Source organism: Juglans regia, chromosome 15, assembly GCF_001411555.2.
Source record: "Juglans regia cultivar Chandler chromosome 15, Walnut 2.0, whole genome shotgun sequence".
Lineage (NCBI taxonomy): Eukaryota > Viridiplantae > Streptophyta > Magnoliopsida > Fagales > Juglandaceae > Juglans > Juglans regia.
This window is the reverse complement of record NC_049915.1, coordinates 6,492,073-6,564,161: the sequence shown is the minus strand read 5'-3', so window position 1 is coordinate 6,564,161 and position 72,089 is coordinate 6,492,073. Positions and strand designations below refer to the sequence as shown.

The following is a 72,089-nucleotide window of genomic DNA, read 5'->3' as shown; positions in this document are numbered from 1 at the left end:
CCACAGATATGGATAATATTGTACTTTCCAAATCCTTTTCCTCAGTATATTTGTTGATTTCCAAATGTCGTTGCTGGGTTTGGATACACAAACCTCTTTATTTCATCTCATCTCATCATTACAATTTTCTCAAATTTTCATACAAAAATATAATAAACAATTCAACTTTTTCAAATTTTAAAATAAAAATAATACTAAAAAATTATATTTTATTTAACTACTATTCAAAACATATCATCTTATTTTATCTCATCTGAACTGTCTATCCAAACCCAATCAATAGACTTTTCTGCAATTAGTTTCACCCATCGAAGGACTGAATTTTCAAGTTGTTGATCTCATTGCTAAGGGGTGGACGGACTTTATTTTGAAGGTTATGGCAGAGAAAATTGAGATCGGCTTTTGGGTCGCTTGGGGAATTGTTGATGTTAATGATTGTTCTGGTTGTGCTAGATTTTTGGTAATTAACGATTACAATATTAATTTTTTTACTTCAAATCTTTAAACAAGTCTTTGATATTAATGCATGCGTACTCATATAGAGAGAGACTACAAGAACTTACATGCTTTTATATTTATGTGAATTGATCCCTCCCGGTTACAGCCCGCTCCTGTTTTGAACTAACATATTATATCATCAACGAGTCTCAATACCCTATGATCTCATACTAATTTTAGAATCCATGGAAGGATAGATATATACTGTCGATATACAGTACTGCTAACACCTAATGGTGACCGATACTATATTTAAAAAGTCCATACATAAATCTATGATCTTTTTATAAAGGTTTTCAGTTGGGAGGAGTGGCGGTGGATGGCCTTCCCCACGCTTAGATTAGCACGGGGGGTTTGTGGAGGTGTGGAATGACACGCCGACGATGCCGTCATCCTACTTGGCTTAATTTCCAGTTGTAGCCTTCGCACTTCTAGAAGTTGACATATACAAAGATCATGTCTTAGCTAGGTTGGCTGTTTCTTTTTTTATTAAATTCGAACAAGACACCTAAGACACCCTATCAAAATATCATATATATATATATATATATATATATATAAAATAAATTATTCTATTCTCAAGCCGGTCGGCATGTAGAGCACATTATCCATACATCACTTAAATGGTAATATTCGATTGATAAGATTCAAATTTTAAAATTTATCTTACAAATCAAATTATAACATATAAGCAGTGTGTGGTATATATGGTAATTTTAAAATCTATATATACATATATATATATATATATATATAGTTTCTCATCTTATCTCTTATCCCATATCCGCTTGTTTTCTTCCAGAAACATTATTATAACCAATGATTAATTAACTCAAAAGATTGCTACAAGTTCATGTTATTACAATATTCTTTGACATTCTAGATGGTTGAAGTTGCCCGAACACGCAAGGTCTATCCGTTCCAACATTATATAAATTCTTTTTACACCTGTTTGCAAAATATTTTATGTTACCACCTTTCGTTTTGTTCTACTAGATAATTTTTTTAATTTTCTTCAAGGGTTTCCTAGGTTAGATAAGCTATGTTCCTTTTAATTTTGGTCTCTTAATTCATTTATTAATTGATGTTACGATACACACGGTGGAGATCAGAGGCTTCTAGCTGTGACATCGTGTATTTAAGAAAAAAAGTTGTATTGCCCTAAGAAAGCATGTTGCAAGAGCTTAGGTGAGTTGTAAGTGCAGGAGGCGTGCAAGTCTTTAATTAATGTATGAGTTGCCCGCTTTATTTTACCGCACGTTGCTTTTGTGTTTTTTTTTTTTTATATTCATATTTTTTTAATATATTTAAATATAAAAAAATATATCAATATATTTAAAATTACTTCCTTAATTATTAAATAAAATAAAATTTTTGTCAAGCGGTCAAATGAAATGGTATAAATGGGAGGGCAAATTTGTGTTTTCCTTGATGTATTAGTTGAGATTACCAAATTGATATGAATACGTGCATGATCATGGATATTGGGAAACCCAGCTTCTCATAGAGTACAAGGTTATTGGGTAAATCCAGGACAGCCAAAATCTACCCCTTCAAATTTGATAGAATTCTCTCGTGTTCCAACAATTTGAAAACATTGGAAAATTTTATAGTCACTTTGTAACTTTGTTACATTACATCCATTAGTGTTTACCTACTAAATGGAAATCCAATCATGCTCGTAAAAATTAAAGAAAAGGAGAGTGTTCATGTTATGTTCTTCGTTTCTAGGAACAAATAACTCTTAATTTTTATGAGAGGTGTAATCAGTTTGATTCAGTCAAGTTTTGAAGAAATTTTGGAACTGAATTGATGTATACCAATTTTAAAAATTTAAGAACCAATACGATCTGATTCATCACTAAAATTGAAACTTTCGAATTTTGTAATTTCGATTTAATCCGATCCGATTTTTCAATGTAAATGTGTGAAACTATATATGTTTAATATTATAATTTTTTTAATAATAAATTTAATTGTGAGAATTTAATATTTATTATTAACAATTACTAATTTTTTAATTTTCAACTATAATAATATAATATTAGTATCTAACTTATTAGTGAGATTAATAAATTTAAATAATAAGATTAAAATGCTATAAGTAATGTCTAATTATATTAATATATTAATTTTATATTATAAAATTAATAGACTTAATCAATAAGAGTAGAATTTCATATTATATTAATTAAAAATGTAACATATAATATATATAATAATAATATAAAAAATAAAAAATATATATGTTCAGTTTACTGCACCGAACCAATTACAAATCGAACTGAACCCACAAATTCGGTCTGATCCGATCAGGTCAACCGATTTTCCGGTTTTATCTTACGCACCTAATTTTTACAACAGAAATAGAAAAAACCTCTGGAAAAATCTATGTAGATTCATCATTTACGAAAGTGCAAGAGACCCAGGATCCCCTGTTTGTATGGCAAGAAAGTTTTCTTCTTCAAATCTTCCGACATGGCTCTGTTCACAGTGTAATGCAGCTCATGAGGCGAAACTGGTGGCCCTCTTCTCGATGATCTGGAGACTGAACCAGAACTGGCCGTGGAGCGGAAGCTCGAGTTCTTTACATCTTCGTGCCTTTTGTACAAAGCTGAGAACTTCAGGAAAGGATCCTTGTCTCTTGCTCGTCCTTCCGATGCGCTCCGAAACAGCAAAAAGTCCCTCAGTCTCCATTTCTTAGAACTCTTCGAAGAAGATGACGACGACGAAAGCGAAGCCTTCGGATTCAGAGACGATTGTTTTATGTCATTCCGAGTCTTTTCTTCTTCTTCTTGATCTTCTTCCCATGGAAACTCGGAGACCCTGTAAGGAGAGAGTGACCTTGTCGCTCTTCGCCCTGAATCGGAAGATGGTAAGTCAGTATTTCTTTCTCTTCCTCTCTGCTGCTGTGTTATCTTTCGAGTACTGTTATCAGCAACCATCTCCGGCCGGTCGGAATTTTTCTTTCCTCTCGGCGAAAGGGCACCCAGAATCGTCTTCATCCCGTGAGATCTGCCCGAATTGGGAGACAAAGGTGGGCTATTTGGCGCTGTGTACGGGTCCACATTCCAGCCGAATTGTAGCCGAGTTGGGGGCTTCAAAGGCCGGATTTTCCCACCATCGAAGAGCTCATCGGCGGAGAGAGAGCTCCTCTCCAACTCTTCACTGAAATCAAACGCGAAACCATCCCCCTCCTCCTCCTCCCTGATGGCACTCGCTTCGCTGCTTTCACGGCGATCATACTCGTTGCAATCTCGGTAAAGCCCGGGGATGCGTGATGGGCTGCTCGGAGCACTGAAGTAGTAGTCACCAAAACGTTTGGGCGTAGTTGGATTGTTGAAATCCATGGTAGAAGCTGGAATCAACACCTCCATAGCTGTAAACCCGCAAATACAAATTTCTTTTTCTTCTCTGTTTGTTTGGGATTTTGGTAGACAAGGAGAGGGAGTCTCAAAAAAGAGTGTCAAGAGGGGAACATATATTTATAGAGGCAGATAGGAAAGAGGGAAGAAGGAGCATGCATGAAGACAAAGGCAGGCAGAGATCATTGACCCTTTTGATGAGCCAACATTCATGCTATCGATACAAGTATACAACGTTAGGAGCCGCCTTTTACTAGTTCTACAATTGTTTTGATATTGTGACATCATATCACTCCCAATTTTTTATCTTTTATTGGGTTCCAGATAAGTCTCGACTAATTACGGAGATGCAGATATTTTCGATAACTAGCATTACAGGCAGATATTTTCAAGTGTGTAGCACGAGACGGGTCTAAAAAGTTTTTTTTTTCATTTATTTTTAATATTTTTAAACATTTAAATAAAATATTTTTTTAATTATTAAGTAAAAAAAACCTTATCGGAATTCAACTTTCGGTGAGAGTAATATTTTTTATTATAATGAGTTTTTAAGTTATATTCAAATAATTTATTTAAATTGATTTTTAAGAAACATGAATCCTGACCAAACATCCAACCGAAAAAGCAATATGCAATGCTCGTAACAGGAGTGAAAAGTTTAGCGTCACGAGTTACGACTTGGGGTCCCCAACAAGATCCGAATTTTCCACGTGAGAGAGAGACGTAGAGGGGTAATTACGGAGGGATGAATGTGAGAAAGCGATGCAAAATATAATTAAGGAGATGTACCGTTAAAGTAACGAGTGTGATTACCTTTTCTTGCCCACCACACTTTGATTTTATTACAGCTAGCTCCCTTTCCTCCAACCTCATTCAACCCATGACTCATTTCCTTTCACTTTTTTTCTTTTGTTATTATTATTTTTTTTCTTTTTTGTGATTTTTAATGATCTTTTGGATCTCCAAGATTGATAAAATCATGTGTATGTTTCTCCATGATATTGATTGATGTTGGATTGAACTATTGTTTGATGTTAAATATTACAGTTATTTTTATTCTCAAGTCAGTATATAAAGTATAGAAAATACTCTAATTATAAAGAAATTATATAAAAATAATCTCACAAACTGACGTGACTGTGTCAGATTATAGAATTATTTTTATTGTAAAATATATATAACATATCAGATGAAGCTACATCAGTTTGTGAGATTGTTTTGTTTAATTCTTTTGTGAATATAGCAGTATTCATAAAGCATACCATACATATTATTTAAATTGTAAGATTTGGTTTGTAAAATTCAAATTTTAAAATTTATCTTTTAAATTAAATTATATCATGTAAGAAATTTATTGATTGTGCTCTATAAACGAGATTAATATGTTCATTATGACCAAATACAATGAATATAACCATATACTATTATTTTAATCTTTTGATTTTTTACTATAATGTTTCTATAAAAGCATTATTGATTGTGCACGCATGCCTCCTGGTGGCTGGTACAAAATTAAGGTGGATTGTGGGACATCTTCCTTGATATTTGTGTGTAATTTATTTTTTCTTGAAGAACATGATTAATATAATACATTAAATTGAAAATGTGGGGTTCATGAAATTTAGAAGAGTAGCAAGGCGTGAGAAACGTGTTGATATTGGATTACTATTAGCTTGGAAAATAAACCATTATTGAAAATAAAAATATGAAGATTCTTGGTTACGGTGACCCGTAACTCATTGGGGCGGAGAGAATAACGGGGTTACGTTTGTATTACGAAATATTTTTTTTTTTTAAGATTTATTTCTTGTCTAATTTTTATAATTAAATATATGGTTAGAGTAATATTTGCCTCTCTCAAAATCCCTTTTCTACTTTTTTTTTTATTATTATTACAAGTAGACCAATTTGGTTTAAAATTTAAACATTAATAAAATTAGAAGATACGCCGAAAATGAAAAATTGTGTAACGATATATTGTAAATCAAATTATGACATGTAAGTAATAGAAAAACTATGTCGGCCTCAACATTGCTTGCACGTATAATTATAGAAAAATTGATTTAATATCATTTTTATAATTATCTTCTCAGCATCTATTGAGGCAACATCATCAAATGATTGACCGACTAGTTGTGAAATATAATAAATAATTTTTAATTATTTAATACTACATCATGAAATGGTGAGAGGATCGATGCAGAGAATGATAAAAGGCCGGTCAATAATGAGTAACATTACAAGTATATTATTATTGATAAATAAATTATTTAATATTTGGATAATGATTAAAAGATCTAAATAAGTTATTGTAAGGAAGTGTCTGCAATATTTGACTAGTCCACAAATATGCCAAGTGCACAAGAACGATCATACATTAATAGTTACAGCCATGTGCTTAAAATAACGATTGACTGTTTCTTTACTTCTAGATTCTCAATACTTTCGTGTTAAGCATCCGAATTGTCAATATTTAGGCTGTAAATTGGCTATTGGCCTCCCAATGCACTTGGAAGCCGACGGTGTAATTGACAAATTAATTAACAAAACTTGACCACAAGTACGTACAACCTTCGTCTCTTATATTGGGTTTTAGGGAAGCAACCAAATCATGTCCTATATAGTAACTTAGTTGAGCTTCTTAATCAAGAAATTTCTTTAGGGATACTATAAGACACTTATACGTCTTCAAATAAAAAAGTTCTATAGTTACAAAGAAATTCTCATAAAAGTAAATTCACGATTTGACGTGATTTCATGTGATATGTTAGATCTATTTTATAATAAAAATAATTTTAAAATCTGACGTACCAAGACATCAAATCATATAAGTTTGTAAATTTATGGTTAAAATATTTCTTTTCCGAATCATAGTTATAATTTTAAAAACAATAATCGATTGAGAAATAAAATAATTACAACTCACGACTTCATCATTCATTTTATTCCAATAATAAGAATTACAACTCAACTGATTATTAATATTGTAACTATTATTGTTTACTAAATTAGGAATATGCAATAGCTATTATTTGTTTTGAATTAAAAGGGAAAAAGAAAAACAATATTCTAGTGAGGTTGTTCACAATGGGATGCATTAATAAAAGAAAAAACATAGACCGTGATGTGAGGAGGGAGAATAAAACATTTGGTCCGGCAAATAAAAAGGTGATGAATAACAACATAGGACACGTTGGCCATTGTACAACGGCCGGCCAAGCCTTAGACTACTGTTTTGACCTACAAGTATTTGAAGAGACGTTGTGCCTTGACATTGTTAATGATTGATGACATCTTAGATATATTTATATATATATATATATATACATATAAAAGTAATGTTAGATATAAATTTTAAATAAACAACTTTTTACGTAATTTTTTTATAAAAAAAGTGGGTCACATTGGAAAAGAATAAATTTTTTTTATATTTTTTATAGTAGAGTTTACTTTTTTGTAAAGAAATTGTGCAAGATTTATCTATTTAGAACTTGTATAGATCATTACTATATATAAATATATATTACGAATATCATAGGGATAAGAGTAGATGACTAAATTCGTGAATTTATTTTCCAAAAATTATGTAGGCATGTATCTTCTAGAAGTTATATATATATATATATTCTTTTTATCTGAAAATTAACGTAAAAGTTTATATATATATATATATATATATATATTCTTTTTATCTGAAAATTAACGTAAAAGTTTATATATATATATATATATTTCTAAACAAGCTTGCATATATTAATAAATGAGTGATACAGATATTTAAGGAGGATTTTTCCCGCTATCAATATACAAAATAGTACTAGGAATAATTTTTAACAGAATGCTACCAAACAAAGAGTTTGTAACTGTCCATTGCGCAACTAAATGCGCAAATCAATATTGGGATCAATCTATTTTGTTAAAGCTCCATCCACCATGAAATTGCAAAGTGTTTGCAATGTCGACCATGATTGATGCTATTTGCCAGATTTGCTCCTCATTGTAGATAGAAGAAATCACCAACCGAGAGTCTCCAGCTGAAGAGATGGATGGATAGTTGAGATGTTCCGCCATTCTGAGAGCCAATTTTGCCACTAGTGCATCTGCAACCACAAGGGTTGTAGTGACATTTTTTTCAGTCCAAATTTCAATAACTTCTCCTTTGGAGTTTATGCTCACTGCTGAAGCCAGAGAGAAGGAGTTTCTAACTGCTGCATCAAAGGATATACAGAATTGATTTGTGAGAGGTTTTTTCATTCTTTTGCCACTTTAGTGTTGATCTTTTCTTTCCATACCTATAGATTTTCTTGATAAGAGAGATTTAGCTATTGTGATAAGTTGTGGAGAGAGAGATCCTTGTGATTGTGGACTTGGTCATTTCGGAGTCACCAGATGAAGTCTAGAATGAGACCTGCAAAACTTTTGAAAGGGTGTTCTTCCTGGGTGGTAAGGCTGAGCTTTTGCTTGAGGTATAGGATGAACTGAAACCAATCCTTCATTAAGTTTATAGAGAGGGTGGATAGATTTAAAGGCCATCTACTATGACTCCAAAGTATTCTTGTTATGGGGCATTCAATGAAAAGGTGAAAGAGGGTCTCTTCTTTTTCATCACAAAGTGGACAGTTTATGGAAGCAATAGTTGAAATAAATCTTTTAAGGCGCTCTCTTGTTGGTAGAATATCTCAAAGTATCTTCCATAGGAGGAGCTTATGGCAGTCATGGATCTTTAGATTCTAAATTTTCCTCCATGGGATATCCGGGATTGCTTCTCTAGTAGAGTTTGCAATATTTGATGCAAGGTGGTGGGTACTTTTAACAGAGAATTTCCCATTTTGAGTTTTGGTCCAAACGAGGCAATCTGGAATTTGTGAGGAGCTTGGTAATGGAATTTTTAAAATCTCATTTATATTTTTATTTTTAAAAACTATGCGTTGTTGATTTGTTAAAAAATGCCATAATAAACAAGCAAATTACCTATGGGAGAATTTTTTTTTTTTATTAATGCCACGATAATTATGTTAGGTTGCGCGTTGTATTATCGATCGCCTCCAAGCGGATATCGTAATTATAGCTTGAGGATTAATCCAATTCATAGCTTCCAAACGATTTGTCGGATTCGAACATTTAAAAAGTTGTGAGTGATATCGGCCACGACGTACGTACGTGTAACTGAAAAAGACCGTTTACATTCCAGAAACGACGAATCGACAACCCATGTTATAACTAATTAAAGTCCCACAAATTATTTAAAAAGAATAACTTTTTGAATTAATATAATTTTATATGATATTATTTTATAAAAAAAATATAATTTTATAATCTAATATATCATATTAAATAATATTAATTTATAAATTTGTTTTTATAAAATATTTTTATAATTAAAACATTTCTCGTTTAAATTTATATGACATGGAAATGATGAGAAGTGCAATATCCTCCTAATTGGATGTGGTATGGTAAAATCTATGTTTTTACTTTTTGCCATTTTTTCCTAATACTTCTCCTTCTAGCTAAGTAAGTCGGGTAAATGGACAGTTCAGCTTTTGCTCAAAGAATTGATGTTATTAATTCACCTTTCTATGGCAATATCATGATTTTTTTTTTTTTTTTTTGTATTTTTATTATTCTAATAATAAAAATGGACCTCTGTTTTGTAAAGGTGAATCACATTGCCACAGGAATGGATAAGAAAGGAGAAGAAGTTAGCTATCCTAGATTAACAAAAGAGTGGTGCTATATATCGATGCTAACTATTAGAATAATATTACATACAGTCGTAAAAAGTGTGTAAGCGTCGCATAATCGTTTTAAAAAAGAGTGAGAGTCACTATTTTTTTATATAGGTTTCATATTTACTAACTTCTTTAAAAGAAATTATGCGACACTTGTACATGAATTTACGACTGCAAATATAATTTATCTTTAATGTAAGTGATACTGAAGAATTTATGCACCCATATTGCACCATTTCACCCTCACTAGTTTGTACCTTTAACATTCAAAAAATTAATAATGATTACAAAAAATTAATAAAAAAAGCACCAAACTCTACCGAGCATTGAGTTGCATCCTTTTCTCCGAGGATAAAACGGCTCATTATCTTTGGACCACAGGTCAGAAGTCAGAAAATGCACCATAACTAAGGCATTTTGGCATCAATGGCATGCTTTGAATGTTGGGGCTGATAAATTCACATGGACGCAGGAATGTGCATGAAAATTCCATCAACATGCAGCATGCATGGGACCGGAGTAATTAATGGTATGTAACCGTTGATCCAAAACCATAGCTACGCGATGGGCAGGCGAGATTTTCCTAAAAATCCACTCCCGAGTGGTCCTTCTTGTCAATTTATCTCCAAGACGAAAAAAACAAAAACGAGGGGTGCAACACGAGGACTTCCCAGGAGATATGAGATGAAATAAAATGAAATGTTTTGTTAAAAATTAAATAAAATATTATAATTAGAATATTATTTTTTAATATTATTTTTATTTTAAATTTTGAAAAAATTGAATTATTTATTATATTTTATGTGAAAATTTAAAAAAATAATTATAATAATAAGATAAGATGAGATGGATTGTTTTGTGTATTCAAACCGGACTTTAGCGTTGTTTGTATTGTTAATATAGTTACCCATCTTTTAATTAGGTTGAAAGTAATCAGAATCAATACCATCTAAGGTAACACGATCAATGGTCTCACCTGACTAGGCCATAATCTGATCAAACTTGAACCCACTACAACAAGATAACATTTTATCAACCTTTTTCTTAACTTTCTACTGACAGGTTTTATTTTTACTTTTACTTTTTCAGAAAAGACCATTCATTAACACAAATAAAATAGATACATCAGTTCAGAAAATACAGGTTAATAGAAAGAAGAAGAGACAAGAATAGGTCGGTTTTTTCTATTATGAAAATCCAACAAACATTGTAAAACTTTGATCAGATGAATGCTTCCAGTAATATTATTGGAAGCTATCCATTATGTAATGGCATGCGCGTATTAATTTTAAGATCGATATATTTTTTTTACTTCCCAATAAGAAATTGTTCAGCAATAATCTTGTGTTCACCTTTTTTTTATCTTTTTTTTTTTTGTGAAAGGAGGTTCCTTTTTTTTTTTTTTTTTTGGTGTGATTGTGTTAACTATATAGTTTAAATTATCAAATTTACCTCTTTGCCTTGGAGATAGAGATTTCTTAGAGCTCTTGACCCAACTCTAGGGCCTAGAGTGTAAAAAAGATAAATACATGAAGTAGACACATAACATTTATTGAACAATTAAAGTTATCTAATAAATTCGCTCACGCAACTATAAATAATGCAAAACTCACTTTATATGTCTATCTCTCTTTCACTATTTTTTATTTTCTTAGAGTTCAATCAAGAACTCTAAGTAATTTAAATACAATCCTAGATTTGAATTCTAACTCCATATTTCACCTTATTTAACTAAATATTATGGTAAACCCATTTATTAAAGGGACCGTGAGTCTCACACATATGAGAGAGTGTTAAAATCTTTAACTTCAATTGCGTGGAACTTGCACCGTATAGCCGGCCTTCACACAAGCAGGAATTGTCGGAAATCTGGAGTCAAGAAATTACCTTTTTTATTGGAAACCAACTCTTCACAAAGCATAGCTTCATGCAGAACCCCTCAGTGAAGAGAACATTGACCTCACAAATACTTACAAGCAGGGAGACCATATACAACCAGCTATATGTGTACAACAAAATTGCAACCCAAAGGCCCTCAGATCCCAAGTAACAAAAGGAGACATTATTCTGAGTATAAAAGATACCTAAAACTGAAATCATAGGGCATAACTTGGACAAACTGTGAATGAGGTGGTTCCTTTTTGCCCCTCTCAAGGCAATTAATTGCTTCTTTTGCAAGTTCACATGGTAATTGAAGGCAGATCCAATCAAGGAATGAGTCCAAGTCCTTTGCAAAGTCAAGTAAATACCAATCTAACAGCTTTGGGATTGCAAATTTCGTTGTTGAAATTCCAACTGCAGCCTGTAAGTACTCTCTTTTAGCCACTTCCAGTTCGTTCTCCACCTGAGATGCTGTGTACACTCTCACCTTTCATATGGGAGGAAGTTAGAGTGAATAAATCAGCCATGGGATCACTGCAACAGGGTATCCCTAAGACACTAGTAACTGTGTGAACTCAGACATGATCAATCATAAAACTCATTATCACTATATGACGCCGGACAGAATAGTGATTATTTTGCAGGCTAGTTTCAACAGATAATTCACAGGGAATGAGACAAGAGAATTGCCCAAACCACAGAGAAAACGACTACTATTTCCTCAGGGCACATTAATCTATGAAGAAAAGAAGAATGCTATTCACCACCCTTTTAATTCTCATCTTTCAAGTATGGCAGTGCCACTAAATATAAGCATATATATTTGGGAATCTTTTTTAAGTAGCATGTTTCCTTGAACTCAGGACCACTGAAGAGCTTCACTTAAATGGCCTGTTATGGATGTGGGACTAGAGGTTGGTAATTTAAGCAAAGCTAACTACTCTCTGTGAACTTACAGCAGGGGAGGACCAGCTTCCACAGGATAGTGCAAATGTCACCAATGGCTCAGAAAACTCCAATCCAACTATGCTTCTCCATGTCTTCCCAGCGTTTTTTGTACCCTCTAAAGATGTCTGGTGCACCTAAAAAGTAAGAAACTTGATGAAATGATTTTTATCTTCAAGCTAGAGAAATCTAGAGACAGACATGAGGTAGGCACTACTACTTACATATTTCGAGTGGAAAGGCAATCTCAGGATAGAATGCTCTATTGTTACTGCATTTAGTAAGTGTCCCCCAACATTTATTGTTGCCTGAGTAGAAAGTAATGGAAGTGCATAAATAATTGTCTTTACACATGAGCATGAGTTGGTTTGCAGAAGCCTTCAAACATTATTGTTCACCTCAGTGAAAATATATAATATGTCCTTATCCTAGTAAGAGGAGTTCCTGTATAGTATGTACCTTCTGCATTAAAGCAGCAACCCCCTCAGGACTCTCCGGTATGCCATGTTCTAAGAATGCCTGAAGCAATATTAAATAGTGAATGATTCTTCTTTGCTCTTTGATAATGGTATATAAAATGCAAGTACAGAAAACAAATTATCTCTAATTTAAGCCAAAAAGAAAACAAAATCAGGTATCTAAACTCCATTTGGACCTTGATATACATACATTCATCATGCAGGAATTGTACATGTTTATCCAGAACGCTAGCTTCTCCTGATGGGTGAGGCTCTCTAAGTTGACGGAGGCAAGTTTCCCAAGGAGGAGCCTGAGAATACAGAAAACGAATTTGCTTTAACTTCTTGTATATTTTATAGATATCATGAATAAAGCGAGAAACTGTTGTAGACTCTTATCTTCTAAGAACTTACTTTAGTCTAGGAAGCAGAAAACAAAAAACAGAGAACTTACTTTAATCTACGAAGTAGAAACAAAGAACTTGCTGATCGATTTGGATTGATTGAGCTAGCTTCAATGTGACATAATTTATGATATGGACCAATATCTCTCTTTCCATATTCTGAACAGATACCATAAGGGTCCCTATAATTTTTTTCTTCACTGCTTTCTCGAGTTCCTAAGGTCAATAAGTATGGAAAATTTTCTGCACTATTATGATTCTTCTTCGAACCCATTCTCAAGAGAATGCTCAATAAACACTTCAGAATATCTTCAGAAATTCTGTTTGGGCCATCATCTCTTGACGGCTTTTCATCCGGGGTTCTTGATTCTAGACTTGCTTGATCTTTCAATCTGCATTCCACCTGGAAATTTGAACACTAATATTGATTTCACTGAATAGGAACGAGTATACATACCCCACTCCATCTCATCAAAAGGGAAAAGAAAAAAGAAAGTGAAAATTAGTGATATCAGTAGGTACCTGTAAATTTTGAGGATCCAAATGCTTCTCTGCTGATCTCTGGCTTATTAGAGGTCTTTTAACTGGAGTTTTTATTGTTTGGGATTTATGGATTGGGGACCCCTTTTGGTTCTTTGTCGAGTTTTGACACCATTTGTACTCTTTTCCCCTACCATCTTCTGGAAACGAAAGAAGAGGACAAACTTTCAAAGCCTTTTTCCAGACAAGATGCATGTCCTCAAACGTCATAGGGATATGCCTTTAGATCGAATTGAGCTGAAAGCTTACCAGAAAGAGAGGGTCTATGCCTCCTTGTGCACACCGAGGAATCACCCCCATTTAGAGCTGAAAATTTGTGTCGCTCTGGTTTGTAATTATGAATCGGGTATTGGGCATATGAATCAATTGAATTCTCTCCACTCCTTTTAGAGGATGATATGTAGACAGCTTCCTGATACAGATCCTGTCTAAAATGCAGAACTTCTTGTTCAAGCCGAACCACTTCCTCTTCCAAAACAGCCACCTCGGCAAGAAGCTCCAATGTCTACAAAAATCAAAAGCCGACATTAAAAGAATAGAGTTTCCTCTTGGGAAATATGAAAATGCTTAAAAAAAAAAGAACCATTGAACATCATGTAGAATTTGGGTTGCTTTTCTTTGTCCTCTGCCTTCAAATATATCAATTCAATTCATTCATCTTTTGCAATGCTTTCTCGAACTACAACGTGGCCATTACAAGCTTGGATTCTAAGTTTTAGTGACCAAATTTACTTGAATTGAACTAAGGAACCCAAAGAGGTTCTGAATTACTAACATAAGTAGGGAGATAAGGGGGAAGACGAGGTAGAGCTCCCAAAGGCCTGCTGAAAGCCCTTTCCAAAGCTCTGTGAATGTTCTCTTCATGTCTAAGCTTTTTCTTGAGCTTATCAACCTGAAAATCAAAACTTCAAACTGAATTATTCTCAATCCACAATACATGATAAAATTAAAATCCACAGAAAAAAAGGGGTCTGCAAGAATTTTATTCATACATCTTGCTGCAATGCAGTTTTTCTCTCCTTTCTGGAGGCCCCTTGACTCCTCGTTGCTTTTGAAGCATCATTTATCTTGCTCCCCTGCATATCCTGCTTCTCCTTTAAAAAAAAAAGAAGTTGAAAAAATCAGCTGACACAAGAGAATCATGCAATGGACAGAAGAATTGCAATATATAATTAGTTATTTTGAAGGGAAGGGAGGTATACAGAGATCCTAAATAACCAAGTTTCAGGGCTTCAAGATCCCAGTTACAAAATTTTGAAAAAGCGGAACAGGAATCACTTCAAACAACAAACTTCTTGGATTCCCATCAAAGATTTTACTTTTGCGAGATTTCTGGGAGCTTTGAGTTTTTCAGGAGCGTCTTCATTGAAACTGAAGCCACATTTTCAGGTGAAAACTGTTGCCCCATATATGAATGATTACACTTCATGGCTTAAAACTTTCTACAGTAGAAACCGTTTGTCAACATACATCTAATACAGTATAGAATTAAATACCAAAGGTACCAGAATACACAGTTCAGACTACGAATAATTAAGGATGTTTGTCTGATTACATTTTCATGCTTCATGGGAGCTGCTTTCATGGACTGAAGCCTCGTCCTGACTTCAGTACTCATCCTTGACTTCTGTCAAATCTACAAGACCAAAACTCAGTTATAATCACATAAACAATAGCAATGGTGGCAAAGAAAAACAAAGATATGAAAGCACGCCATTCGAAGAAATACCCGTTTTGAATAGCTTTAAATGGACATCAAAACTTTTTCAAAAAGGGTTCATTCCCACACAAAAGAATAGCAAATGGCACCGATCACTCTGATCCCATGGATTCCTCGTTTACAGCGAAGAAAACCAGAGAGTACCCCGGACAACAAATGGCCAAGATTTCGAGCTACACGACCTTGGAAGATGCCAAACACGGAATTGCACGTGTGTACAACTACAGACCACAAAAAGACTAACTAGGTGATCTGTGTCTGCATCTTCCACCGCTTCGTTATTTCAAGGAAACGAGAGAGAGAGTGCTTGTCAGGTGGATCGGTGAAAGGTGAATATGGTTGGTTTGCGAAGAATGCAGTAGCGAGAGTGTCGTACGCAACCCAATGCTCTAACGCACTGTGCTCCACCTTAGCTGTGTCACGATCATGACTCAACGTGCGCCTTCTCTATTTTCAATCTTTAACGCTTCCCATGCCCTTTTTAATCTTTAATTCTTGTTACCCTTTTGGCCAATGTATTCCCCAACAGAAAAAATTTAAAAAAAAAAAAAAAAAAAAAGGAGGAATAACCCCTCATCAATTGATATTCTTGACATATTTTATAAATACATCTTTTAAAAATAAATTTATAAATTGACGTATTTTAAAGTGATAAGTTCATTTCCTTGAGTACTCATCATCATTCTCTACTCATGGTTGAGGAATGTTGCCTCTTTTGTTGAGCGTACATACCAGTTGAATTCCAGTTTGCAATCACATTCATCACAATTTGATGAACTTTACATATAATTATTTAGAAAGGAATGAAAAATAATAATCATGTTTTGGGACAACAATGCGAATAATGATCTTTACGTTGAATTCATCCACCTATAATTCGCTTAGTCCTTTATTTGACAGCAGCAAGCTGTAGGATCTCACTTTTTAATGATATCATTTTCAAACAGTACCAAGAAATGAGAATGGGTCCTTGTGGGGAACTCAGGTATCTATCTTATCCAGAGAGCAATGGAACTCAAAAAAACCAGGTACCGTTTACGACTCGGGTTTATCTGGGTTCCAGTCTCGATTTGATTCGAATTAATCCGATCCGGGTTTTGAGCTGAGTTTGAAACTGAGATTTCAATTCAGAATCTGATCCGAGCTAATTCAATCCGAATTTTGACCCGATTTTAAAATCCGGATTTGATGCGGATATACCTGGGATATGAACAAATAAATAAACTTAATATTGCAGTCGGGACTTTAAGAGATGTATGGATAATGGCTTATAAATACGAAACAAGGACAAAGATTTCGGTCATGATTTGTGTACTGACATGGTAATCAATGTGATCTGTGTTACTCTGCTATTCGTTTTTGTTTGGCCTCATGATTTTGCCCGTAAAAGTTATCGTGTTACCGTTACGATATTTTAATTTTTTTTAATGATTAAAAAAATATTTAAAAAATATTCAAAAGGAAAAGAAAAAAATTACAATTACACTAGCTAGCTGTAGTAACTTAAAAAAAAAAAAAATCATGCATGAGACTGAATAGCAACTTTTTATATCGTTATTTTTATGAGCAAATTAAATAATATTAGTTATAAAGAAATTACATGAAGATCAGAGGCGTGAGGCCTCAAGAAACATATATATATATATAGCAAACAAATTAGTACATATAAAAAATATAGAAAACTGCTATGTCTTGAATGCATGAGTACTATCGTCTTAAAACCAAAATAAAATCTTATTTCTAAATGGATTTATAGAAAACAAAAGAAAATATTATATTATTATCAGCCTTGCGTAAAACCAAAATAATTTTTTTTTTAAATTGCACGTATTTTATAAAAATTAAAAAAAAAATCCTATTAAAAATGATAGTCTTTTTTTATTTTACGATGGAATTTATTTTTGTTTTTCAATTAATGACTTGTACGAAATTTGTATATTTGAAATATATACAAATCATTTTTCAAAATGACTAACATTTTTGCACTTTTATAAAAACAACTGTTTTTTTTCTCAACCCAATAATATTCTACATTTATGCGCGCATGATGTATGTATGATCTTATGTGCGCATATAATGTTACATACAATCGTAGAATGTATAAATATCGCGCAGTCACTTTGAAAAAAAGATGGATCTACTATTAGAAAATTAATTTTCTTCTTACGTAGATCTCGTCTTTATTCACTTTTTAAAGTAATTGTACAGTACTTGTACACTCACGACTGCAACTATCATTTCTCATTTTATATGTATTTATGTTATCTGATAAGAAAAGAAAAGGACAAGGCACGAAATATTAATACAAGGAATTATTGGTACTGTTTGATGAAATGGCAAGCAATCGTGAAAATGAGAGGTTTATAACTTTATCCCATATATATATATATATATACACACACTTACGTATTGAGGGAATGGACACGCCACCCACGACCCAAGCGACGTGCATGATAGATTGACATTGACTCTCAAGAAGATTATGAAAAGCCATCTACCTAGCTAATTATGCTTGATTTCAGAAAATATATATATATATATATATATATATATATATATATATATATATATATGGTTAATTATTGATATCAAGTTGATAATTCAGCATGACATGATTGATCATCTGATCATCCCCACAGAGGCCTTGATCGATAATGCCAAATTATATGGGGATCAGGCCGGGTTATCTTCTTAATTCCGACTTTGATTGATCAGGCTGGACGTCGAGATATTTGTTTGAGATCTAGATTTTTTTATAATTAATTATTTTACTTAAAAATAAATAAAATGAAAAATTGTCAAAATGTTGATTGATTGGAGATCATGATTCGCACCAACAAAAGTATATGTTATAATCAAACTGATCATGTGTCTAATATTTCTCTACCATTCTAGGTAATTCTAGATAGATCGAGCTAGCCATCTTAATTAATTTGTCCATTATTCCATATTATATATACGTACAAGTGATCTGCATATATATTCTAATTTTGTATGTAGACGTTATATATAATGTTTGAGATCAAATTAAAACATTAATAAGAAATTAGAAAAGGTCGGTATAAGCTAGATAAATAATAAATGACTTTAATTAATTCGAACGTTATATATATATATATATATCATCAAAATTACAGCAAATTAAACAGTACTACGACAAGTACATTTAATATATAAGGGATCTAGGATTTATACGGTCGATGATGCATGGGTAGCTTGGGGGACGTCAAAATTAATGCATGCATGCAATTACTACGTACGTACGTACGTACCTCTTATTTCAGAAAATGCATGCCCTAATTAATTGTAGTTTAAGTGACAGAATTAATATTAGAGCTAACTAGCTAGCTAGCAGTAGTACTAGTACTACCTTAGCTAGCTAGCTGTAAGAGATCAGTGAACTATTATTACGTCTCTAATTTATAATATTTATTATTAGGTTAATTTATAAATTTATTTTTATATTATTTATTTATGATTAAAATATTTCTTTTTTTAAATTAAATATAGCTCCAAAGTTCTACATGTGATTCATGAAAAACGAATTACATTTCAACTGAATCAAATGTCTAAGCTCTCACTGTTACGGGTGGTGAAATCGTCCTTAGATAATGCTAAAGTGGTTTGATATATATTAAGTCATAAATTCAAACTCCTTTGTGAAGTTGGGATCTAATTAAGCTATATATGCCTCATTTAGGACACGTTTAAAGGGTGAGATGAGAATTTTATGTTTTATTTTAGTGTTTAAAATATTATATTTTTGTATTATTATTATATTAAAATTTAAAAAAATTGAATTGAGATTTGAAAAAGTTGAATTATTTATTATATTTTATATGAAAATTTAAAAAATACGTAATGATGAGATGAGATGATAATAGAATTTGAAAAATGCTGGATGCAAACGCGGGATGCAAGCGGGACGCAAACGCCGCTGACGTGGAAAAAGGAAACGATGCCTATAGTGAGAACTGCTAGCCTGCTAGGTACAGTCTGTTCTCCAATACCCAGAAATATAGTATACGCAAGAACTCAACTCTTTTTTATTTGGTTTTGCCGCTACCCAGCTCGACTGTTTCTCTCTATGCCGTTCGAAATCCGACGCCGTGGTCAGCTACTCCACCACCGGCGTTGTCCTCAGTTCCTCCACCAGCGACACCCGTAACGTAGACCCAGCCTAGCCCAGCCCACGCGAGGTTCTTTTCCTCCAATCTGTTTGAGTTCGTCTTTTCTCCTCTTTTTAGAAAATGAGTTCTACTCATGCTTGCTATGATGAAATCGGCTGCATTCATCGATTTTTTTTTTTCTGTGAACTTACATGAAAAGTGATACTTGGGGTCTAATTCCTTCCATTTAGCATCTAAATCTTCATACTTGTTTTTTTTTTTTTTTTTTTTTTTGAAAGTATGACCAATTGTTCCCTGGATTATTAACACGCCAAAGTTCATATTTAGAGTAATAACAGATTAAAATAAAATGTTTATAAAGAATTCAAGATCAAGTTTGGTGAGTCTATGAGGGAAAGATTTCGAAACCTTCCAAACTGATGCAAAATGAAGTCACAAACCTCATACCTCCGACGGTGGTGGAAGGGTCTCTCTGTGTTGTCGTGGTCAGGTCGAAGGGGACGGAAATAGAATGGCCAACAGCTCAGAAATCATCGCCCAACTCAGAAATCATCGGTCAAAAGTGGCGTCATGGTCTGCTACGGTTTCTTCGCACCATTTCAATAGCAGTTCTCGATATCGGTTTGATTTCCTTCCTTCTACGCAAAAAGCCAACTCCTGCATTTCTTCTACTTTGTTGTGTTTTTTTTTTAATTGACGTGACAATTAAAAATTATTATTCTAAGCGTCGACTGTGCGCCGTTTGCGAGTATCGACTGCCCCTAGCAGAATTGATAGAATTTTGTGTTTCATTCCACCCCTCAAATCTGTCCTTGAACTCGATTGAAATGAGCATCTCATGCGATTCTCCTATCAAATTTTCTCGATCGACCACGTTCACATATATTGAAAAACTACCTCCAATTATCCCTTTCTAATTACCAAAAAACGAAAAAACAAAAGATAAGCTCTCAATATTAATGGGAGACCTTTTACTAAAATATTTCAGTGCAAAATGCCAAGAAAGTACGTACTCGTGTGGGTTAATTAATTAATTGCTTCGAAATAGCCCCCATGCACTTGAGAAGTTGGTTCAACTTCTAGCTAGCTAGTGGGCTACAACTAGACAAGAACAGATCATAAAGCTTAATTGTACTGAGATTTAAGAAAAAAAAAGAAAGTAAGGCCGGGGTGTCAGTAACTAATCAAATGATGATCATGATCAACTGCCCATTAATATTAGTGCAAGATCGCATTCCATTGAGAGACTTGTATATTTACTTAAAATAAATGTTTTAATCACAAAACAAATTTATAAAAATAAATTTACAGATAATACTTTCTTGATATGATATATTAAATTATAAAATTATTTTAAAAAATTTTATTTTTATGAAATTTTTTCAACGTGTAGTATCGATGATATTTGTTAAGTTAAAAATAGTAACGAAATAATTTGATATGTCTATCCTACGGGCATGCATATGGTTTTATCTTTGCCGACCAAAAGAAATATTAATACCTACAAAGAAATTAAGAAAAAAGATGATGAAAGTGAGAGAGAGAGAGAGAGTCTCCTTTTGGTGGGGTTACATCAGGTCTGAAAAAAAATGTTTCATCTATATAAAAAGATAAGTGAGTCGTCATATTATAAAATTATTTTTATTATAAAATAGATCTATCGAATCACATTAAAATATATCAATTTATAAATTTATTTTTATAAAATTTTTATGTAAATTTACTTTTACTCAAAGTAGATTTTCTAAAATTTAAGAAGCTTGTACTCTACAGAAAAAGCAATCGAATCATAAGTATACATACATATCTAATGGGAATAATAAGGATGATTAATGTTATTGGCATGAAAGGCAGTACTAGAACTTCGAATGGTCTCGAATGGTGGGTCTGATACAGGGTTCCATAAAACGACTTTATACCCCAACGTACAGGTCCTTTCATGCACACAGCTGGCATCCTTCTCATCCATGTCTCCTGTAAAAAGTGTCCAATTTATGCTATTACGTACCCTTTGAAAGCTTTTAAGATCCTAATAAATACTACTTTTCACTGGTCTGGGGGGACTTTGTGATAACGAAATGAACTTTGATTTCATGCCACTAAAATCATTTTCACCTCTATCTTTTCCCAAAGGCTAAAAGGCAAAGCTTATGAACGGTTGTCGTTTCTCTCTTCTCCTTTCTTTTTCTTTCCTTTTCGACCTGCATACATTGGACGTGCCCATTGGACTATTACAGCAATAAAAATGAAATAATCACATAATCAATGTACGTCAAAAGATGGCAAAGGCTTTATTTATATTTATATATATATATATTATTGTTGTGTCCAACTGGTTATGGAAGTTTGTGCGATGGGTATGAATTAGCCATGCATGCATGGGTTTCTGGACCCTCACTTTTATGATCATCATGTGGGGGTCGGGCAAAAATAGAAAAGGGAAAAGTTGCCTCCCTTCGGGTAAGGGACCTTTGAAAAGGGCAAAAAAGTAGATACGTACATGCTGAAAAGACTGTTTTACCTGCTGCAGGGGTGATTGCCAAGGGGGAAAATGAATAGGAAAATCAAAAGCAAGTTTCTTGAGTATCCAAAACTTGTGAAGTTGTCGGTTGTCTACGATTCGTAGATCCAATATATTGGAGTCATTTCATGTTGAAATACAACGAATTATGATCTTTATCACCGAAGAATAATGTTAGAGAGTTTGGATTTTTATATCGTAAGAGATCTTAAATCTTGATTCATATTAAGGCGATTATGTTTATTAATTCTTAATTTTAATTATAAAAAAATTTTATAAAAATAAATTTATCAACGCAACTTGATATGATACGTAAGATTATAAAATATATCTATTATATCTTACGAAGCTCTGCCAATGTAGATTTATTTTTGTGGCTGTAACATTTTTTATTAATTATTTATCAAGAGCAGGGAATTCAATGCTAGCTAGAAAATGTTAGCTGGAATTCAATCCCTAAAGTTTGTTAAGTTTTGAAATTTAGGGATTAAATTAAGAATATTTCCTGGTGCAAGATTCAGTGATGGAAGTCAGGGAATGTTAATATATCCTACAACTCATGCAGACAGCAACCTGAAAGATCCAATCTTTGTGCATTAACAATAGCAACTATATTAAATAAAATAGAAAATTCTTTTTAATTTTCAACAGTACCACCACGTATTGGGCTATCAATTCTCACCTGTGGATTGGAGATCAGGCCCACAAATGGGGGAGCTTATTTAGCTGAAGCATAAAATCTGTTAAATTAATAACTGTTTATCGTAAAATTTGTAAGTAGATAAAAAGAGAGAAATTTTATTTTTTAAATTATATCTTAGCACTAATTGAACCCTAATTACATATAAAATAATATTATATATTTTATTTGCTTTGAGGATGATAAATAGTTTAGGTTTGCATGATTCCAACAAAGTTTTAAGAAGTATGCATGTCTTGTGTTAAATAACCATAGGTTTCGGTTCCTTGAAGCTTAGCTTGAGATCTTTGCAAGAAAATATGTTTGAAATTTTTGTATGTCTAGCCTTGCTTGAACCGAAATGTATAGTGATGGAGATAATCACAGAAGCTTGATTTTTCTTTGAGGATAATGTTTTTTTTTTTTTTAAAGAAACATAACTTCCATTAATAAAGGAATGAGATTACAGACATTTATCAAGCCAGAGGACTTGAGCAATAAAGTCCAGAATACTATCCCACCACATACTTCATATATGATAAAGTATGTGATTTATTGATTTTAGTATGATTTACAAAATTAGAGTTTCAGCATGTTTGGGTTAATAAGTGAAGTCGGTCTCATTAAGTATATAAGAGAATTTTATCTTGTTTGATTAATCAAGAGCTTAGTGCAAGAACTTGAAGTGTTTCGGGTCTTGTAATATTGTTTTGCATTTATATGAGCATTTATAGGCCTTATATGAAAATATAAGGTAGTAGGACAAAAAGTATAAATTTACTCTCAATATAACCCAAGAAACATTGATTTAGGGATGTTGGTACTAAATGAGTCAAATGAGACTTTAGGGCTGTGTTTGGTAAATCAATTACTTCGCTTACTATTTACAAACAGTTCGCTTCTATTCACAAAGTATTTACTATTTTTTTAATATTATTTTTTATTTTTTCACTACTTTTACAGATCATCTGAGATCACCTCAACATCTAAACATAATCTAAGTGATGCATGTTGAGTGGTTTTCAGTTTTGGGCCCTATATGGCTTTGGGAATGGATTTCTATGGTTAGGTTGGGTCTAGCTTGGAAGATACTAGCAAGGTAAGGCTCGGAGGCAAGAGAGGAAACACTTTAGCTCTGAGAATGGGTCCCAATGGGGGCTTCAAGGAGGGACTCATGCCTTGAAATGGTAGGAGTCCTTAGCTTCTTTGAGTGAAATGACTTGAAGTAGAAAAAAGGGGTTGGAAGTAGAAATAACGGCAGGGAGTTGAGATGGGACATTATCCCAATGAAACTCTTCTGGCCACTCAGGAGTATTTAATAATAGAGTGGTATCCTTTAGATCAACGACGGAGTATCAACGACCTCAGATGATAGTATAACTTTCTTGAGTTGGACTTGCCTCTTAGTTAGTGGAGTCTAGAAAACCTTAAGGTCAAAGACGGTCACGCGAAGTCTTAAGTATTTTTAGAGGTGGCAAATCGTGTTAACGGGTCGTATTTATATCGTATCAAGGCATGTACATTATACTTAACGGATCAACACGAACACAACCCGTTAATGATTTCATGTCAGAATATCAAACCCTAACACAATCCATTAAGATAACGGGTTGACACAACACGACCAGTTATGACTTGTTAGTAAATACAAAATAAATTGACATGATAAGACCCGTTTCAATCCGTTTATGTTAATGAGTTGAACAAACTCATTAGTGACCCGTTTGACCTGATTGATTTTATATAAATATTAAAATATAAAAAATATCTATAAAAAATAAAAATAAAAAACTAACTACAAGTCTAAAATTACAATCCAAATAATAAAAATACCAACATTAAAATCTCAACAGTACCAAATATGATAAGCACACAAATATGATCCACACACATTGTAATAATATTAAAATTACATCCCAAATATAATAAACAAAATACACATTGTAAACATTATTAATATTACAATCTCAAATATGATAAAAACACAGATCTAAACAAATCTAGAACTTGAAGAAGGAAGTGGAGCATCCTCCTTCCCCTTGTTGATCTCTAACTCCATTATATTTTCAGTTAACTCGTCCAATTTAATTTCTTCTTGTGTTTCTATTAAAAAAAAGGCATCAGTAAAGTTTTATATAGAATAATATATAAAAGTTGAGAAGTTGAGAAAAAGAAAACTGAGGGTCGGCGTGGGTTAGGTTTAGGATTTTTTTAATTTTAGGTCTAAGGGTATAAAGGTAAATTTAATTTTCTTAACAAGTATAATAAGTTGACCCATTAGTGACCCGCTAAGCAATCGTGTCTTAACGGGTCAACCCGTTTTGACCCGAATCCATTAAGGTTAAACATTGACCCGCTTTTATTGTGTCGTGTTCGTGTTGGATTAACGAGTCATGTCACATATTGTCATCCCTAGTATTTATTAAGATGAAGTCACATTGATAGATATTACCCGTAATTGTGACGAATGGAACCAAGACATATGCACAAATCTATAGGGGAGGTCATGGCGTATTGTTAATATGGACAATGGGCACTTTGGAAACAAAGATGTTGAGAAATCTATAGAAAATCTTTCCTTAGATACTTTTGATATCATGCATTCATTATTTGTGTAATAACTATCATTGCATGCTTTAATGAGACTTGTCATAAAAATAACTTGGTGAGATTTTAAGACGACCGATCGCACCAAGAGGAGTAAGGAGGATGTCTAGGCCATTTGTCGATGGTCCAAAACAAGGCATGCCCATATACTTTTCAATGCGTTGTTACTAACAGACTAGAAAGTTCAAATATCACTTGCCCCAACATATTGCTCCTTCTAAAAGTTATATCCACTTGCAATGAGAGAGAGAGAGAGAGAGACAACCCCCCGTGGATGGCACGATTGCCACCATCATTGCTGCCATTTTCTGGCTTAAAATAGTACGAGAAAGATTAATATGTGCAGGCCCAGGATACTCTTCTCTTGGACATGGAGCCCTGGAAATATCTGTGATTTTCGAGAGTCTAAGAGTGATGAGAAAACAGTTCCGAAGTGATTATGCCTGGATCAACGGTAAGCAAATTCTTCTCTACCCATGATCATTGAGCATTGAGCATTTTCTCTCCATCCTTTTCCTCTTCCATCCCTAATATTGTCAACTTCAAACAAGTTCAAAGTAATACCTGTCTGAAATAGCAATGGCAAATGTTATCTTTCTAGAATCCTCAGCTGGGGTTTTCTTTTCAACCAGTTTCTCCGACTATGGCAAAGCCAGCGACAAACACAAGCCTCAGGGCTCTTAATACTTGTAATCGGAGAAAGCTATCTATGCCAGTCATTCACAAAGAATATGAACACAAATCAAACTGTAATCAAACCTCAAAGGCATTGCATTGTGTTTCTTGTGAAGTTTCCTTGGGTTTATGACATATGCCAATATGACTCGGATGCATATACTAGAAGACTCACCAAGGCTTCTCTGCAAAGCTTCAGTGGATTGCAGATCGGGAATGCTTGAATTCAGATAATACAGGTATATTGGGCATAAATGAGTTTTTCTAGACACATGCTTTGAACTCCAACGACGCGAATAATTTTGCCAGCAGGTGCGATCACAATCAAAGTCAAGGAAACCAAGAGGTCGGAGAACTGGATATTTATCAGCACTCGATGTCTGGCTCAAATGGTTCTGCAAGTCAATAGTTCCTTACAAATAATCACATTCACGTCTCATCAGAGTATCACTACATTTGGTCTAATTGACAGCAAGACTATATCAACAACTGCAGAAGGTGGGGCTTCTCTTACACATACTAAATCAGATCCATTCACTATATTTATTTACATTTATCCATATCAAAGAAGTCAAAACCGTACCATGTTACTGAGAAATCTCTAATTTTAGAAACTCCAAATTTCAAATCCTCCCAACGCCACCAGTCAAGAAATTCCATGAACTTCGAAAAGAAAAAAAAAAAAAGTCCCATTCCACACGTGCAGATCCAAACACACTACATAGATTAAACATTCTAGCCCTGATAGCCTAACCTATATAAAATGCTTATGCATGGTTGACACCCCAAAAAAAAAAAACAAAAGCTAGCTAAAGCAGATTTCTCATAATCAAACACAGCCAAACCACATGCAAATATAATGTATACAATTCTTCCATCCAAGCTCAAAACAGGCCTGAAATTGTAAAACCAAAACTGCATTCATCCTCACTCTACATCAAATTTCCAAAATCTCAAACCTATCAAAATTGCCCAACCCACAACTTGTAGTTCCACTCCTCAACTGACACTTATTGATGCACCTATGCTGCTTCATCATTGATAGGTACTTGACCAAGTAACTTTTGAAAAATTCCAAACCTACAGCAATAGCTAATAAGGCATTTGATTTCAAACAAAAAGACAATACACCATTACAAAGAATTGTGAACTCACCCACCACCACATAATAAGGGAAGGATGAAGACGCAACTTGACCTAAAGGATATTTGATCAACCCAATATTAAAGATGACCCCAGCTATAAACCTCACTGAATCATGCATATTAAGAAGGATTCAAATGAGTCATTTAGGAAGGTATGGACAGCAAAACTTAAGCAAGGCATGACACGAAGCATAATAGTGAGTGTAAAAAGCTTCTCTAATTGTGTACAACGAATTTTAATGATGAAAGCTATGATACAGCATAATTTTTGGGCAGACAATTTCTACTAATAGTCATTATTTCATATACGAGTACAAAAAATTAATTCATTGTCAATAGAGTTGCACACCTGATGTTAGCTTTAATACAAAAATGGAAAGATTTCTTCATCAGGATATCCTCTTGACTAGCCTCAAAAGAAAGCTATGCCAATTGGATATGATCTCTTCAGGGTGTTGAAGGTCTTACCCCTTTCTGCCATGCTGCTTCTAAGAACTTCATCTTCCTTTTGCACCTTGTTTACACATTAGCTGGCAGCTGCCAATCTGAACTTGTTACCTCCTCGTCAATTTGCCAAGCCCTTGGTAAAAACTGAAAAGAAACAACTAAAATAATTATGACTAAAACACTGGAAAAGAAAAGGAAAAAAAAGATACCTTGGTAACATGACCTTCTAGAGCTGATCATGTGATCCCAAAGCTTCAAGGATGCTGTCAACCCACCTGCCAATCGACTTCACTAAATTAGGAATGTGAAACTAACTCATTTGGAATACAACTAGTTATATTCATCAAAACAGATTCTCAATTAAGATGTTCAACCCAGAACATAAAAAATAACTTCCATAAATCCACCACCCAATGATATGGATAACCCCATTTAGCATACTAAGTGAATATAGGTGGTGAATGGGATCCCACATTGCTTGGGAGGGAAAGGTTCTTGCTCTTTATAATGATACTTGGGGGCTTTAATTGTCCCATTTTGCAGTATTGACCCGGATGTGGTTTAGGTCTTCCTTGGGGCATTACATTAACAGAAGGAGAAAAACAAATCCCACATCCAGAACCCGTTCTCCAAAAAAATATAAGCTATTTATCCACTTCATCACATACTAGATTATCTTCTCATCAATAGCTTTACATAAACATTTTTTGTTATGAGAAGCTAGTAAGAAACGCCAACAATAACAGCCAATTCACAATTAATGGAAACAATTGTCAGTAAAATGAAATCAATTACATGTATTTTCCCCTTCTGGAAAACATTATAATGAAAACAAATTATAATGAAAACAAATACCCCTTAAATAAAAAGAATCAGCCACAACCAGCAGTCAAACCTTACAATAGACATTCTAATTCCAATTAAGCACATTTGAAAAAGAAGCCTATTTTCCCTAAGTTCACAAAATAGAATTGCAACACAAGCTAGTTCAGCATCGCTCGGCATGAAGGGTTTATAATTGCGAACTTACATAAAAAAGATACTGGCATAAGGTAGATCTTCCAGAAAATTGGTAAAGAAAGTGAACATTACCCTTCAAGGCCTGGTTGCTCTGGGTAGTACACATTTTGTAGGCCTAATCTTTTTGCAGACAAAGCAGTTGTCTCACCAATACAGGCAACTGAGTTGTTCCATGACTTTGAATCGCTAATAAGTTTGACCCAGGCACTGTTGCAATGGAGATTTACAAACTAAATAAGATTTATGAACTAAGTACATGATTTAAAACTTCCTCATCAAAACCCTCTGATCAATCTAGGTAGCCCAAAGAAGAAAAATAAATATAAGGTGCCCCATTGACCTTCAGTATAAGTGGTGTGACTATAAAGTTGACTTAAAACTCCATATAGGTGGTAAATAAATGTATGAAATGGTAGATTTGGTGGCACAGAGGCAACTTAATCCAAAATGTCCTCAATTGTAGGAAAAAAGACCACTAATGACAAGTGAAAAAAGGTCAAACCCATGTCAAACCATTCCATGTAACTTAGGAAAGTAATCAAATATCACATAAAATAAGATAAAATAAAACCAATTACACACCGAACCGAAGAAGGTGAAGCGACTGCAACAACAGGAGTAGAAAGTGCCTCCTGTAAACGCATTTGGTCAACATGCTGGACTTGTACCTGGAAAAAACATATCAAATGATGGGTCAAGAACCACAAGAAAAGAAGAACAGCTAGAGAAAATGATGTCATATAAGCAAAACATAATGACTGTTTCAGGCCAATTAGTTTAGTAATTCATGATAAATAATAGAAGCCACAACAATAAAGCACTTTAGAAAAACAAGCAAAATGCTCAGAATCTAAACTGACTATAACAACATCAGAAATCATAAATTCAATCTAGTCGATGCAATCCCTACAAAGGGGGAACTATCTGACTCTCTGAGACTGTAAGGTAAAAACTAAAGACGTGATTGAACTAAAGGGTTGAATATGAGAGAACATCACAAATTATGATTCATCCAACTGCAGTCCCAGTTAGATAATCGGTTATCAGAGGCATACTAGATTTCTCACAAGCAAAGGTTAAAACAAACAAGTTGATTTCAGCATGTGTAACAGAATATGGAAAAATATAGCTTTTACATTATAATTTACAGTAGGGATATTTTCTCAGTTGCATCAAAATTAAATCAATAGAGAAAAGTCTTTAATGGAGAAGTACTGGTGACAAGCCAATGATAAGACATGTTTACTTTTAATGTTTTTTAATTGCAATATGTCAATACAAGTTTTAATACATGAATAGAGAGAAGCGAAGACCCACAGCTACACCACCACTTTAAATACTTTACCGTTGTATACGTATTTAGCCTTGTGACCTCAAATCCACGATTAGACAAGCCTTCCTCTGCAGCAAATAAAATATAATGGTTGATTAATATTATTTCCCAAGCTTTGGTCAAGAATAAAGGCAAAGATGGTGTACTTCAAGCATGTTGCTGGATGCTAAATTACGATCCATAAATAATATAAACTATTAAGCTCGGGCTAATACATGTTCCTACGAGATACAATACTTGAAGGAGATTCACCGATATGAGAAAATCCCCAACTGCCTGAATGTGGCAAATCAAATTTGCAAGAGAATTTATTTAATAAAACAGACCTGACCATGAATGCTAAATTGGCACTCAAATTAACGAACTCCAGGCTTCCTGGAAGATGAAATTACTTCCAAGTGATATTCAACTGTAGTGAGGGGGAAATGGATCTTATCATATATCACAAAACCACTATTCTTATCTTGACTACAGAGGCTGGGTGAGAACAGTATAAAACGGTAAAAGCAACATATCTCCAATGTTGCACTCAAAATAAAAATCAAGTCATCAACAGGGCTAAACAGTACTCCAACAAAATGTTGTTTATTGAACGTGCAAGGGGGTGCAAACCTAGTGAACAGGAAGTATACAGACGGATACGCCCAACCAGCAAAACAAGAAGAAAAAAGCATAAGTCTTTAAAATCTAGAAAGCTAAAGAGTTGGGAGCTATTGTGAGCAGCCATCCAAACATACAGAGTGCTGAAAATTTTCATCCATTTTCTGCTTTATATTTTATATTTTTCTAACCTTTTCTCTAGATGATTCACACAGCACCTCTGAAGCGGTGTGAATTGGTCCAAGGTATCTTCACCGATTGAAGAAGGCGGATTAGGGGTGAGACTTAATTCTCTTTAACCAAGCCCTATTGGGAAAGTGGGCTGTAGCATTATGCCTACGAAAGAGAGAGCCTTTGAAGGGTACTAGTTGACACAAAGTATGAAACTATAGGAGGAAGTCGGTGCTCACAAAAGATAAGGATGCCTTTTGCGATTCATCTTTGAAAGAATATTAGAAGACGTTAGGGGGACTTCTCCCGCTTGCCTATATTTGAGATGGGTGATTGGTCCAAGATTCACTTCTGGCAAAAATTGTGGTGTGGTGATCAAACCTTGAGGAGTTCCTTCCCGGAGTGATTCAAAATTGCTTGCAAAAAGGATGCTTATGTGTCAGAATCTTTATTAGTTTATACATCACTCTAGTCAATGGGGTGTAACCATTAATAGGGAAGTTAATGAGTGGGAGATGGATCTCTTTTCATCCTTCTTTGACAGACTATACACGTGCAGGGTGGGTCAAAATGGTAAAGATAAATTGGTTTTGGCCCCACCTAGGAAAGAAGTGTTTGAAGTATAATCTTCTACAATGTGCTATGTACTCATGACAAGACTCCTTTTCCTTGGAAACTCATTTCAAGAAATAAAGCACCACCTAAAGTAGCTTTTTTTACTTGGACAGCGGCCATAGTGAAGATCTTATCTTGGACAACCTGACAAAGCAGGGCATGATAGTGATTAATCGGCCTCTTTGGGGTAGTTTAGGTGATGCATTTTAGGGAGATAGAGTTCCTAACAAGTAGGAAAGAGCAATTTGGTAACCGTAAGTGTGCACCTATGTGGAAGTAATATGGTGTCTATGGAGAGAGAGAAACAAACACAATTAAAATTGTGGAAAATCAGTGATTAAGCTCAATCTTCCATTCTATGCACCCTTTTTCATTGGATAAGATTTTTTTTTTTTGATAAGTAAAAGTATATTAATAAAAGAATAGGCAAAGCCATGTTCAGTACAAAGGGTGTCCTAACTACGTAGAAGAAATAGATATAGGGAAATTATGGAAATCTTGGCCATTAAAATTAACGGCAATGGCCCGAGTACAAAGAGTTCTAAAGAAAAAAGCTTTAAGTTCCTCCATCGATCTCTCTTTGTCCTCAAACGTCCGTTCATTGTGCTCCTGCCACACACACCACATGATGCAAATAGGAAGCATCTTCCATACAGCCTTGATCTGTTGATTACCTCTCAGGTCTGTCCAACTAGCCAGCATTGCCACTATTGTCTCGGGCATAACCCAACCCAAGTCTAGCCTACTAAATACCTCATTCCATATCCCTCGAGCTACCTCACAATGTAGTAGAAGATGATCCACTGATTCTCCCTCCTTCCTACACATACAACACCAATCTACGATGATCACCCTTCATCTCCTCAAATTATCTGTTGTGAGGATCTTGCCCAAAGAAGCGGTCCACACAAAAAATGGTGCTTTGAGAGGCGCCTTATGTCTCCAAATCCTTTTCCAAGGAAACTGAGTTGGAAGCTCCTGTGACAGGGACTTATAAAACGAGCAAACCGAGAACGTACATTTACTTGTAGCTATCCACCACAAAAAATCAGCACGCTGGTTACTCGGTTTGATTGAATACAAGAGGCTGAAAAAAGCTGCAAAACTGTCCATTTCCCAATCATGAGCCACCCGGCTAAAATTGATGTTCCATTGGATCTATTCCCCCACTATCACCATGACTTCCGCCACTAAGACATCCTTTACACTTGCAACCCTAAAGAGAGCAAGAAATAGATCCTTTAGAGCCAATTACCACACCAAGTATCAAACCAGAATTTGATCCTAGCCCCGTCTCCTAGACAATATCTTGAGTGGCGAGAGAAGACCCCCCATCCTCTTCTTATATGTTTCCACAAACCCACTCCATGTGCCCCTCTCACTTCATTGGTACACTAGCTGCCCCATAAGCCACCATATTTACTCTCAATCACCAACTTCCATAAAGCTTATGGTTCTTTATGGTATCTCCATAGCCATTTTCCAAGTAACACCCGATTAAAAATCCTCAAACTTCTAATGCCCAAACCACCATTAGAGAGAGGACAGCAAACCTTCTCCCATCTAATTAGGTGAAATTTAAACTCCTCACCTATTCCACCCCACAAGAAATCCCGTTGAAGTTTCTCAATACGAAGCGCCACACTTGCTGGAATAGGGAACAAGGATAGAAAATATGTCAATAGGTTAGATAACGTACTCTTTATCAGGGTAATCCTACCCCCTTTAGACATGAACATTCTCTTCCAGCCTGCTAGTCAACGTTCTACTTTCTCAATCACTATATCCCATAAAGAAGCTGCTCTCGAGATGGCCCCCAACGGAAGACCAAGATATGTCATAGGGAGTGAGGCAATCTTACGCCCCAAAATATTAGCCAATTGTCTTATACATTGAACTCCTCCAATAGGCACCATCTCTGATTTTTCCAGGTTCACTTTCAACTCAGAAACTGCTTCAAAACAAAGTAGAAGAGCCTTCAAGACTCTAACCTGATTATAGTCTGCCTCACAGAAGATAAGAGTGTCATCTGCAAATAATAAATGCGAAATATTAGTAAGTCCCCCACCCGGGGATCCAATCGAGTAACCAGTCACACGCCCATTAGTGACCAAGGCTGAGGTCATTCTGCTCAAAGACTCCATTACAAGAACAAAGAGTACTGAGGATAACGGATTGCCTTGTCTTAGATCTCATGTGCTGTGAAAAAAACCTGTTGGGCTTCCATTTATCAGAACTGAGAATTTCACTGTAGATATACACCAACGGATCCATGATCTTCATCTCTCCCCAAAACCATACCTCCAAAGAAGGTCGAGTAGAAAATCCCAATTAACATGGTCATACTCTTTCTCCATGTCTAATTTGCATATAATCCCTACAGTGCCAGCTTTCAGTCTACTGTCCAGACATTCATTTGCAATAAGGACCGCATCTAAAATCTGTCTATCATTTACAAAAGCATTTTGAGGCTTTGAGATTATCTTTCCCACGACCTCACTAAGGCGATTCGCAAATACCTTGGAAAGGATCTTGTATACCCCATTTACAAGACTAATGGGTCGAAACTCCCTAATCTCCGAAGCCCCAACCGTTTTTGGTATCAAAGCTAGGGAAGTGGCGTTTAGGCTTTTCTCAAATTGTCCAGCCGAGTGAAACTCCTGGAACACCTTCATGAGATCATCATTTAATACATCCCAACATGCTTGAAAGAAACCCATAGAAAACCCATCAGGACCCCAAGCCTTATCTTTAGCCATTTCCTCACTACTTCAAAAACCTCGACCTCCTCAAAAGGTCTCTCCAAGCAGATGCCATCCATTGACCCAATAGAGTCAAAAAATAGCCCATCGGGCTTAGGCCGCCAACCCTCCTGCTCAGTGAGTAACTGTTCAAAAAAAAAACCAACTACGTGATCATTAATCCTTTGCTCATATTTACAATCTACCCCATCAATCTTCGACTCAATATTATTAGATCTCCTGTGAGAATTGGCTACCCTGTGGAAAAACAAAGTACAACGATCGCCTTCCTTCAACCATAACACTCTCGACTTTTGCCGCCACGAAATCTCTTCTAATAGAACGATCCTCTCGAGATCTGCAACTAGCACTAGCTTTTGAGCTAATTCCTCCTGTGTTAAGGTCCTAGACTCTTGTACCCTTTCCAGCTCCTGGATCTCCCTTGTCTTGCATTTCTTGTGTTCCCCAATGTCCCCAAAAGATTGCCGATTCCAAAGCTTTGAGTCTTGTTTTAGAGCTTTTAATTTACCCGCAAACATGAAACTGGGGGTACCCTAAATCTGATAAGATGACCACCACTGTCTGACCCTATCCATAAAACCTTCCATCTTCAGCCACATGTTTTCGAACTTAAAGTACCAACGTCTTCTTTGAATCCCACCACAATCCAGTATGATAGGCCAATGGTCCGAACATAGCCAAGGCAATCTCTTTATCCAAACCTCCGGAAAATGACTTTCCCACTCTGGGGAAATTAAGAATCTGTCTAACCGAGACCATGTCTGATTATTGGCCCACATAAATAACCTCTGCCATTGGTAAATCTACTAAATTCAACTCAAAAATGCATTCTGAAAAATCTGACATTGTTGGACGCACTCTTCTATTGCCAAAACACTCACTAGGAAATCTTGTTACATTAAAATCTCCACCAATACACCATGGAAGATCCCACCAACTGTGCACTCCAGCTAGTTCATCCCACAATACACTCTGATCGTTGTCTGAATTAGGTCCATAAATACCTGCAAAAGCCCACAAATAACCATCTGATACACTCTTAAAGGAATATGCAACCGAAAATAATCCAATAAACTCCTCTCTTTTCTCCACCACTCGTTGGTCCCACATCACCAACACGCCTCCTGAAGCGCCGTTAGCTGCCAAATATATCCAATCCACATGTATACAACTCTATATACTTCTCACAATTTTTGAATTAATAACTTTCAACTTCGTCTCCTGTAAACAAACAATATCCGCCTTCCACCCTCGCAGCAAGTTTCTTACTTAAAGACGTTTGCTAGCCTCATTTAGTCCGCGGACATTCCACGATATGATTTTTGGTTTCATTTGGGATAAAACAGCCCCTTCCCCTTAGTCCTATCCCTACTGGAGCTACCTTCAGAGTTCATGGACCAAGTCAGCCTCTTGAGTTCAAGCTGTCCAGCTTTCCTTTGTTGTTGGTGACCCGTTTCGATAGCGGTGAGTAATGCCATGAACTGCTCCTCATAACCTTCACACTTCAAACCCAACATTTCCTAAATATCCTTCACTGTATTAACCACTCAATCTGATACACTTGATTGGTTTGGAAACAAACACTTCAAAGGGTGCTGCATTTGAAAATCCTGTTGTTCCTCCAAATTCTCTTCCTCGAGCACCAATCCAAACTCCCCAACTGAATCACTCAACACTTGGATAAGCCTCTGGGAGTTCTCTTCATCTAAGAGAAATAAATCATCACTAGCCGAGTCCCCTACACTATCTCCCAGTAAAACGACGTCGCTAGGCACCTCGGTATTACTCGCCAGACCCTCGTCACCTCCCCCACGCTCTGTCGGCAATTTTTGTGCACTCCCCGGAAGTAGAAAAGCACTCGGTGGTGGTGGAAGAGCCACCTCTAACTCTGTCAGCATTTTTTGTTTCTCCTGCTAAAACAAACCTACCTCCGGCTACACCACCACCTTCATCTGGCAACTTCTGATAACGTCGCGTTGAAGACTCCGGCAAGTCCACCACCCTCTGGTGGCGGCGCGACGACACATCCAGCAAAGGAAACCTTCCTCCTGCACCCACATAACCTGATCTGGCCCTCCATTCTTGCCGGGCCTTGGGCTTCGGGTCAAGCCTATCAGCCTGCTGCTTGACTTGATAGCTTTGCCCATTAGTTATACGGGGCTGAGCGAAATACGGCCCATTAGGACCCATCCTGCCAATTGAAGCCCTTAAGGGCTCCTGGAAATGCCCCGTATTTGCCTTTAGACTACCCCCCCCCCCCCCAAAAAAACACCCCGTATCATCCCTTTCCTTAATAACCCCAACACATTTCATCACCTTTTCAACCTCCCCCTGCAAATACCCCAGTTGCACCTGCACCTCCCTCACCATGCAAAAATTTCTCTCTCCCAAAAAGGACAACGAGTGGCTCGGGGCACATCTCCATCAGGCCCTCCCCCTTCGGCCCCAGTTCTCGACACCCCAAAGGCCCCCACCGGAGAGAGAGCTTCTTTGTATGATTTCAAGTATACCTCTTCCCCCCACTTCCTCCTCTGTACATCACCACCACCTCCATCTCTGCTTCTGTCCACCTCAGTAACCTCCCTCAACACCTCCCTCATTCTTTTCCATCCCCTTCTGGAATAAGAATGAAACTACGTCGACTCCCATCACCGTACACTGCCACCTCCAAGAATCTGCCTCGGTTATTCGAACATCGTTGAGCAATGAAACTCTGGTACCCCTCTCTTATTGACAAGTAAAAATCATTTCTTTCACCTATTGCACTATCCTTCAAAGCTCTCTCAAGCCATTGTGCAGTGCCCAGCCCCATCAATAGCTCCTGCTTGAATCTTCTACCTCTTTCAATGATACAGACCAAACCTCCTTCCCTCACTACAGAGAAGAGCTTAGATTCGATCACAAGCTCCCTTGTATATCCCATCTTAACGTCGATGTAGCAAAGGAACTATCTAACCGCCATCCTCGACGGCAAAGGACCAGAGTTTACTTTTTTCACACTTGTACGGAGGGAGAGAGAGAGAGAGAGAGAGAGAGAGAGAGAGAGAGAGAGAGAGAGAGAGGGGAAAAAAAAACCCCTTGTACGAAGAGAAAAAACCCCTAAATAATTAGATAGAGCCGATGACGTCAAATTATGAATCTGATCTTCTCACTCTGTAATTTATCCTAGTAGTTTAAAATAAACACGAATTCCTGTTATGAATAATTATGTCCCATTGGATAAGATAGTATTGCTCTCTGTTTCTACTTTCAAGAACTTTTTACTCTTTTTCCTTTTGTTTGTTAGGCAATCTCTTGTATACTTCTTGTGTACTACTGTGACAGTATTTTTCATACTTTCTTTTTTCATTGGTAAAAAGAAATTTATTAAACCACGTAGATAAGCGAAGCCCAAGTACACAGGCAGTATACAAGAGAAAATACCTAATTACAAACTAAGAACTAGAAAAAGCAACAAAGAAATCATGAAAACAGGTCCCATCCAATACAATAGCCAATGCCCAAAGAAATAACATGAGTAAGAAAAAATCTCTATCTTACCCATCAAAAAATTCCCACAGCACCTTTCACAATTGTTCTTAGGATCATTGAGTGGATTTCTCGATGGGTTTGAGCTGAAATAGCTTTTGCAAAGTGGCAAGCAGCCCAAAGAAAACCTATATCAAATTGTCTTAACATTTTTTATGCTTTTCTAGCAGTCTTTTGTAGGTCCTGAATTTCTTCGGGGCACTACATCCCATCAATTGCTTCATCACACACTACAGCCATCTAACCTAGCTTTGGAAAATTCTGCTCATTGATAACTTGAGAAAACGTGGTATTATCATTTTGGATTGGGGGGAGTCTATAAACCACCTTCTACTACATTGTGAGACAGCTTGGGTATTATGGAATGAGGTGTTCAAGAGATTAGACTTGTCTTGGGTTATGCCGGAGACAATGATGGAAATACTAGCCAGCTGGACAAATCTAAGAGGCATGCAACAAATTCAAGTTGTCTGGAAGATGATCCCTATATGAATTATGTGATGTTTATGGCAGGTGCGCAATGACAGGACATTTGAGGACTAGGAGAGATCGCAGGAGGAGTTGAAAGACTTATTCTTTAGAACACTTTGTACTTGGGCCATTGTTGTTGACTTCAATGGCATGGACCTGTCAACGATATTCATATATGGAAATATATAAATGGCTGTAAATATAGCAGTAACTGTAGATATATATAGGTGATATTTAGTTTCCTTATTGGTATTCATTTATTCTTTCCTGCTGGACAGCTGATTCCAGGGACGTAATTAGGGATTGAATATTGATATAATACATGGAAAACTCTCGAGAGAGGTATTCGATGCAACTTTGACATGGTATCAGAGCCCTAGAATTTTTTTGTGGGCAAAATCTCGGCATTAGTTCTTCCTAGGCTAGTATACTTCCCTTGTGTCGGCACTGTCTATTTTCAGACTAGTGTCTTTTGTTTTGCTCGGCACTATCTGTTTATAGCTTAGTGTTTTCTGTGGTCATCGGCTTGGTCTGTTCTCAGACTAGTGTCTCCTAGGTTCATTCGAGTCGTCTATTCTTGGACCAGAGTTTCTAGAGTTTTCGGCAATTTCTAGCAAAGTTACTCGAAGTTCTCGGCACTTTCTGGGTTATTTTTTTCTGGGCTACTCCTTCATTGTGTCGGCACTCTGTTTTCATAGAGGTTTTTTTTGGCGCTATTTGGTGATTTTGGCACACTGTTTTCCGAGTGTGTATTGTGGATTTCGGCACACTCTGGTAGTGTATTTCTGGACTTTGATTAATCTCGGTACCAATTGTTTTAGGTATTTTTCTTGGTACTCTCGGTTTTAATCCTCAGGCCAATTCTTTTTTTGGTGCTCTCAGTTTCTCCTATTATTGGAAATCATGTCAGGCGAAAATTCCATCATCCATTTTAATGGGAAGAATTATGGAAGTTGGGAATTTCAATTTCGAATGTTTGTGAAAGGAAAGGAATTATGGGGTCACTTGGATGGGTCTTCTGTGGCCCCTACTGATCTCAAAGAATTTAGTACTTGGCTATTAAGTTCCGCTGAACCACATATGGTCAACAATCTTCGATCATTTACTACTTCTAAGGAGATGTGGGACTATTTTAGACGAGTAGATTATCAGGACAATATTGCACGCAAGTTCCAACTTGAGTTAGAGATTTCCAACTACAGACAAGGTAATCTCTCTATTGAACAGTTCTATGTTGGATTTCTGAATATATGGAGTGAATATTCTGGGATAGTGTATTCTAAAGTTCCTAAGGAAGCATTAGAAGCACTGCAAGTTGTTCCTACTGAGAGTCAAAGAAATCAAATTTTTATGAAACTAAGACCAGAATTTGAGACTACGTGAGCAGGTTTGATAAACCGTAATCTTGTTCCTTCCCTAGATGTGTGCTTAAGGGAATTATTGAAAGAAGAGCAATGTCTTGCCACTCAACATGGTCTCACACAAGAAACTGTGACAACTAAGATGGCTAATGTAGCATATGCTACTCAAGGGAAAGGAAGATCCAAGACACAGATACAATGGTATAGTTGCAAAGAATGTGGGCATATTGCGAAACATTGCAGCAGGAAATTTTGCAATTATTGCAAGGAGGAGGGACATATCATTAAAGACTGTCGTGTGCGAGCTCAGAATCAACAAGGCTAAGTATTTCACACTGCTGCACAGGCTAATTTAGTTGTTGTTCCCTTTGTTTCTACTCCGGGACAGCAGCCTACAACTGGTTCTTCGTCCACTCTTACACCCGAGATGGTCCAACAGATGATTGTTTCCGCTTTCTCTGCTTTTGGTCTTCAAGGTAAGGGAACTTTTCTCACCTCTCCTTGGTTGGTTGACTCTACGGCTTCCAATCATATGACTGGAATGTCGATGCTTTACATGATGTTCTTAAATATAAGGGTGACCAGCATATTCAAATCGCCAATGGTAATACTCTTCCTATCACTACAACTGGAACTCTGGGGTCCTCTTTCAACAATGTATTTGTGTCACCAGAATTATCAACGAATTTAATGTCAGTTGGACAGCTCGTAAATAATAATTGTGAGATTCATTTTTATCGTAATGGTTGTTGTGTGCAGGATCGAGTATCGGGGAACGTGATCGCGAAGGGGCCTAAAGTAGGACGTCTATTTCCTCTTCAGTTTTCTATTTTCAGTTTTGATTACTTTGTTTGTACTACTGTTACTAATAATAGTGATGTTTGGCATAAGAAATTGGGACATCCTAATTCTTTTGTTTTGAATTATCTTATGAAACAAGGTCATTTGGGGAAAAAAAAAATTCAGTTTCTAACGTGTCTTTGGATTGTAGTTATTGTAAACTTGGTAAAAGCAAATCTTTACCTTTTCCTTTACATGGCAGTCGCGCTTCCACATATTTTGAGATTATTCATACTGATGTCTGGGGAGTGAGTCTCATACTGTCTCGTGCTCAATACAAGTATTTCATGACTTTCATTGATGACTATAGTCATTTCACTTGGGTTTATTTCCTCCGCTCAAAAGCTTATGTGTTTTCCACTTTTCAAGCTTTTGTTGTGTTTATTGCGACTCAATTTTCTGCTTGTATTAAAACCCTTCATTCTAACTCTAGGAGGGGAATATACGTCCCATGAGTTTCAGGATTATCTCAAAACTCGGGATATTATCTCCCAACGATCATGTCCTTACACCCCTTAACAGAATGGAGTTGATGAGCGTAAGAATCGTCATCTTTTGGATGTTGTTCGTACTTTGTTGATTGAATCTTTTGTGCCTCCTCAATTTTGGGTCAAAGCCTTATCTTCAGCTGTGTATTTGATAACATTTACCTTCTCCAAATTTACATTTTGACTCTCCATTCTCTCGTCTGTTTAGTGTTGTTCCTGAGTATAATTCTCTTCATATATTAGGCTGCGTTTGTTTTGTTCATTTGCCATCTACTGAACATCACAAGCTTTCTGCTCAGGCTGCTCGGTGTGCTTTTCTTGGGTATAGTAATGTTCATAAAGGGTTTATGTGTTATGATGCGGATACTAACAAACTCCGTGTCTCTCGAAATGTGGTTTTCTTTGAAAACCAATATTTCTTCCAGTCTTGCGTTTCACATGATTTTACTTCTGTTCAGCTGCCTATTTTTGATGATGTGTCTTGTACTCTTGAACGTTTTAAGCCAAAGCTTGTGTATCAAAGACATCGCCCAGTCTCTGCTGCCCCTTCTTGTCACAGAACTGACATCTGATCCCATCCCAACTGAACCTCGACGATCATCTCGAGTTTCACGTCCCCCAGACAGGCATGGGTTCGTACATACTGCCCATCAGGCTCCTCTTGATACTACTTATGTGCCCAAATATTATTCTCAGGCTACTGCTCAAGCTTGTTGGGACATCGTTCCCTGTCCTGATGGAGTCAAACTCATTGGTTGCAAATGGGTATATACCATCAAGCTACAACCTGATGGCACTATTGAGAGATATAAGGCCTGTTTATGAGACCTTTGCACCCGTCGCCAAGAGGACTACTATACGTACTCTTATGGCCATTGCTACTTCCAAAGGTTAGTCTCTTAGGCAGATGGATGTGAAAAATGCGTTCTTACATGAGGACTTGAAGGAAGAAATATATATGTCTCCTCCTCCTAGTATGTTCACTTCATCGTCCACTAAGGTTTGTCAGTTGAAACGATTTGTATATGGATTAAAGCAGGCACCGCGTGCATGGTTTGAGAAGTTTCGCACCACTCTTCTTGATTTTCATTTTACTCAGAGTCGGTTTGATTCTTCTCTCTTTCTTAAGAGAACTGCCATTGGATTTCTTGTTCTTTTAGTATATGTCAATGACAAAGTTATCACAGGTTCTGATTCTCACTTGATTGAGCGTCTACAGCAGCATCTCAAGACTACCTTTCATATGAAAAACCTTGGCCCACTTCAGTATTTCTTGGTCTTGAGGTACATTCTTGTCCCAACGGTATGCTTTTGCATCAGCACAAGTATACCCAAGAGATTCTCACCTTGGCTGGTCTCCAATCACGAAACTCTGTACTTGCACCTCTGGAGGTCAATTTAAAGCTTTGTCGGGATGAGGGAGAACTCTTATCTGATCCATCTCGGTATCGGCAGTTAGTAGGGAGCTTAAATTACTTGACTATTACTCTTTTTTTTTAGGAAAATGATAGGGTTACTACCCTTCTACTACTCATTTTATATTTGATTTTTTTTTAATTTTTAATTTTACTTCATGGTTAAGGAAATGACTATTAGTAAAATTATATATTTTTTTAATTCTTTCTTAATGGTTAAGGATGTTAAAAAAATACTTTAAAAAATGATAAAAATATAAAAAAACTTGAAATGAACTAGGAGTAGTAAATGGGTAGTAAAAGGGTCGTAACCCTATCACTACTCTTTTTTTTTATAAGTAATTACTTGACTATTACTCGACCTGATATTTCATTTGTTGTCCAACAGGTTAGTCAATTTATACAGGCTCCTCGTCAATCTCATCTAGCAGCAGTATGACGGACGGATCATTATGTTATCTCAAAGGTACATCTGGTAGAGGTTTATTCTTCTCTACTAGGAATTCCTTACAGTTAACAGGTTATAGTGATGCTAATTGGGCCGATTGTGTGGATACTCGTCGTTCTGTTACTGGTTGGTGTATGTTTTTTGGTAATGCTCTCATTTCTTGGAAAAGTAAGAAGCAAGATCAAGTATCAAAATCTTCTACCGAATCTGAGTATCGTGTTGTCCTCCGCGTGTTCAGAGATTGTGTGGCTTCGAGGTTTGATGAGTGAACTTGGTATTCCACAACTTACTCCTACTCATCTTCATGAGGATAACACTAGTGCTATTCAGATTGCTGTCAATCCTGTGTTTCATGAGCACACCAAACATATTGAAGTAGATTATCATTCCATTCGTGAAAGCACTTGATCAACATGTGATTACACTTCCTCACATTTCCACTGAACACCAAACTGCTGATGTCTTTACCAAGGCTATGTCTCGCCACCGTCATCAATTCATGATTGACAAATTGATACTTCTTGATCGACCAGCATTAATTTGAGGGGGGATGTCAATGATATTCATATATGGCAATATATAGATGGCTGTAAATATAGTAGTAGTTGTAGATATATATAGGCGATATTTAGTTTCCTTATTGGTATTCATTAATTCTTTCCTGCTAGACAGCTGGACATATGATTCCGGGGATGTAATTAGGGATTGATATTGATAGAATACACGGAAAACTCTCAAGAGAGGTATTCGATGCAACTTTGATAGGACCTTCATGATTTTCTTGTCTATAATGCGCCAACGTAGTGAAGAGCATGCTCTTGTTTTTTTGTTTAGATTTATGTATATGGCTATGCCTATTTATCAAAAAAAAAAATCATTTTGGATTGGTGCTACTTGCGTAAGAAAAATGGAGAAACGATGGATCAGTTACATTGTGATGTGGCCAAGATCTTAAGGGATGAAATCTTCAACAGAACTGGTGTGGCATGGGTAATGCCTAGATGGGGGTAATGGATATTTTCAGATGTTGGAGTGGTCTTTGGGGTAACGCTCATATTGCTATAGTGTGGAAAATGATTTTTTTTTTTTTTCCCAAAGCAAGGTCAAGCCTTTAATTATTAACAACCCTCACTAAGGCGGAGGGAAACCATGATTACAACATTTCATCAAAAAATACATCAATAACGAATATATGGGATTCCCAATAAGTCTAGTCGAACAATGCCCCGAAGCCTTCCTTGCACCAAATCTTTACCAATAAAATCAAAAGATCTACCCATCGTGCCTTCTTTTGCCAAAAAATCTGCTGCCATTTAGGAGGCGTTTGGATTCGTAGGATATCTCAGCTCATCTCAACTCATCTCACTACTATTTATTACTATTCAGCAACTTTAACTCACAAATCTCACTACTATTCACAACTCATCTTATTACTATTCACAATCCATCTCAACTCATCTCAACTCATCTTCGAATCCAAACGTCTCCTTAGTCTCTCTAAAATTATGTTGAAAGCGAATATTTTGAGCAAACTAACAAGAGTTTTTTATCTCTTCCAAAAAATCCCAAAGAAACCAATATTTGCATATCTCGGAAGCTAGCCAACCCATCACAACACTTGAATCAGATTCCACTAATAAATCTCTCAAACCAAGTGAATGACACAAACGAAGACCATCAAGAAGAGCACGGCACTCGGCAACAATACTCGTCGCATGACCATAAAAGTGAGCAAAACCCGTATCACCTTACCCCTATAGTCCCGAAGGATGCCCCCACCACCAGACCTCCCCGGATTTCCCCAAGATCCACCATCAACATTAAGTTTAATAAAACCCATATCCAGCGGCTTCCAAGCTATTAATCTTGGTAACTTTTCACGGAAGAATAGGACAATTAAGATCCTGCAAAACTGACAAATCATTAGTGCCCATCATTTTGAATTTCCGCAAGCCATATGATATATCCCTTAAGTTCACTTTCACTACTCTCAAAATGACCCTCCAATCAAAATTAGCACCCTCCATCCGAGATGCACATCTAGCCCTCCAAAGAGCTCAAGAAATAATAATGGGTAGCACACCACAGATCTAGCCAACCTACGAAGAAGATGCCGCACACCTCCGCCAAAAAATCATCATCCCGTCCCAAGTCTGAACCCGTGGCAACCAAATCCCACAAATCGACGCAAAATAACTCCAGATTTTTTTCGGCCCCTCCCCCTCACATAGAACATGGTCTAATGTCTCCATATTAGGCTTTGCACAACAAGAACATTTAGATACCATCGGAATACCCAACTGCATAATAGCCTCATCAACTGGTAATAATTTTCTTCTAACCCTCCAACAGCAAAATGACATCTTATTGGGCACTACATCATGCCACAACCATCTGCGCCAAGAGCACAAACTCCCTTTTTTCCGCACAAGCTGCCACGCAGATTTAGTGGAGAAATTACCATCAACCGAAGGGGCCCAAACACATTTATCCTCTCCCTTCTTCAATTTAACATCCGACCTAGTAATTTTCTGCACCAGCTGCTCAGAAACCAAGTACCGAAGCAGCTCTACATTCCAACCTGATCCAGACCAAAGAGACTTGAGCCGCAACCCAGAATCCCCAATCACCAATCTGCTCTCCGCCAAAATCTCATCTCCCAGCCAGTTATCAAACCAAAAGCTGGAATTTCCATTGTGAATAACCCATCGGGAATTTTTCCAACACAATTGGCATTAACCGCATAATCCCCTTCCAGAAACGAGATCCCTTCCTCAGATTCATAACCGAATAAATATGCTTATCCCCCACATATTTAGTAGAGAAAAAAATAGCCCACAAAGAATTGCCTTGAAGGATTTTCCAAGCAAACTTCATAAGCAAAGAAGTTTGCACTTCTGATAAATCTGATATCCCCAGCCCCCCTTCTTCTATCGACAAACAAATTTTCCTCCACGAAATCCACTTCCTTTTTTTATTCTCTATGGATGAACCCCATAAGAAATTGGAGAAAATCCCTTTCAATGCCGACAAAACTCCCTTTGGTAAATTCAAAACTAAAAGCATGTGAATAGGCATGCTATTCAAAACATGCTTATTTAAAACAATTTTACCACCAAAGGAGAGAAGTTTACCTTTCTACCCCGCTACTTATTATGAATCTTAGCAATCAAAGGGTCAAACAGCCGTAATCTCATTCTCCCCACATGCAATGGGATACCCAAATAAGTACAAGGCCATGCACCTTCCTCAAAGCCAGAGATTCTTTTTAATTCGAATTTTCTATCAATCGAAAAATTAGAAGAGAAAAACATAGAAGATTTATGAGCACTAACCCGCCAACCCGACATAGCCTCATATAAATGAATTGAGTAAATCTTTTGGCCGGTCCATCCAACATCTCTCCAATAACAGCCCTTCAATGGTTGAGCGTCACGTAGGCTTCACAACTTTACTTCGATATGACCACACATCAAAATATCTGAAATTCATCCCCTCACCCCTTCTTGCATGAAAACAAGAAACCTCATACCTCAACCCCTCTCGCATGCCCTCTCCCAGAGATCTTCGCTCCCTCGCGACGGTGGCAAGAAAACCTATAGACCCCTCCTCCCACCCTCTCCCAAGACAAGACCAGAAACCTTGAAGCCCCCTTCAGTCGAGACCCTGCCCTGTCTCTCTCGACCAAATCCAAAAACCCAAGCAGCGGTGTTAGAATTTGTAGATTCGCTACCAGCCGCCGCCGCCGACAACATAACCCTCGAAGCCGTGACACTCCGAGGACGGATTTGGTGTTGTTAGCCCTCTATCAGCTACGAATTCCCCAAATATTGTACTGACCTACGAATTCTTCTGCAATTTTTGCTTTTATTCCGAATTAATCTGATTTTGTTTCTCTAGTGGTAATATGGCTATCAATTTTGACTATGGCGTGAGATTGTGGTGTGAGGTTTACAAGAGGAGGGCCACTTGGAAATGTTGGTTCTGTTTGCTTCTGTGTTGGCGTGAGATTGTTGTACGAGGAACATAAAATGGTGTGTGAAAATGCTGGTTTTGTTTGCTTCTGTACGAGGATCATTTTCATTTTCATTTTCTAGAGTGTTTTTCTTATATCTATCTTATTTTTGGCGACGGAGATGGTATTCGAAATTACTGGTGGGCAATGGATATGGTGTTTGAAATTACTTGTGGGCGAAGGACTGGTGGCGACGGAACTGGTTGGTAATGGAACATGTGTCGTGCGGCGGTGAGAGACAAAGATGGTGTTCTTCGGAAGTCTGAAATTGTGAGTGAGGTTCAAACTATCGATTATCCAATGTTGTGACCCTATTGTGATTTGTGTGGAATCACTGACGTGGCGGACTACCATTGGGGGCTGTTAAAGCCTTACCAACGGATGGACTAGTGCAAAGCGGCTCTCAAATGAATTACCTCCAAAAGGTTTCTAATTGAAGCTTTACCACCATTAGAAAAAATCAGTAGATCATCCGCATACAACAAATGGTTAATCATGGTACCCCCACAAGAATTGAAAGGCTTAATCCTTCCCAAGTGAAACTCTCTATTTAACATATGCGAGAGTACTTCCTCTGATAAAATAAACAAATACGGTGAGAGAGGATCACCCTGACGAAGACCCCGTGAAGCCTTGAAAAAACACTGTGAACACCCATTCAACATAACTGAGAAATATGGAGAAGAAATACAATTAAAAATCATATTCCTCCATTTATCCAAGAATCCCAACCTTTTCAATACCTCCAATAAAAACCACCAATTAACCCTATCATACGCCTTGGCCATATCTATTTTAAACATAACATTCTCTCCCTGGACCAACTCCTGTGCAATAGCTATATTATCAAAAATACTTCTCCCCCTAATAAATGCAGATTGCTCCTGAGAAATAACTTTATGCAGCAATGGAGCCAAACGAAACACCATCACCTTCGACAAAATTTTATAAATCACCGAACAAAGACTAATAGGTCGGAATTGCCCAAAACCCACAGGTTCATCAACCTTAGGAATGAGGACCAGATTAGTTGCACCAAAAAACGTCAATAAAGACTTCCCCTCAAAAAACTCAATGGCCATCTCCAAAATGTCGTGCTTAACAATATCCCAAGCAAAGAGCAGATTTTACCTCTTCCATTGAAGGCTTCGCAGTTAATGCTTCATTTCCAGAACGACGGCAAAAGCAAAGAAAGGGAGTCTTCATCAAAATGAACTTCATCCGTAGCAAGTAGTTCCTGAAAAAAATTAACAGCACCATTATGAACCTCTTCCACAGATTCAAGAACATGTCCATTCTCCAGCCGCATTTTCGCAACCCTTTTATTCTTCTTTTTAATACGCATCATAGCATGAAAGAAAGCCGCATTCGAATCCCCCTCCACTAACCATTGTATTATGTGGAAAATGATTCCTCATTGTATTATGTGGTGTCTTTGGATAGAGAGAAATGGTAGGTGTTTTGAAGATCAGGTGCGTTCCTTGGACAAGTTGAAGAGATTCGTTTTCGACACCTTGCTTTCTTGGGCTCCTGTTATTGTTTGTAATGGTACTAGCTTTCATAATTTGCTTGCATCTTTATCTACTTTCTAGTGGTTGCTAGGCATTTTCCATGTATACTTCCTGCATACTTGGACTATGCCTATTGTTCATGCAATAAAATTATCAAAAAAAACAAAACTAGCACTTCACATGAATTACAATGCAAACCAGCCAGATTGATTGTACAAAGTAATCTCATCAAATAACAAATATATAATGATATTTGGGAAAACGAATTTTCAGTATTTAGATGGCCACAATGTAAAGAAAAGCATATAAAAGGAACATTTCACATACCAATCTCATTGCTAGCTTTTGCAGAAGCAGGATATAAGACTCTGCATTTTACCCCATTCTTTGGAAGCTCAGAAGCCAGAACCTTACCTGTCGCTGGAAAGAGCAAATTTTTAGAAACAAATAATCGCCATTTTGATGCTTAACAGAGGGAAACTATAATCATTTGCCTGAACGATTAATTATCAGATGAAAAAATTATTATAAACAGTAAATCAAGTTATTAATGATGCAGACTCAAAATAGAATCACATTATTACTCCAAAGACACATATTTATGTATGCCTGCATGTGAGTAGTGCATGGGTTCATGTGTGTGTGAGAGAATCAAGAAATAACCACAAATGTAACAAAGCCAACCCCACTAAACAAACTGAAATTAATTTTCTCCTCAACATAAGCTGAGAGACTCGTTAAATATGTAACTCTCTGATTTATTCATCAATCTGAAATGCTCCAAGCTTACTTCATCCTGATTATGAAGATTCTTATATCATAACACCCTTGACTGCTCACCGTATATGATTCTCACGTGCCCTTATTCTGTTCATTTTTTGCTCTAATGACCAAACAAGAAAACCAGGCAATAAAAATGTGTCTATATGTAAGTGCAAACCTGCAAACACATGAACAAATACCTTTTGAGGGTGCAAAGGCAACATTGAGTGATCGATTGGAGAACTGCAATACGTCGTCAAAAACGCTCGCCGTACCAGCTCCCACAACACCTACATTAACATTTGGGGTCCCGGCCGCCCTAAGGTTTTAAATTAAGATCAAGTTTATCATTTTGCCAAGTTTTAATAGGGGGAAAGAAAGAACAAAAAGGAATTATCACCAAATGCTTAATTTCTTAAAAAGAAGTAATGCTTTCGGAAATTAGATTATGTGCTACAGTTTCTGTTTTGGGCAAACTGAATTTTGGAAAAAAACAAAAACAAAATTGTGCATATTGTACTTTGCATCCAACTATGGAGATTATTTGATTTGATATGTTCTATTAGTTATTTGATTTGATCATAAGCTACTGAAAGAATCCATAATGCAGTGTCTACAAGCATTCTATCCAGTTTCCAAAGAATATATATCTATGTGGGGTGCACATGATTGTGTGTGCTGGGAAAAAAAAAAATCGGATAAGAGTTTTGTCAAGTCAGGTGTAAGGAAAAAAAAAATAAGAAAGCCAATCACCGCATGCATAAATACAAGAGACGACAATTTAGTCAAAAGAAAAAATATTGCATGCATGTCCTAGGATTAAGGATGACAAGCAAATTGAGGGGAAAAAAAAAGACATGTTTAAACCACAAACTAAAACTCCAGTTTCAATTCCAGAAATAAGAATGCAGGAAAAAATAGCATATAAAATATGTCAGAGTACAGTCAACAAGTTCTAACCCTTACTTCCATGCCTCCAGAAAGACCGACCCAGCCTCAGGGGAAGTTATGACAATCCAATCAAATGGTGTATCTGCTGTGATAAACACATACAAAAAAAAAGTATGTTCAATTTTAAAAAATGAGGAAAAAAAATCAAATCAAGGTAGTTGACCATACTTCCTAGTACAAAAGATGCTGTGCTATCCATGTCTCATTTCATATTCAAAGACCAGCCTGATCCAGGCTTGACAACAAAATGACTTGAATGCCATTAGAAAGCAAAATGAAAATACTGGGGGGTCAACCATGCGGCCCAGCTGGATGGATGAGTTTTGTGTCTGCATCGATAATGCCGAGTTATATGATTTGAGTTATGGGGGAGCTTTCTACACCTGGTCAAATAGAAGAGAGGATAGTCCTATCCCTATAAAGCTAGATAGAGCTCTAACCAATACTATAGGGTTAAGCCCTGGGATTTGGTGGTGGACTAAACAAACAGAGGGTTCCGTCAGCTAAAATGCATAGTATGCCAGTTAATTCTAGCTACTCATACATGCTGCCATGGCAAAAGAGAGAGTGAAGAGAGTGAAGATGATCACCATTGTGTAAGCACAGGGCAGTTCCTAACTATCAGGGACCTGGTAAAATGGAATCACTTGCACCTCCACTAAAAAACCATCTCATAGAACCAACAATCTAGACCACAAAGAACACGAGCTTACCACTTAATACGGATGAAAGCCTACCCATATCAGGCCCCTGTGTATGCTGAATGAGGGGAAGCTCCAGACAGTTAATTCCATGTTTAGCCTGTACTCGGCATTAGAAATATAATCTTAATTCAAAGATATATTTGAGTACCCATGCACCAAGAATCCCACTACAACATGTTTCCTAGTGGTGAAGATACCAAAACATGTCTCTGCTGGAAACATATGAGTGAGCACAGTACCCAAAAAATTGGAGGAAAGCTCTTTCAAAGGACATGGCAAACACAACAAGAGAAAAATTATCACCTAGGCAACATCATGCAGGTGTATTTACTGGAAAAGATTTAAATATAATATTGCTTAAATTATACTTAAGAGTTCTGATGACACTTTTTTTTTTTTTTTTTTGGTAGGTAAATATATAGTTCGGATAACTAGCATTTAGAGAATGGAGATGAAAAAAATATGATAGGTTAGTGGAAGAAAGACAATACATTCATGCATCCATAGTCCAAAGCATTGGCAGACGGTAGCCAGGGGCTGTATCCATTTTACTGGGTGGCTTGAAGGATGTAACAGATTAGCAGTTGTGAATGAGTGGCAGTAAAGACAAAACAGATTAGCAACAGATTTGAAATAGGGAATTAAGAAAGTGGAAAATCAGGCTTTTTTCTTCTTCTTTTGGAGGGGAGTGAGGGGATTTCCACCTACTTCATTATCATCGAATAGAAAATCACTATCCTTTGAATAGAGGCATTATCAAACATTATACATCTACTATCAAAATGTAAATTTACTTATAAAAGAAATATTAAACCGAAAATAGTAAAAATAATAAGCTTCAAGAACATCTAGTTTTTAACACAATTATTTTTCAACGTTGAGGATAGAAAAAAGAAAAAAATATTTAACTTTCTAATTCTGCCACTATCAGATTACCGAATGGAAATGGAAAGAAGAGAACTAAGAAAATAGCAAATTCTTCGCCATGGCCCACCAAAGTGTTATCTTCAAAATGATCATAATTTATTAACAATAAAAAGAGGCACAATTTTCCTACATCCTATTAATTTCTTTTTACTTTCTCTCCATAGCCCAATAGTGGCAATAAATGTGTTTTCTCCTTGCCCTTTTTGTTTCTTCTTGCGTTTTCTCGTAGAAAGTGAAACAAATGTAGCTTCAAGAAGATTCTTTAAAATGATGAAAATTGCTCTCTCGAAATGTAATTTCAGTTCCACCTGCACATGTAGCTGATGAGCTTGAACACATATCGTTCTTTGAGATATTGAGAATTCTGATTAAAAGAAAAGCACATAGCTGAGAATGCAGCGTTCTTTTTTCCACATACAATCGAAAACCTAATGTGAAAAATTAAAATACAAGCCACGCTCAAAATATAAGCACACAAACTATTCTCAATAAACAAGGAGAACAAGACTAGCAGATTCATCCATAGCATCAATAGGCCATTGCGAAATTCAAAAGAAACGCAAAATCAAGAAATCTCAAGGAAATAAAAAATAACTTCAGAATGTGAGGGAGAGAGGGATAGAGAGAGAGAGAGAGAGAGAGAAAAATAAATAAATACCAGAGCTCTGATGAGCTTGCCGTTCTTGCCGCGTTCTCTGGTGACCACGACTTTGGGCCCCGCTGGATTCGACGAAGAGCCCAAAGAAGAAGTATGAGAAGCTCGGAATCTGAGAGCAATTCGCCTTCGGCGGTGAATTTGCAGAGGAGGAGGAGGAGGAGCAGAAGTGGACGGAGGGGAGAGAGAAGAGAGAGAGGAGAGTTGAGAAGGAAGAGCCATGGACCGCAAACGTGTTGAGCAGAGGCTCTGCGCCAAACCTCCAGCTGTTGCCAAATTATCACACCCACAAAGAAATAATAATTTATTTATTTCTTTGCAAAAGTGGACATTAAATTAATTAATTATTGGTTTAATCATTTGATTATTTCTTAAAGCGCCGACCCAACGAAGCTGCTGGAAGCCACGTGGCTTTTACTCGTACGTTAATGTAGCATCACATTCCTAGCCGTTCGATTGTGGTCCCTTAAAAGTCAAAGACGAATTGTCCAATAGATGAACAGTGGAGATATAAGGAGAATTAACATCGTAACCGTTGTTAGGCTGTTCTGGTTTTTCTAAAAGGGGAAATAGCTTAGAGGTCTTTTTGCGTCCCAACCGCCCTACCCAAGCCTAGGGTGCCGTGCGCCCCTGTTACCAACACTTGACAGCTCATACCTTTTTTTTTTCTTTTTTTTTTTTCACGTAGATTTTTATGTTTAAAATATATTTTTAAAATAGATTCTTTTTATTATTTTTATTTCACATAGACTTTATTTATGATTCTTTTTTTTTTTTTTTTTTTTTTTTAAGTAAATTCTTTTTACTTAATAATTAAGAAAGTGAATATTAATAAAATTATATATTTTTTAATTTTTTCATAATAATTAAATATGTTAAAAAAATTTAAAATAAAATAATAATAAAATAAAAGTTCAAATATACTATAGAATAATAAAATAGTTACATAAAGTAATAAGTCTATCATTATTTTTTTAAAATAGATAAGTTATGCGCATTCTTTTTACGATTTAAAAAAATTTATAAAATTTATACACATTAAGATTGTATTAAGATAAAAGTTTAATACAAATAATTAAGTTTTGTATTAAAATATTTGATTCGTTTAAATAAAAGGATTAGATTATAGTTTGTTTTTATATAACATAATATTTAAATTAATTAATAGTTTAATACAGATTGACTCGTATACAATTTGAACTCGATTCGACTTTATAAATTCGTGTCCATGGTGCATGTATTACGTTACTTTTATCTTTTTGCATTTATTTTTGTGCAGCGTGTGGAAATTGGAATGCGTAATTAACCGGCGATACCATTTGTTTTTTACTCTCTTTTTTTTCATTCTGTTCTAATATTATTTTTATTTAAATAATTATATTAAAAACTAAATTTGATTTAATTATATAATTATATATTTACTATCTATGTAATATAATTTGATTTTAAAATAAATTTTAAAATTTAAATATTACAAATCAAATTATATCACTCAATTATGTGTAATGTAAAGATTTTCAAATAGTATTATTTTATTTAAAAAAATAAAAAATTTCGTGTCTTTGTACTATATTTTGAGTTAGAATTTATTATTCATAAGTCAATATTCACTCTCACATCTCATATCTATAATTTTTTCTTAAGATATTGAGGTATTTTTCATTAGATATAGATATATTTTTCATAATATGTGAGATGTGAAGTGTGAGATGGAAGGTGATGAATAGTAACTTATGAAAATAATTTTTCTTCTGAGTTTTCTATGCCTTGAGAAGGAAAAGATTGATAGTCAAATATCCTCAACGTTTTTATTACTCATTTTATTATCTCATTACAAAATTTTAAATTAAAAATAGGAATAAGTATTAAATACTCTAAAAATATAATTCAAATTCAAATTCAAAAAAATTATAAAATTGGTAATAAAAACTGACATTGAAAAAATTCATCATTCAGCGTCCATTTCAATTTATTTTTGTTTGTCCTAACAGCATGAGATCATTTTCAGGTCTATTCATTTGCCTTTTACGGGTTATATATTTTATATTTGCCAACGGGTCACTTATTTTTCGACTAAATTTAAACTTGTTCATAAATTTATACAGTCACATCAACCCACCCACACCAAAAACAAAAACAAAATGATATTCATAATTCATACAACTATTTTCACAACCTTATTTTAAATTATGGACTTTTTGTAAAATAATTGATAAAAATAACATCATTTTATAAAAATATTCTCAATTTAAAACATGATTATATAAAAGATTGTTAGAAAAATTGTGCGTGTATCATTACTTAAAAAAATAATCACAAAAATACCAGAAGTCAAATATTCCAATAAATAAATTTCTCATTCAGTCCCGCGATTCCAATATATAGAAATAAATGTAGAGATATCGAAATTTGCGTGATTCGGTATAAAAATCTATGTCCACGGGTAGGGATGTGCAATTACCTGCCCAACATAGTTTTTGGCCCGTCCGGTTATAGCCCGCAACAATTGCCAGTGCAATATAACTCGACCCGACCTGCACCATTCGGGTCGGATAAAATAATCAGTTTTTTTTTTCAAAAAGAAACAAAGAAACGGTTATTCTCTTTTATTTGTAAAACACATCCTGATATAAGTTATAAATTATAATATCATATAACAGTTTTTTTTTCTTTTTGTAACATTTGTACAAATTATAATATTTTTTTAGAAGTATTTGTACAAATTATAACATAATCGCTCAATCTATATTATTGTAAACCCCTGACACATTATAACATATTTTTTTTTCCTTTTTGCTACATAAAGGAGTACAATAAACATCATAATTTAAAGGAATACAACCTAGAAAAGTCCTCAAACATGAATCTTTAACAACAAATATAGAATGTGCAGACCATAAGTCTTAAGTCACTCCTCATCAACATAAATAAAGCTTGATTTGGGAGCAAACTTTAAAAAAAAATTATTAAATGATATAAAAAAAATATTATGAAAAAGTTTAATAAATATATAAGTAAGAAATATGTTTATTACCTAATTCTGCCTCAAAATTTTCAACATTGTCCAAGGAGGCACGAAAATCAATATGTACTGGATCTTTTAATCAATTCTGAGTACAAACGAGTGTCTCAACTGTTCTTGGAGATATTGAACAACAAAATGAGTCAAGCACATGACCCCTGCACTGAAGGCTGACTCAGAAGAAACAGGAATGGCCATCACACCACGTGCAACTCTTGCCAAAATAAGATACTTTATTTCATTAATCTTCCACCAATCCAAAATGGAAAATACTATTATTACCACTAGTTTCTACCGCTAATTTCTATCGTTGTGAGTTTTTTATTTTTTTATTTTTATTTATTTTTTACATAATGATTAAGTAAGTATTTTTTAATAATATTATGATTTTTTTATTTTTTTAAATATATTTAAATGTGTTAAAAAAATACATGTAATAAAATACAAAAAAAAAAAAACATTTCAAAAGCACTAGCGGGAGCTCCCAGTGATGGGAGTAGCACCGCTCATCCAAAATATCAAAATTTGAAACTCGTGCCTCACAACCATGTTCTAAGTATTGATCAATCTCTAATTTGTTCTTCAAATTACATTCAATAATTTATTGCTCATACTCAACCTAAAAACTTTGCTGAGAATCAAAATCAATCATAGTAGGATCAACTGAGGAATGAGGCTCAAAGTATGAAACTCCACTTGAACTCTCATACATAATAGTATATTCTCCGTACATATCAATCATCAATTATTTCACTTTTACAATCATTTCTTCAAATAAATTACCACCATATATTTTTTTGAACCAAAAATGCAAAACAATAAATTTACATCTATGATCAAGAACAACAGCAATGAATATCATCAAGCTAGTCTTTTCAATCGATCCCCAATATTTTTTATACTTACTCTTCATACTCCTAGCCATATCTCTCAATACTAGATCATTATTTTGACTCATTTTTTATAAATGCGATTGGATGCCACAAAGCTATTGAAAATATACATCAGATGTGACATACAAAGAAAGTCTCACAGTAACATCATAAAAAAAATTCAAAAATTTAATCATTATTTTAACTCTCACCTAATCACTAGAACTTGGGGGCTCAAACTCACACTGCAACAATAGCGAGAAAAATAATCATCATCATTCTCCAATCACAAAAATGGCTTTTGAAATGTTTTTGCAACTTCTAGCATAAGATAAGTGGAGTTCCATCTTGTAGGAACATCAATGCACACCAATTTTGAACAACTGATTTTCTCATTCTCTATACACTTTTTGAATTTTTTTCATTCTTGCAGGAGATGATCTAACATACTTAACCGCATTGCACACTCTTGTGATTGAATCATCACAATCTTTTAGCCCATCATACACAATATGGTTCATAATATGGGCGTAACACCTTATGTGAATATACTTCCCCTCCAACAAATGACCTCCCACAAACCTTTTAAAGTAATCAATGGCAACATCGTTTGAGGAAGCATTGGCAACTGTAACAGTAAAAATCTTATCAATTCTTCAATCTTGTAGACATGACTCTACATGCTTTCCAGTGTCCCCTTTGTGATTAGGAATCAAACAAGAATTTATAATTTTTTTGTGTAATTTTCATTCACAATCAATAAAGTGTGCAGTAAGACACATATAATTAAAGTTCTGATTGGACGTCCCAGTGTCAGTAGTTAAACTAACCCGCCCAACTGCCTTAAATACTTTCCTCAACTTCTCATTCTCTTTTTTAAATAGTTTAATACAATCTCTCGTTGCAGTGGTTTGAGATGACACTTAAAATCTTGGTTCTAGTGATTTACATACCTTCCTAAATCCTTGTACTTCCACCACCCTAAACGGAACCTCATCACAAACTATCATCTCTGCAATTGTTATTCATACATCTTCTAGATCAAACTTATGTGTAGTTTGTTGATCTATGGTTCTAATTCTGTTAGGGTTTTTCCTACAAACAACAACATGATGCATCATACTTGATGTACCATGTTTTTTACGATGACAAGCGTAATTCTTGTGGTAGTAATTACACCCTGCTTTTAGGTTACTTAATGAACATCCAACTATTTTTGTGAAGTATTCTCACACCGCTGAGGGGACCTTACTTGCCTTCCTTTTGGGAGGGAGGATAGTGTTACTACTTGTAGACAAGTTAATGTTTGAAACTAAAGGAGTAGTAATCTCATTTGTCTCTAAAATTTGTAGAAGTGTCACTTTTGAAGTAATCCATGACATGAACTGATATATAATAAAAGCATCAGAAAGTAAGAATACCATACTATTGAACAATGGAAATTCAATTTTTTCTAACTACTAAAGAGAAACTGATGAAAAGACATAAAACAAACAATCTCGGTTTGGTTCAAACAAAGCATGGCTATGATTCAGTTGGCCATTGGATAAACTCTACAATCAAATTATAAACAAAATTAAAAAAAAAAAATCTTGGTGGAGGTCTCTCAATTCTAATCACACCAGTATGCACAATGGCCTGTATGACAAAAATCCATATCTTATAAATAACATACAAAAAGAAAAAAAAAATTAGACTAAAGTTAGGAACTCCAACTCACTAACTGCAGTTCTTGGGATTGTGGGAATTTAACACAAACACTTTACAGGTTCTTTGGTGAACAATTATTTTAAGGTTGATTCACCCAAATCCCAACCTTCAAAGCTCATGGGGTTTCCCTATTTTGCCATATCTCTGTTTTTATAAAGGAAAAAGAACTTCATTCAAACGGCCATAATCACTAGATGGTCATTGCAGTTTATTTCTACATTATGCACATCAAGTGTCTTAAACAAATGAGAAATCAAGACTGAGTTCAACACAGAAACAATCAGACCCAGATTAACTAAGCAAACCCCAAATAAAACTAACGGTCTAACAAATCAAAACCCTAAATAAAATTAACACAACGAAAGACCAGCAACGACGAGGTATTGGAAGGGCAGAGATGGTGAAGACAGAGAAACTTGGAGCATGAGAAATGGAACATACCTCATCAAATTGACTTGATCTTGGAGCCGTGGCCGACGGTGATGACGAACAGAGACGGAGAACGCCGATGGAGATGGCGACAGAGAACGGATGCCACTGGCTAGGGTTTCTGCAGGTAGTTGAAGTGTTTGCTTGGAGTACTCGTTGCTTGGAGGCGCGATCAAGGGGAGGGAGAGAGAGAGAGAGAGAGAGAGAGAGAGAGAGAGAGAGAGAGAGAGAGAGAGGTCTAGGTTTGGATGTTTGAAATGGATGATAGAGTCTCAGGCGGCTGTTTCGCCCGTTAAACAACAGGTTGGATGATTTCCAACCTGTTGTCCATTTGAACTCACATTTAACGGGTGGGCTCGGATGGATTTATCGGGCTGGTGTGGGTTGTTAATTTTTTTGAACAGGCCTATCTACAGATTGTTTTGGGGTAAAATCTATTATAATTGAAGATTTTACAATCTGTCATGGCCTCACATATCGCTCAATAGAATGAATGAATTTAGTCTAGGCATAGATAAGTCATCCCAAACTTATGGAGAGTTTGTCCTTCATTTGTAGATATCTTTTTTTATAGAGATATATTTTTCTTCTTTAGAGTGATAGAGTCCAACTTACCTTATGAAGATTTTTTTATTTTAAAAGTCTGAGCCAACTTATTTTGTGGGAATCAATTTGTTGGGATGCTGGCATATTCCATTCGGGTTGGGCCTCCGGCGGCTTGTTATAATTGCCTCCATCGTTCGTCTTAAATATGTATTAATTAAAGCTTGATCAGTTAGATCTAACTCCTTAATTTAGCGTTTCCGTCACTCTTGGAGACGGCACAAGATTAATATATTGTAGTCAAAGAGCACGTTTATATATATCGATCGAGCTTGCAGTTTTGTGGGGGTTAATATAAATATATATATATTTATAGAGTTCTCAGATTAATAATAATTATACACAGATCATCGATCGAGTTGGATGCACTTTAGGTGGCTTTTCTTTATCCAAAGTAGCTGGCTAGCTAGCAGGGCAAGCACTTATGACATATATGGTGACGTCGGTGTCTGACGTTGGTGACGTTGTTGATAATATATAGACAGTCATTTTTTTTTTCATTTGCATAATTTAATATAGTGTATTTTTAGAATCTATTATTCAAATTTCTCATTTTTTTTGAATTTACGTAATTCAATACCAATATCAATACTCTTAAATTAGGATTATAACCGGTTCGGTTTGGTTCAATAAAATTTAGAATTGAATTGATATGTATCATTTTTACATTTTTAAAAATCGATTATGTGCTAATTATGTCTTAAACCGGTACATCCTATTTTTATTAATTCGGTTCAATTTTCAAATTTTAAAAAATTTATACTAATTTATATATAGACTTAAAGTATAAAACTAATAGTAATATAGTATTAGACTATTAGTATTAGGTCATAAAATATAAATTATAATTAATATACATATAATGTATATTAGTATTACTAATTTACTAAAGTATTATGTACTTATAAAAAAAAATATATTGATAATTTATTAGGCCATAAAAATTTGATAATAATATTTGAGTGATTTTCTTTCTTTTTTGGTAAATAATATTTTAGTAATCTTATTTACAACTTTGCTATATAAATTCAAATTTCTTAGGATATTTTTTCAATTAATGTGATTTATCAATTTCAATTTAAAGTTTTACAATTTCAATATATTTTTAAATTAATTTATATTATTATATATATTATATATAAAAAATATTATATAATATTAAAAAAATAAATTAAAATATATATTAAATATAACCGGTCCGGTCCGAGCCTAAAAAGCCTAGAACCGGTTCCGGTTCTGATCAGTTTTGCCATTATAGAAACCAATTCTGGATCGATTTGACCTGTACTGGCCGGTCCGATCCGGTTTTTCGATTTTTCTTACACCCATTCTCTTAGTTGGTATTGACTAGTCAAATGCCAATGCATATTCATACTGGCCAAATGCCAATGCATCTTCATACTGGCATTTGGCTAGGCATGAGTGAAATCTTATTCATTAGACTAGCTAAACTACTAAAGTTTAACATATGAACTACAGTAAATTAAGCTCCACAATCATCTTTGGCTAGATACTATTCACTCACTAAAGTAATATTTTAATCATTTCTAACAACTATTATATTATCTAATTATTTTAAAGTTTAGATTATCTATTTCAATTTTGATAAATAGTCCGTTATTTTTTATCTTATTCTATTTAATTAATAATAATTAAATTATGAAATTAAAATTAAATTATTAATTAATATATAAAGTGTATTTGCAAAATATTATAAATTTTTTTTTATAAAATATTACTAAAATATATAATATTATATTATTATTTTGACTTTAAAATTATTAATCTAATGTGAATTTACCTAACCAAAAGTTAATGATATAACTAAAACTTAAAATTCTAACTAAAATTTAGACTTCATAATGGCTAGACTATTGACAATACTGTTAGTAGCGCCTGTTGTTACCATTCGCATTTTGAAGGTAAATTAGTAATTGAGCGGTCGGTTTTTGGGCCGGAATAGTTATGGGCATGCATGCAAGCTCGCTCTCTCTCTCTCTCTCTCTCTCTCTCTCTCTATACACAGTCTCAGGGTCAATGAAAAAGCTACCCATAATTCATATTTTTTTTATACATTTTGGAAGGGAGTTTTGAAACCTACATTTTAGAGGCTGGGATTTATATTAATCAGGCCACAAATCTTTAGCAACTAGTTTCATCATTAATATTATGAGTCCGGTAGCAAATTCCAAAATCTGATACATATGCAAGCAAGTATACATATGCTATCTAGTTTTTATCAATAGATTTACATATATTTAATTGCTAATTCAAATGGTTTAATGGTGTTGATCAAATACTAATAAATTAATTATAAGGGTCTTATTTTACTCCTATTATATAATAACCACCAAATTAATATTCTACTATCTATTATTTACTCCTTTTTTTTTAACAAAAATAGAGAGAGAAATCCCAGACTTTGGCATGCATGGCATCAATTTTAAGTTTTCTATACCTTTGTACCACTGCTATATCTCTTATTCACTTCTTTGTACCATATTTTGAGTTTTCTATACCTTGAGAAGGAAAAGATTAATAGTCAAATATCCTCAACGTTTTTATTACTCATTTTATTATCTCTTTACAAAATCTTAACCAAAAAATAGGAATAATTATTAAATATTCTAAATCATACAAATTATTTTCACAACCTTATTTTAAATTATGGACATTTTTGTAAAATAATTGATAAAAGTAACATCATTTTATAAAAATATCCTCAATTTAAAACATGATTATATAAAAGATTATAAAAAGAATTGTGCGTGTATCACTACTAAAAAAGAAATTCACAAAAATACTAGTAGTCAAATATTCCAATAAATAAATTTCTCATTTTAAGTCCAGCGATTATAACAAAAGAATTAATCGAATCCCTACGGAATGACTTCATGCTATCAAAATTCAGTTCCACTCCACAATTGGAGGGGATTTTAAGACCACAGAACCAAGCATATTACAGAGAAATGGAGCCAATTTTGCCCCATCTAGAGTGATAATGCTTGCTGGTTTAGGTTCCTTCAGTTTACCTGTTGTTGGTGGTTGCCATAAACAGGATAAGCCCCATATGTAGCAGCATACATGCTTGGGTCATGAGGACCCGGCAGAGCATACCCATAACCATCATAAACCGGGCCTCCATAGTATGCCCCACTCCATTGGTTGCCAAAATCTCCTCTAAACTGCCAAACCCCAGAAAGAAAAATAAGCCAACGAATCAGAATTAATGGATAGATATTCCGAAATCGATTATTTGTTTTTGCATAGATCACTACAGATGAGCTCAAGAACCAGTATAAAGACTTCCAGTTCTGAGTCATATCCTATAGAAGCACCAATAATGATGATTATATAATTCCTCATAAAGCAGGCAGCAATTGCTTGGTTTAGGATTTAAGAGAACAGTAGGAGATAACTAAAATCAGTTGTCCACACCAATTGCAATGAGAGAACTCTACATTGCCCATTAAATCCTTGAAAGGTCTTTCCAAACAACCAAAACATAAGAAGGCAGTACAAGGAAGAAAGGGATCTTTTTTGCATGGTAGTTGAGAGGGTGGGGGTTGTGGGGATGAGTACCTGCTTATTTGCTGGATTGCGACCCCAAGAAAGACGCACTGTTTGATTGCCAATTACCGTACCATTCAATTTCTCCAATGCCTCTTCGGCATTATTCCTGTGAAGAGAGATTAAAAGAATCAGGTAGTAATGGACAAGCTACGGTTTCAACATACCATCTCCTTTTCCTTTCTTTTTTTACCCCATACAAGTAGTTATACACACATAATAAGTCTTGAACTCACAACCTAACCTTGCATCCAATTGTCATAATAGGGGAAAGAGGATGCCAATTAAGCTAAAACTCATTGAAAAGATTCTGATGTACCATCTAACTACGTGACAAATCAAAGTTGCGGCCAGAAACTATACCTGTTAGCAAATTGTACAAACCCACAACCTTTCCCAACAGGTATTTTAACAGAGACTATCTCACCATACTGTAAGAAAGGCTGCTTGAGATCCTCATCTGTGACATTAGGGTCCAACCCACCAACAAATACCTAATAAAAGATTCGGGTTAGCAAATTAAAGTAGGTGAGGCTCCCAATGGTTATAATTTAAAACAAAATGAAAAAACTCACTGTTGTGTTTGTTGAATCACCGTCAGACTGGTGTGTACCATTTGATGTGTACCCACCTAACAAAACCATAGATAATTAAAGCACAGAAAAATAAGCAAAGTCTAAGCTATAAGCCATGGTTAAATAAAGATAGCTCACTTCACACTTCAAACCCTGTTCTGGACCAACTACAAGCAGCCTTCTTTATGATATGATACTTATTTCCTAAGTGAATGAATTTTATTAGAAGCTCATAGTAACACAAGTTTACAGGAAGTATACAAGAGAACATATGACTCAAGAGAAATGACAACACCAATAATTCATGAAATCTACAAATGTAGGAAAGTGTAAACTCTGGTAGGCCGTAATCCAAACATATGGAGAGTTGAACATGATGGACTCTAGCTCTTACAACATCCTCTTTCAGTCTTCAAAGCTTTGGGTATTGCATTCCTCCCAAAGGCACCGCATTAGGCAAAACAGTATCATCTGCTATACTTATGCTCGACAAAGACTACCCATTTGCCCTTTCCAGCAAGCCAATAAACCCACAATCCTTTTAGGCATAACCCACTTAATCCCAAGCAGCTAAGAATCAAATCCCACAATTCTCTAGCCACATCACTGTTAAGCAAGAGATGATCAATTGATTCCCCACTCTTCTTGAACATATAACACCAATTCATCACCAAAATGTGATTCTTCCTTTGATTATCCATGGTTAAGATCATCACTAGAGCAGTCATCAATAAAGAATGCCACCCTAGTGGGAGCTTTGTTGCAGGCAAATGCTTTTCCATGAAAAACAATTACCCTCTTGGGGGCTAAGAATGCAGTAGAATGTGTGAAACTCAAATGTTCTCTTCTTCGATAGGATCCATCATGTCGTCTTCCCTAGCTCCACTCAATCTAGTTGAATACAAAAGATTGAGGCTTCATTTGGAAAGTAAACTCATCTCAACTCATTATTATAACTTTTTCAAATCCTAACATAAAATATAATAAACAATTCAATTTTTTTAAATCCCAAAATAATAATAATAATAAAAAATAATATTCTAACAATATTTTATCATCTCAACTCAACTCAGTTCAACATCCAAATGCACCCTGAAGAATGTGGAAAACAAATCCACTTCCCAATCATGAGTCCATTGAATGATGGTAATATTCCACCATTGATTGTCATTGGAAGATTGTAAATGATTAGCCAACAAGGCCTCCTTGATTGAGAGATACAAAGCATTTCTAGGAAGGCCACCTTCAATGGCTCCTTGCGCTAGAATTGGATCTCACTTCATTGTCCATCTCTAATATTATAAATCCGAGAAGTTCCCCCAACCCCATCTTATGTCCTTCCAAAACGCAATTGATAAGAATGTCAAGGATTTGAGTGAAGAACTTTCAATCCCAAATTATGTGGGTGAATTGTGAATGCATGCATCAATAGTTGCTAAATCTTACATTGGTTGTGAGTTCGGTGAAACTGGATCATATAAGTGATCCTATGGAACTTTAATAAAGATTTGCATTCTTTTTTTTTAGTAAAGCAAAGCCGTAGCAATTGCCAATTGCTTCCATAGTACATCATCATTCATCTCAAGTCAACGGGAAAAAAAAAAAAGATTTAAATTATATGTGCATAAATGACACTACCAATTGAAAAAATATATATATAGGAGAAGGTGAAGAATTTATGCAAGCACCTAAAAGCCCCTACAAAAGCTTATTAGCACCAAAATCAATTAATTAAGGTCTAAATATGATGTAGGGCATATTTTTTGATATTGAGTATTAGTTTTGAGTTCCTCTATGTTAGAAAAATGCCTTCGTATTGCTAGTATTCTCTTTTACTTTAAATCAGGGTATTTTGGTAACTTTAATATCCATAGGCATGGCTTATACTTTGGCCTATATAGGGTTATTTGAATTTTATAATGTTATTAGTTGGGTTTTCTATTCTTTTTCTTTTTTTTTTCTCCAAGGCAGGGCCTTTCGGACCCACCCCTGAAAAGTAAACCCCAGTCCCGTGCACCTCACCCTCAAAAGTTTTTCTACACGAAACTAGTTAAATCGTTGACTTTTCACCAGGGGTTGTGGCCCCAAATGATTATTTGCACCCATGAGGTATTGAACCTTGGATCTTGAAGGGAGTGATACCCTAAGACCAAGGCTTTCACCACTTGGGCCAACCCCTTGAAGGGAGTTGAGTTTTCTTGAGCCTCAGAAACTAATCTATAACTACCAACTGAATCTCATTATGGGTTAGGTGCAAGAGAGCATGGTCCAAAACCAGAGATTTCTCGACTAGCCAGCATCATTCAATGAGATAAACCATTGATGACACAGATGCTTCATCCAGCCCTCCCTCCCCCTCCCCTTGAACACAAAAATCATCTCCTCCTCCGCCCATATAGGATGGAAAAAAACATCTCTCAATAATTTTACACATCCACATGACACATCTACTAATGAGTCAATTGACACCAAAAGCCTCAATAAGCGGGGTAGTAGAAAAAGTCACATGGGTTAAAACTAAAAAGCTAAGAAAAAGTTGACAAGCTAAGTGGCTCAATAAACAAAAAGGTGGCATTTGTAGAAGCATGTTGGAGAGGGGGAGAGAGAGAATCTCGCAAAGCTACTGTTTTTGAATGTTGTGGTTTTATATATTCAAAAAACAAAAGCAGTATGTTGAAATTCCACAAAGCTACTGGCAGAACAGCAAAACACCACAGCAGTATATTTGAAATTCCATCAGCTGCAAAGTTTTGAAAGAAAAGAAGTAAGAGCAGAAAGGTAGAGTGGCCATCTCAAAGATGTAGCACAAGTAAGGCCAGATAGCCATTTGAAAGGGGAGGAAAGGAAGAGCAAAAGGTTTCACCACTTCACAAATATCAATCGAGAAGTAGCAGTTGTATTTATGAAGGGGTTAGCAGTTAGGGGTGTGATTCCAGACACCCACAATCATATGCATGTCTTTTCCCACATGAAGCATTGCAGAGTATCCTAAAAAACTCGTTGTTTATCTGTGTACGGTGTGTTGAAGAGAGAGAAAGAGAGAGAGTTTAGCAAAACATATAGAGGCCCTACCAATATATTTGAAGAAAGAAAAAAGCATAATACTTGAGCTGTGAAAATAAAACATATATACCACAATAGAAACAAAAGGACCAATATAACAACAACAATTTTCTTATTTTGTAGCAAGCAGAGTAATTAAGTACCTTGTGATTGTTGATATCCAGATGACTTTCTAGGAGTTGCAGCACCAACGCGCATAGGCCTGCTTGAACAATAGGCACCATTCATCTCAGTCAAAGCTTGTGATCGCTCATTGTCATCCCCAAACCTCACAAAACCATAACCCTTTGATCGGCCAGTATTGGCATCAAAAACAACTTTTGCAGCTTTAACTGATGGATATCTACTAGCAAAAGTTTCATGTAATAGGCTATCTGTAACATCTGCAGCTAAATCTCCAACAAAAATAGAAATATCCGGAACATTATCAGACCGCTTGTCACCCATGCTAAATGTTGCCCAGTTCAGACGGAAGGGCTGTTCTGTATTAGGCATCAGAATGCCAGCATAATTTTGTAGAACTTTCTCTGCTGCTGCATGTGAATAGAATTCCACAAATCCATAGCCCTCTGATAAACCAGTCTGTTTATTGCGAATGACCTTAATGGAGGCGATCTGCATGATACTTGACAATGGGTTATTGGCAATGGCAGCAAAATAAGCAGGAGCAACATATCAAAATAAAATAAATCTGAATGGCCTAGTGTATCATAGCCATAGTTTTAAAGATGATTTCTAGAAAAAAAATCAGCAACTAATTTCCATCAAAATAAACCTAGCCAATTTTCCCTTATCACTGAGAAAAATGACATCATATTAATCAATCATTTAGTTAACCAAAACAAATAAGGAGAAAAAAAAAAAAAGATCATCAGTACCACCAAGTAGGTCTTGGCCAATTTTTACTTAATAAATACAATTAAAAGAAAAAAAATTCAAATACACACATAGACTCAATGCAAGTAGCTTCTTTAACTATAATAATTATAATGTAAACTTCTCATTTTCAGTAGAATTTCCCCTGCCTTTTTTTGTAAATCAATCGTGACCCAATTTTAATAAATTAATAACCAAAATTGAAGCAACGAAATGATTGGAATTTTGAAGATCGTGAACTTTCACTGAAAGAACTTCGAAGTCTCTTCATCAATACCTTACTTTTATTAATTTTTTTGATAAGTAAAAAGAAAATTTTATTGACAAGTAAATAGGCACAGCCCAAGTGCACAAGAAATATACAAGAGAAATACCTTACTTTTATGGGCAACAGTTATAGATTTCAATAGGCGAAGGGAGGGCTTGTTTGGGAAGTGAGATGATCTCATCTCATCTCATTTCAAAACTTCTTATAATTTCCTTCTCAAATATCACTCAAATACAAATACTTTTTAATTTCAAATCTTCAACTTTTTCATATAATCATTACTTAATCATTACAAATTTTCCAAACTTCCAAACAAAATACAAAAATCAATACTGCTTTTTAAAATTTAAAAACAAAAACAATATTAAAAAATAATATTTCAACAACATTTTAACTTTATAATATTTTTATTCAACTTATTATCTCTCATTTCCCCAAACTCAATAAAACATCTTAACCCAAACCATTTCAATACTATTCACAAACCATTTCAAAGCCCTTCACAGATAACCTCAAATATCACTGTAGACCTGGTCCTGCCTATAGTCATACACTGTCAAATGAATATATCAGTACGCAAGAAAGAGCTTTTTCCAAGCAATGATTATTTATATAACGCCAACCTCTGATTCTCTATGTATATCTCTGATATGCAATTTGACTTCAAAAATTGTAATTCCCAAATTATATCATAAAAGAGATTGTTCTCATGGCTTCTCCACTTGCAACCTTTACTGGCATCAGTATAGTCTTTATTCATTGGTGCCTCTAAACAAGCAATGAGGCAGGCCTAGTGTAATCTAGCTTAGAGGCTAACACACATATCTCTCAGCAGTAAAGCAAATTAGGAATCCTTTCCTCGCTAGGCCAATGAAGGATACCAAAATATATCAATAATATCAAACACTGATTGTAGAATCAACTCCCTCTTCTGGTTAGGTAATTAATGCAGCACGCAGCTAGTGTAAAATTTCTGCGTTTGGACAATAACTCCAACTTAACACCAGCTTCCCTTTTCTTGACCTCAATCATAACTCACACGTTCCTCTAATAAAGCCACCGTTTCCCAGTAAAAAGCTCTCATTTTTAATCATTTCAAATCATACAATGTTCACGTACATAACCAAAATCTAGCACACAACGCAGCAAATAAAAGCAATGGAAAAGCAAAACCAAAAATCAATTCGTGAGCTTAAAACACGACAAAGTTATATTATCAACTCCAAAGATAATACCTTGCTCAAAGCATCACCATATATATATATATATATATGTGAATATTGTGTCAATTATTTTACCATCTCTCTATGTTACTCTAACAATTGTATATGCAGCATATTAAAAGGTGGGACACTTGGTGATAAGCAGCGACACTTATTTGATATGCAGTGGAGAGGACATGTGCAACATACGTGAGCAACCTTTGGCTTATCTGTTTTGATGAATACGAGCCGCTGGATCAAAGACACGTGCCGCAATCCTTTGTGCATGTATATATATGCCTTTTAGCCATGTTAGGGTTACGGGTGATTTTGCATTTAGGCATTTTGGTTTCTGCCATTTCGAGAGCTTTGTACAGAACTAAGAGATAAGCTAGGGTTTACTGAGGGATAGATGAAAGCTGTAGCGAGGCTTGTATTTGGCTCAATATTAGCTTGATCTGGTGTAAGATACATTGGCTTTTGAAGATTGCTCAATAAAGAATGATCTCTGAGGCTGTTCCTGCCGTGGATGTAGGCCATTAGGGCCGAACCATGTAATCTCTATTTGTATTTCTTATTCTTTTATTCCTTTATTATTTCTTGTTTATTTTCTTCTTGTTCTTGCTGTTCTTGATATTTTATCTTCAATACTTGTGATGCTTAGAGTTGGATTTCGTGGTATTGAGTCCTTAGGCTATAAGGGACTCTGGTTGTGTTTTTCACACAATATATATCTATATATATATATATATATATATAATATTCAGGATTTTATTTAATCAATATGAAGTTATGTTCATGTGACAAATCAAAAACCAAATCAGCAAATACAGCGCAAAAACTACGTTACGAGTATGCATGTGCCGATGGGAGAATACACAAAAGAGAGAAGAAAAATGGATAACGAAATAAGGACCTCGCCGGTGGAAGCGAAGCAGCTATGGAGATAATTCTCGTCCATCCAGTGGTGCAAATCGCCGATCCAGATCGTCTTGTTCTCGCCGCCAGATCCCTGCTGCTGCTGCTGCTGCTGTTGCTGTACATGTTGTGCATGATGCTGCTGCGGGTGTTGTACCTGTACGTGCTGCTGATACAGATGGTACGGAACGTAGTGAGGCGGCGGCGGCGGCGGCGGCCCGTAATGCTGAGGTGGCATCATCTGGTGCTGCATTACCATCGGTGCCGCCGCCGGGTACTGCATCGCCATCCAATGAGGCGCCGGCGGTTGTGGCTGCCGTTGACTCTGCTTCTCCGGCGGCTGCGTGTTCGAATCAGAGCCGTTGGATTGCATCTTATCTTTATCTCTTATCCCCTAGTCCACACTCTAAAAATTCCAAAAACAAAAAAGATTCAAATTCTCAGAACCTCAAAACAAGAAGATCGAATCCAAGCTTGAGAGAGAGAGGGTTTTCGTGGAGAGAAGTAGAGAACAGTGGTAGTGTCCAACACTCCAAAGGCAAGAGGATTTATTCTGTAGTTGTGAGGATCACGGTTGTTATTTCAACCGTTGGATCACATGGTAGGGTTGACCTGGACCGTTAGATTCGTAGACAAGGATACACACAACTACGATCTATCGGTACAAGTACAAGTTACAAGTTACAACGAAGAGGCTCAAGATTTTAATACCTCAGGATTCACACGTACGTTCAACCGCCCTTTCATCGCAGTGAAATTGCGACGACATCTAAAGCCCAAAGCATCGGCGGAATTACGGTTGATGCTAGAGAGTTTAAACTAATAATTATTATTCAAATTTACAACAAACTTGTTAAAAAATAATATTAATCCCAAATAATTTGGAAACTTCTTGAAATCTTTTAAAAATATGAAAACTCTCTTATAACCTCATCTAAAATTCTTGAGTTTTCTTAAAAGTATGAAAAAAAACAGTTTTCTATATTTTCCTAAAGTCCATAGTTTTTGCATCCAAAATATAAAAATGAGCATACATACATAAAAAAAAAAAAAAACTATAAATATACCTCCAAAAATTTAAAAACTTTGAAGATATGGGTTAAAAATTATCCAAAATTTAGTCACTTAAGTATGAATTATATATATATATATATATATTCTATATATATGCATTTAATATATATATGAATTTCTTTTGTAAATTATAAAAGTCTTTCATTTTTTATCTATTGGCGGAGGCTACTAGGCAGCCTCGCCAAAAGCTATGAAAACCTTAAGTTGGAACTATCATGGGGTTTGAGAACTCCGAATAGTTCACAACCTTCACTGGTTAGTTAAGGTGAGGAAAACAGATGTGGTTTTCCTTATGGAAACTAAAACTGAAAAGTATAAATGAGAATTTATTAAAATGAAGCTAAAGTATGATGGGTGTTTTGTGGTGGAATCTAGAGGTAGAAGTGGGGGACTGGCTTTATTGTGGAAAGGGTACTTGAGTGTCTTGATTTCCTCTTATTTTCGTTATCATATTAATGCACTAATCACATTAGATGGAGGGACTGTAAAGTGGCAATTCACTGGACTATATGGGCATCTAGAGGCATGTAAAAGACAACAAGTGTGGGATTTGTTAGGATCTCTCAGACCTCATAATCAAATGGCTTGGTTATTTTGTAGTGATTTTAATAAAATAATATCCTAAGATGAAAAGATTGGGGTCGACCTCGTAATGAAACTTTGATGGAAAATTTTTGAAAGACATTGGATAATGGTGGCTTGTATGATTTGGGTTGGTAGGGTTCAAAGTTTACCTAGAGTAACAGACATAAAGATGGGACTTATACTAAGGAGAGGTTGGACAGGGGGGTTGCCAACTCAAATTGGTTTACCATATTTAAGTCAGTAAGCATGGATATTTTATCAGCAGGATGCTCTAATCATAGACCTTTATTATTATCATATAATCAAGATCTTATTGGAGGGAGGTCCACTGCCAGGTCTTTCAAATATGAGTGTTGTTGGAGTTGTGAATATGAATGTAAACAGATTGTTGCAGAAGAGTGGAAGACAAGACATCCTACTAGTAATAAGCTTAATGGGGTTCAAGAAAGTCTGTTTTATTGCAGTTCAACTTTAAGAAAGTGGAGTTGACAGAAGGGATCAAATATTGAAAAGAAAATACGAGAAAAGTCTGCTTTGTTAAAACATCTTTAGGATGCAGAAGACTATAGTAATATCGAAGAAATACTAAAATACTAAAAAGAGCTTGATTTGTTCCTGCAACAGGAAGATCTAAAATAGAGGCAACGAGCTAAACAATATTGATATCAACATGGAGATAAGAACACTCGTTATTTCCATGTTAGTGCCACACAGAGAAGAAAAATGAATTTTATAAAGCAGATTAAAGGTTCTGACGGAAGAAACGTTACAGAGGATAAGGAAATAGCTGATGCATTTAAGATCCATTTTGAATCAATAGAGAAAATAGAAAGGCGTTTACAACACATGGACAGAAGGATGACTGCTGAAATGAACTTTAAACTTGAAGAACCTTTTTCAACAGAGGAAATTTATGAAGCTTTAAAGCAAATGGGATCTCTTTTAAATCCCTTGGACCAGATGAATTTAGGGCCGGATTCTTTCAAGATCACTGGAGT

General features: G+C 35.4%; 4 protein-coding genes across 14 annotated transcripts; all 4 read right to left on the bottom strand.

Annotated features, from left to right (window-relative positions):
* Positions 1–2,731: 2,731 nt before the first annotated feature.
* Positions 2,732–4,060, bottom strand: LOC108992312. The gene has a single exon (XM_018966841.2). The coding sequence runs from the start codon at positions 3,873–3,875 to the stop codon at positions 2,901–2,903; it is 975 nt and encodes a 324-aa protein (XP_018822386.1). The 5' UTR covers positions 3,876–4,060; the 3' UTR covers positions 2,732–2,900.
* A 7,410-nt stretch (positions 4,061–11,470) lies between these two features.
* On the bottom strand, positions 11,471–16,000 carry LOC108992363. Of its 4 annotated transcripts, none has more exons than XM_018966907.2 (12): positions 15,553–16,000; positions 15,379–15,459; positions 14,816–14,917; positions 14,599–14,715; positions 14,073–14,328; positions 13,806–13,963; positions 13,334–13,701; positions 13,091–13,190; positions 12,881–12,940; positions 12,646–12,729; positions 12,433–12,558; positions 11,471–11,963 (listed from the first exon to the last, which is right to left on the bottom strand). In XM_018966907.2, exons 2-12 carry the CDS (start codon positions 15,439–15,441, stop codon positions 11,658–11,660), a joined length of 1,740 nt encoding a protein of 579 aa, XP_018822452.1. In that variant the 5' UTR covers positions 15,442–15,459; positions 15,553–16,000; the 3' UTR covers positions 11,471–11,657. The 4 variants fall into 4 exon arrangements, with proteins under 4 accessions (XP_018822452.1, XP_018822458.1, XP_018822459.1 ...); XM_018966913.2 differs by having other exon boundaries at positions 12,433–12,549; XM_018966914.2 differs by having other exon boundaries at positions 13,334–13,686.
* Positions 16,001–26,031: 10,031 nt separating this feature from the next.
* On the bottom strand, positions 26,032–52,596 carry LOC108992350 (uroporphyrinogen-III synthase, chloroplastic). 8 transcript variants are annotated; one of them, XR_004798478.1, is made up of 11 exons: positions 52,328–52,596; positions 50,752–50,839; positions 50,054–50,123; positions 49,288–49,406; positions 48,653–48,745; positions 30,113–30,168; positions 29,350–29,435; positions 28,840–28,974; positions 27,957–28,022; positions 27,769–27,905; positions 26,032–26,550 (listed from the first exon to the last, which is right to left on the bottom strand). XR_004798478.1 is itself a non-coding variant. In XM_018966883.2 (10 exons), the coding sequence occupies exons 1-9, from the start codon at positions 52,544–52,546 to the stop codon at positions 27,974–27,976; spliced, it is 915 nt and encodes a 304-aa protein (XP_018822428.1). In that variant the 5' UTR covers positions 52,547–52,596; the 3' UTR covers positions 27,493–27,905; positions 27,957–27,973. The 8 variants fall into 8 exon arrangements, 6 of the variants coding, with proteins under 6 accessions (XP_018822428.1, XP_018822427.1, XP_035541945.1 ...); XR_004798477.1 differs by having other exon boundaries at positions 27,769–27,891; XM_018966883.2 differs by lacking the exon at positions 26,032–26,550 and having other exon boundaries at positions 27,493–27,905.
* Positions 52,597–61,764: 9,168 nt separating this feature from the next.
* LOC108992348 (polyadenylate-binding protein RBP47-like) lies at positions 61,765–69,959 on the bottom strand. The gene is made up of 6 exons (XM_018966880.2): positions 69,431–69,959; positions 66,312–66,783; positions 63,106–63,161; positions 62,894–63,024; positions 62,543–62,639; positions 61,765–62,145 (listed from the first exon to the last, which is right to left on the bottom strand). Exons 1-6 carry the CDS (start codon positions 69,803–69,805, stop codon positions 61,984–61,986), a joined length of 1,293 nt encoding a protein of 430 aa, XP_018822425.1. The 5' UTR covers positions 69,806–69,959; the 3' UTR covers positions 61,765–61,983.
* Between the last annotated feature and the right edge of the window lie 2,130 nt (positions 69,960–72,089).

What these genes read in the sequence shown, in the direction of transcription:
- LOC108992312 (XM_018966841.2), bottom strand. Translation starts at nt 3,875, where the DNA reads ATGGAGGTGTTGATTCCAGCTTCTACCATGGATTTCAACAATCCAACT.
- LOC108992348 (XM_018966880.2), bottom strand. Translation starts at nt 69,805, where the DNA reads ATGCAATCCAACGGCTCTGATTCGAACACGCAGCCGCCGGAGAAGCAG. An exon ending in GTGATTCAACAAACACAACA is followed by an intron (nt 63,025 to 63,105) that starts GTGAGTTTTTTC and finishes ATCTTTTATTAG; the next exon opens with GTATTTGTTGGTGGGTTGGA. An exon ending in GCAATCCAGCAAATAAGCAG is followed by an intron (nt 62,146 to 62,542) that starts GTACTCATCCCC and finishes GGGGTTTGGCAG; the next exon opens with TTTAGAGGAGATTTTGGCAA.
- LOC108992363 (XM_018966907.2), bottom strand. Translation starts at nt 15,441, where the DNA reads ATGAGTACTGAAGTCAGGACGAGGCTTCAGTCCATGAAAGCAGCTCCC. An exon ending in CTCCCATGAAGCATGAAAAT is followed by an intron (nt 14,918 to 15,378) that starts GTAATCAGACAA and finishes TTTTTTTTAAAG; the next exon opens with GAGAAGCAGGATATGCAGGG. An exon ending in CCCCTTATCTCCCTACTTAT is followed by an intron (nt 14,329 to 14,598) that starts GTTAGTAATTCA and finishes TGATTTTTGTAG; the next exon opens with ACATTGGAGCTTCTTGCCGA.
- LOC108992350 (XM_018966883.2), bottom strand. Translation starts at nt 52,546, where the DNA reads ATGGCTCTTCCTTCTCAACTCTCCTCTCTCTCTTCTCTCTCCCCTCCG. An exon ending in GCTTTCATCCGTATTAAGTG is followed by an intron (nt 50,124 to 50,751) that starts GTAAGCTCGTGT and finishes TGTTTATCACAG; the next exon opens with CAGATACACCATTTGATTGG. An exon ending in GTCTTTCTGGAGGCATGGAA is followed by an intron (nt 49,407 to 50,053) that starts GTAAGGGTTAGA and finishes TTAAAACCTTAG; the next exon opens with GGCGGCCGGGACCCCAAATG.